Genomic DNA, 71,841 nt, shown 5'->3' with positions numbered 1-71,841 from the left:
ATAATGCTCAGGTGCATTCCTAACTCTGGTGGAACGCCTCAGAGGTATAGATTCTTCAGTCGGCTCAACAGGAGTTTCCTCCTCAGGTTGAGGGCTAGGGTTTGAGGTTCCTTCACCACTTGACTCTTGAATTTCCTCAAGGTCAATTTGCCTCCCACTGTCTCCTTGGCTCATTAATTCTCTCTCTCGAAAGAATCCTCTTCTTGCTACAAAGACCACATTATCACTGGGTCTGTAGAAGATGTAACCAAAGGATTTCTGTGGGTAGCCGATGAAAATACACCTTTCGCTTCGGGGTTCGAGCTTATCGTGAGTTTCGCGTCTCACGAAAGTCTCGCAACCCCAAATCTTGATGTGGTCTAGATTGGGAACTTTTCCAGTCCACACCTCGTGAGGTGTTTTGGAAACCTTCTTTGTAGGGTCTAGATTAAGGATATGGGCGGCAGTCTCTAAGGCATAACCCCAAAATGAGATTGGTAGCGAAGCTCGACTCATCATGGAACGAACCATGTCCAACAAGGTCCGATTACGCCTCTCAGCTACACCATTCAACTGTGGTGTCCTAGGAGGTGTCAATTGTGAGACAATCCCACATTCCTTAAGATAGTCAAGGAACTCAGTACTAAGATACTCACCACCACGATCGGATCGAAGCATCTTAATGTTCCTGCCCAACTGATTCTCCACTTCTTGCTTAAACACTTTGAATTTCTCAAAGGTTTCTGACTTATGCTTGATTAGGTAGACATATCCATATCTACTAAAATCATCAGTAAAAGTCACATAGAACCGATTAGCATCTCTTGTGGCGGTTCTGAAGGGTCCACACACATCCGTGTGTATGAGGTCCAACAAACCTTCACCCCTAGCACAAGTGCCAGTAAAAGGTGACTTTGTCATTTTACCAAGCAAACAAGATTCACAACTATCATCTGACTTTAGGTCAAATGACTCCAAGACTCCATCCTTTTGGAGTTGCCTATGCGTTTCTTGCTTACATGTCCAAGACGACAATGCCATAAGGATGCTTTATCTAAGCTAGTGGAAGAGTTAATACACAATACATTATTTCCTAGATTATCTACAACAGATACAGTTTCATACACGCCATCACAAGGTAATGCTTTGAAATAAAGAACATTATTAAAGTAAGCATCAATACTACCATTATTATTATCAAAATAAAAGGTAAAACCTTGTTTATACAATGCATGAAAGGAAATAACATTTCTTGCCATTTCTGGCGAATAATAACATTTTTTCAAATCTAATGTAAACCCACTATTTAGCACTAAGGAATAAACTCCTATCTTGGTGACAGGTGAAGCTTTCCTGTTTCCCATGATCAAGTTTATCTTTCCTTGCTCCACATTCTCACTTCTTTTTAGTCCCTACAAATCACAACATATGTGAATACCACAACCTGTATCAAGGACCCAAGACTTAGAATGAGGTGAGTTATTAGACAATATAGTGTATATACCTGCATGGTTGGGTTTTACTTTCCCATCCTTCAAATCTTACTGGTACTTTGGGCAGTTTCGCTTCTAGTGCGACTTTTCATGGCAATAGAAGCATTCAGCCTCATTAGGGTTAGCAGAAGGAGTGACAAAACCTTTCTTGGTTTTGCTTGAAGAGGAGCCTTCAAGGGTCTTACCCTTGGTACCCTTAGAAGGGTTCTTTCTCTTCTTCCCTTTGCCATGCCCGATTGCCAAGACATTGGCCGCATTTGGAGTAGGAGTAGGAGTAGTAACAACCGACTTACCCTTTAGACCACTTTCGGCGGTCTTCAAGAGTCCTTGAAGTTTGCTGAGGGTGACTTCTTCCTTGTTCATGTGATATGTCATGCGGAATTGATCATAACACGATGGCAATGAGTGCAAAATGATGTCTATTGCTAACTCCTCAGGGAAGTTCACATTCAGCTTCAGTAAACGGTCCACATACCTTTGTATTTTCTGCATGTGGCCCGTGATGGGTTCACCATCCTTCATTCGGGTTGTTATCATGGAGGAGATTATTTCATATCGCTTTTGACGAGCACTTTGATGGTAGCGGTCCATCAAGTCCTGGTGCATCTCAAAAGGATAATAGTCCTCATAGGCCTTTTGGAGCTCGGCTGTCATGGTGGCCATCATGATGCATGCCACTTTTGTAGCATCTCTTTCATGTACCTCATATTCAGCAAGCTCTTCAGGGGTAGCAGTTGGCTCGGGTACCTTCAGCTCCTTGTCGAGAACATATTCTTTGTTCTCATAGCGAGTGACCATCCTGATGTTTTTGATCCAATCTGTAAAGTTGGACCCATCAAAGATGACTCTCCCACAAAGATTCATGAAAGAGAAGGAGCTAGTAGGGTTTGAGCCAGAAGCATTGTTATTGGAAGACATCTGAAAAGAAGAGGGAATAGATTAGATTAGATATAGAGATAGTCCTTAACAAAACACCCAAATGTAATATTAAGGCTAGGACCCAACACAATATTTTATAACTTAGAAGAGGGATGCCGTAATCTAAGCTATAAGATATTTGAAGGTAGGTGAATGACGATTCACCAATTTCCACCATGAAAAACGAAATATTTAATTAGGTTTTAATTGGTTTAGAAACTCCTAGATTCTTTGAGATTCATTGAACTTTCTTCAATGGCATGTTTCAATCTCGAGTGTGCCCTTCAAGTTTTGTGACTGGGATGCCGAGGATCACAAAACAAGGTGTGAAGTAACCATGCAAATTACTTGGTACCCTTAATGTATTACCCCTCAATCGATGTGCCGGTTAACCACACACGCTCCATCGATACTATGATAAACATTAAGTCACCCTTTACCTACCTTGTTAAGTTCAAGTTAGTGTGCCGGTTAACCACACACGCTCCACTAACGACTTAAGCAAAGTGTAAAGTGTAATTTCATGGATTAGCACCTTATTCACATTTTCCTAAAATAACTAAGATTGGGAATTCAATAAAGTTTAGTTACTTTAGTATTATCATTATACTTTTAATGAGAATTTATAAGTCCTTGTCCTACCCGTTCGGCTAACGACCCTCCACCGATCAAGGAAGCGGTGGGTGAGAGTGGACACCCATTAAGTTGCCATTTATAGGCAACAACCTTATACCCCCCTTATAGACCGGCTTCGTGAATGAGGCGTACTAGCGGTAAGACGACTTGATCTTATACATATATAAATATTATTAAACTTATAATATTATAAAGTATAAGGGTTGAATTTTAACTTTTAAAATTCTAGGGGTTGGAACTAAAGTTTTTAATATGACTTTACATGTTCCAAAACTTGAGGGCAAGTTTTGTAAACTTTCAAAACTTTTCATTTCTCATAACTTATGAGTTAATGGTTATTAAAAATGAAGACTCTTCATTTTTGTAACCTATGTGTTCTTTTAATGGTTATTTATAAATGTGACTTTTGGTTATCCATAACTTAAGAACTAGTTATGGACTCCATTAAAACACATAAAGATCAAGAATTAATCTAATCAATTATTAGCACATAATTTCGATGATCTTCTAAACTCATATGTTTATGAATGTTCATATCAAAAATTTCAAGAATCGTAAGTACATATATAAAACTTGAAATTTTGATACGAGCTTTTGAACAAAACTTCGATTTTCAAGTTTTTTTTTTTTTTTTTTTTTTGCATTAAGTATCAAATAAACAAACCAGGCTCTGATACCACTGATGGGTTTTCAGCATTCTAACACTCCTATGGTGTACATGCAACCCTAGAAACCTTAGATCTATGTTTGACTAAGATACATGCAAATAATTATTTTTCCAAGGTTCTTATCCTAACTAGCATGGCATGGGGTACTTGAATCAAATAAAACTAGTAGAATTACTTACCTTGTAGTAGTAGTTGATTGCTTGGAGTTTGAGAGCCTAGCACCAATAATGTGGATGCCTCAAATGGAAGTCACAAATCACCACAAACTTGGAAACTTGAGAGAATAGTCACAAACTTCTTGAAATCGGCCCTCTTAGTTTACACACATCAACTAATGCAATTTCAAGAACCAAAGCCTCCTTTATATAGTGTGGTGGATTAGGGTTACATCAATGTAAACCCTAATACCCATGTCTTTTCATTTCCATGAGATCCATGGGTTAAAGCTCCATGGAGTATCCATGGACTTTCCATGCAAGCCTAGCCCATTCCAAATAAGCATTAGCCCACACTATATAAATACAAGAGCCCATATTTAATTAGTCATACTTTTGATCTCTAAATTAATTCTAGATTAATTATAGATCAATACTAATTAAATAATATGATTTTATATTAATATATTAGGACTTATAATATATTAATAAATCATAACTTATACTATTCTCAAACGATTATCCATAAATGTTCGGGTGAAGTGCAACCCAAATGGACCATGCCGGGTCGGGTCAAGTACATACCAAATATAGTTATGGACTTAGACACTATATCCAACAATATGAACTCGACGAGTAGGTGCCTTATGATGTCGAACTCGTCGAGTTTATAAGTGCACTCGACGAGTTGGACTGTCTGTGGGCAGAATCTTCGAGTTTTTGGCTTGTTTTGGATTAGGAACATTACCACTAACTGTTTTAGTTTATAAAATTCGATTTTAATGATATGGTAATGTTAATCCCCATCCAATAACATGATATTTGTCAAATTCTAAGATAACTACTTGATTTTTGTGAAATACTAGTTATTTGTAAAGTTTGAAGTTATCATGTAACATGAATCAAATTAGGTCAAGTTGGTAATAATCATCCTATCATAATTGGATTAGTTAATTTGATTTATATGTGTTCTTGAAAAAAGTTCCATAACTTGTCCTCAAGTTATGGAACATGAAAAGTCTTTATTTATGAAACCATTAACTACTGTAAGTTATAGAATTCAAAGAGTATTGAAAGGTTTCATAACTTGTCCTCAAGTTTGAAATTTGAAATGTCTCATTCATGCAACATAAAAGTTCATAAGTTATGAATGTCAAAAGTTTTGACAAGTTACAAAACTTGTCCTCAAGTTTTGGAACTTGAAAAGTTACATTAATGAAACTTTAATTCCAAACCCTAGAGTTTTAAAAATTTTAAAATTCAACCCTTATACTATTATAATATTAAAGTTATATATATATATATATATATATATATATATATATATATATATAAGACAAGTCAGTCTTACCGTTAGTAGGCCTCATTCACGAAGCTGGTTTATAAGGGGGTATAAGGTTACTGCCTATAAAATGGTGGTTTAATGGGCGTCCACTCCCACCCACCGCTTCCTTCACTGGTGGAGGGTCGTTAGCCGAACGGGTAGGATATGACACTAATTCTCATTAATAAGTATAATGAAAGTATTAAAGTAACTAACCTTTTATAAATTCTCAATCTTAGTTACTTTAGGAAAAATGTGAAAATGGTGTTATTCCATGAAATTGCACTTTTCACCTTGTTAAGTCGTTAGTGGAGCGTGTGTGGTTAACCGGCACACTAATGTGGGACTGACAATGTGTGGCAAAGGGTAGCTTGATGTTAATCATGGATCAATGGAGCGTGTGTGGTTAACCGGCACATTGATTAGGTGGTTTGTAACATCGAGAGTACCAAGCTAATTTGCATGGTTATTCACACCTTGTTTGTGATCCTCGGTATCCCAATCACAAACTTGAAGGGCATAATCGAGATTTAAACATGCCATTGAAAAGTTCAATGAATCTCAAAAGAATCTAGGAATTTCAATTCATTTAAAACCTAATATTCAATTTCGTTTTTCATGGTGGAAATTGGTAAATCGTCATTTACCTACCTTCAAATATTTTACAATTGGATTACGACATCCCTCTTCGGAATTGTAGAATATTGTGTTGGATCCTAGCCTTAATATTCCATTTTGGGTGTTATATTAAGGATCATTATCTAATCTAAACTTTGTCTTTCTTTTCAGATGTCTACTTCAAACAATGCTTCCAACCTAATCCCTTCCGGCTCTTTCTCCCTCATGAACTTATGTAGGAGGGTCATCTTCGATGGATTGAATTTCAATGATTGGATTCGAAACATCCGAATGGCTATTCGTTATGAGGACAAAGAATATGTCCTTGATAAAGAGCTTAAGGAGATTGATGAATCTACTGCTACTCCCGAACAGATTGTTGAGTACAAAACTCATGAGAGGGAAGCGACCAAAGTGTCGTGTATAATGATCGCTACCATGACTGATGAGCTTCAAAAGTCATATGAGGACTTTTGGCCTTATGAAATGCACCAGGACTTGATGGAAAGGTACCATCAAAGTGCTCGACAGGAGAGGTATGAGATCATTGCCTCCATGATCACGACCAAAATAAAGGATGCAGAGTCCATCATGGCCCACTTGCAAAAGATGCAAAGGTTTGTGGACCACTTGCTGAAGTTGAATGTTAACTTCGATGAATAGTTGGTCATAGATATTATTCTACACTCTTTACCTCCTTGTTATGATTAGTTTCGTATGACTTATCGTATGAACAAGGAGGAGGTCACTCTAAGCAAGCTTCAAGGTCTCTTGAGAACTGCTGAAAGCAGTTTGAAAGGCAAATCTGTTGTACCTACTCCTACTGCAACTGCCCCTGTCTTGGCAATTGGACATGGGAAGGGAAAGAAGAGGAAGACTCCTTCCAAGAGTCATAAGGGAAAGTCCCATGTTGGATCCTCTTCCAGTGGAACCAAAGTTGGTTCTGTCCTACCCTCTTCCAACCCAAAGGAAGCCGAGTGCTTCCATTGCCATGAAAAAGGGCACTAGAGGCGAAGCTTCCTGAAATACTTGAAGGGCATAAAGGATGGGAAGTTCAAACCCTCCTTTGCAGGTATTTATACTATTATATCTAATAACTCATCACATGCTAATTCTTGGGTCCTTGATACAGGATGTGGTTTTCACATTTGTTCTGATTTGCAGGGTCTAAAAAGAAGTAGGGATGTAGAGCACGGGAAGATGAACGCAATCATGGGGAATAGGAAAAAGTCGTCTGTCACCAAGATTGGAGCTTATTCTCTATTGCTTAGTAGTGGGTTAAAATTAGATTTGAATAATTGTTGCTATTCGTCAGATATGGCGAGAAATATTATTTCCTTTCACAGTTTGTATGAACAAGGTTTTACCTTTTCTTTTAATAATGAAATTGGTTCAATAAATGCTTATTTTAATGGTGTATTTTATTTTGAAGCATTACCTTGCAATGACATATATGAAATTGTGATGGTTGTAGATAACTTAGGAAATAATGTGTTGCATATCGATTCATCCAATGATTTGGATAAAGCATGCTTATGGCATTGTCGTCTTTGACATGTTAACAAGAAGCGCATAGCCCAACTCCAAAAGGATCGAGTGTTGGAGTCATTTGATTTAAAGTCGGATGACACTTGTGAATCTTGTTTACTTGGAAATATGACAAAGTCACCCTTCACTGGCACTTGTGTAAGGGGTGAGGGTCTTTTGGATCTCATACACACAGATGTGTGTGGACCCTTTAGAACCACCACAAGGGATGATAACCGCTTCTATGTGACTTTTACTAATGATTACAGCATATATTGCTATATCTACTAAATCAAGCATAAGTCAGGAACCTTTGAACGTTAAAAGAGTTTAAGCAAGAAGTGGAGAATCAATTGGGCAGGAAAATAAAGATGGTGCGATTCGATCGAGGAGGAGAGTATCTTAGTATCGAGTTCCATGACTATCTTAAGGAATGCGAAATTGTTTCACAATTGACACCGCCTAGGACACCACAGCTTAATGGTATAGCTGAGAGGCGCAATCGAACCTTGTTGGACATGGTTCGTTCTATGATGAGTCGAGCTTCGTTACCTATCTCATTCTGGGGGTATGCCTTAGAGACTGCCGCCCATATACTTAATCTAGTCCCAACTAAAAAGGTTTCCAAAACACCTCACGAGATGTGGACAAGGAAGGTTCCCTCGTTAGACCACATCAAGGTTTGGGGTTGCGAGGCTTTCGTAAGACGAGAGACTCACGACAAGCTCGAACCTCGTAGTGAGGGATGTATTTTCATCGGCTACCCACAGAAATCCTTTGGATATCTCTTCTATAGACCGAGTGACAATATTGTCTTCGTTGCGAGGAGAGGAGTATTTCACGAGAGAGAAATCATATGCCAAGAGGATAGTGGGAGGCAAATTGACCTTGAAGAGCTTCAAGAGTTAAGTGATGAAGGAAGCTCAAACACTAGCACTCAACCTGATGAGGAAACTCCAGTTGAACCAATTGACGAGTCCTTACCTCTAAGGCGTTCCAGTAGAGTTACAAATACACCTGAGTTTTATGGTTTCCATATTACTACTGAAAGTGATACATTTATCAGTGATAGCACACTGGTAAATTTGGATGAACCTAACAACTACAAGGAAGCCATGGCAGGCCCTGAGTCTGCAAAATGGAAAAAGGCAATGGACAGCGAGATTCAGTCCATGTATGACAATCAAGTTTGGAACTTGGTTGACAATGTACCAGGCCGTAAGACAGTCGAGTGCAAATGGATCTTCAAGAAGAAGACCGACATGGATGGGAAAGTACACACTTATAAGGCGCGATTGGTTGCGAAGGACTTCACTCAAACTCCTGGAGTTGACTATAATGAGACCTTCTCACCAGTGGCTAAGATTAAATCTATAAGGGTTATGCTAGCCATAGCTGCATTTCATGATTATGAAATATGGCAAATAGATGTCAAAACCGCGTTCCTTAATGGGAAGTTGGCTGAAGATGTTAAAAGAATCAGGCATAGGGTTTTGTCAATGCAAAGTATCCTAATAGAGTGTGTAAGCTTGAGAAATCCATTTATGGATTGAAACAAGCATCTCACAGATGGACTCTTTGTTTCGATGAGAAAGTCAAAGAGTTTGGTTTTTCGAGAAGCGTGGATGAGTCATGCGTGTATGTAAAAGCTAGTGGGAGTATAGTTAGCTTTCTAATGTTGTATATGGATGACATACTGCTCATAGGAAATGACATCCAAACCTTGCAGGAGGTTAAGTCCTGGCTTGGGAACTGTTTCGCAATGAAGGACCTCGGAGAAGCGGCTTATATTCTAGGGGTAAGGATATTGAGAAACAAGAGTAAAAGACTAATAGGACTTAGTCAAACTACCTACTTGGACAAGGTGTTGAAACATTTCAGCATGGAGGAATCCAAGAAAGGAGAATTACCTATCCAGAGCAATACCAAACTGAGTAAGACTCAGAGTCCAAGTACAGATGCTGAGATAGCAGAAATGAGTCGAATACCATATGCTTCTGTTGTTGGCTCGATCATGTATGCTATGACATGTACTCGCCTTGATGTAGCCTTCGCCTTGAGCATGGTTAGAAGATATCAAGGGAACCCTTGTAAAGCTCATTGGACTACGGTAAAGAACATTCTAAAGTACCTGCGGAGGACTAAGGACTGGGTCCTTACCCTCGGTGGGAGTGATGACTTAAGAGTGACAGAGTATAGTGACTCCAACTTTCAGACCGACAGAGATAATTTCCGCTCTCAATCGGGCTGGATATTTACCCTAAATAGAGGAGCAATAACTTGGAAAAGTTCCAAACATGAGACTGTAGCTGATTCAACGTGCGAATCAGAGTATATAGCAGCAAGTGAAGCATCGAAGGAGGTGATATGGCTAAAGAACTTCATCGGAGACCTTGGAGTTGTACCAGCTGTAAAGGAGTCTATGGAGATTTTCTAGTGACAACGAAGGTGCGGTAGCCTTAGCCAAGGAACCAATGGATCATGGCAGATCCATGCACATCGACAGAAAATATCACTTCATAAGACATCGAGTAAAAGAAGGACTCCTCGTAATGAAGGGGGTATCGTCAGAGGAGAACCCAACAGATCCCCTTATGAAGGGACTGAGTAGGGTCAAGCACTTGCAGCATGCTAGAAGTATCGGGTTGAAGGATGATATTAGTTTTAATGATTAGATAGAATTTTAGAAACTTGTAATAGTTAAAATGTAACTGACATTTGATGATTGAATAAAATATGTTTTTTATTTATAAGTAGTGTTACTGTCTTGTGTTGATTATTTACTATTGTTTCATTTTGCATGTTTTGACTTCCAGAATAATAAGATTATTCAAACTATCCACAGTCAATCATACTTTGGAAGTAGGTTATGAAAGAAGACTGTCATGAATGGGTTTTTGTATGATTGTCTAAGGTGTTAGACATAGCAAAAGATTGCTACAAACATTCATGAGTGCTCTTGAAATAAGATTTGAGTATTGGACTAAACCCACGTTCACATATCACTTCACGGAATTTATCACGGGTGATTGTGAGATGATAATATCGTATAATCTTCAAACCAAGATATATGAGTTGGCAATTATTCGTTGGTTGTACGTTGATAGTACGAAAACGCATCGGTAACTCGATGTTATAAAACATGTTGTTGTGTATGATTCAACGAATAGTTAGTACAAGCATATAAGTCAAAGTTTATCTATTCCTTTTATCCTAAGAGGATTAAAAGTGATATCTTGGGCCCCTCAATGATTTTGTTTTGACTTATGTGTCAGGCTCGGTCAGAACTAAATTGATGTGCTCAATTATGTTCTATTGCAGACAAATCAGAAATCGGGAAACAAACTGTAGGACAATAAGTATGACTATGTTCCATGTATTTGTCTGCATGATATCTTGTAGAACAGAGGATTATATGATCACTTATCTAATGGACGCATCAGAGTATGACAACGGTTTTTTGAGAGCTACGATTGCTAATCGGATTTTAAGTTGCATTGACAATTATAGTTATTAGACTTATCCAAGTGGGAGACTGTTGGATTAGGTGTCTAAGCCCATAACTATAATTGGTATGTACTTGACCCGATAGTAGCATGGTCCATTTCGGGTTGCCTTCACCAGAAGAATTTGATAGATGGATATTTGAGTAAGAGGTTATTTATGATTTATTAATATATTATAAGTATAATATATTAATTGAGGAATCATATTATTTAATTAGTATTGACCAAAAATTAGTTAAGAATTAATTTAGTGATCAAAAGAGACTAATTAAATTGATACATATGAGTTAGGCTAATGATCCATGGTTTGATTTGTGATGGGCTTATGGGTTAATCCATGAAGTATTTATGCAAATCAAATGGATGGATCATGGGATAATGTGTATGGATTAGGGTTACACATGACCTTTGATATTCTACACACATACACACACACACACACACACACATATATATATATATATATATATATATATATATATATATATATATATATATATATATATATATATATATATATATATATATGTTGTGCTAAGCCCTAAAATCGACCACTACTTGCATTCCAAGAAGAGAAATCGGTTTTTTAGTCTCCTTAGCCTCTCTCATATCCATCTAGTTGTTTATTTGGTGTTTGTGACTTGTTTGAGGCACAACACTTGGGGTGCTAAGTTCTCTCAAGGCTAGCTACATCAAGAGGTAACTTTCTAACTTATTTTATGATTCATATGTTAAATTTTGTATGCTAGTTTAGGCTTTATGCTTTGGAAACCAATGTTGCATGTATAATTAGAGAAAACTTAGATCCAAAGCATTATGGTTGTATGTGCACCATAGGAATGTTAGAGTACATAAAACCCAACGGTGACGGAGATCACCTGCATGTTCACTGAGAGGGCGATGTTCTGCTCGGAGTTTGCGTCCGAGCAGGCTCAGATGACTCGTTATCTAAGCATGCTCAAGACTAACATCAGGCAGTTCGTTGCTACTCAGCGTTGTGATACTTTACTGGAGTTACAGGAGGCCGCTAGGCGGCGTGAGCTTGAGATTGAGTTGCAGTTGAGAGAGCAGAGGCAGGCCCCGACGCAGTCATATCCTGCGCCGAAACGATTTAGGGCCACTGACTCCACGCAAGGGAGTCAGAAGGGCAAACTAGACCCCTTTTATCCCTATCTTTGAATCGGACTCCACCCCTTAGGATTCTTCTCTAATCAATCAGACTCAATAAAGATGAAGATGAGGGCAAACTAGACCCCTTTTATCCCTATCTTTGAATCGCAAACACCCACCCCTAAATCAATACAAGAAACGGATAGCAGGCGGGTGCAATTCAAGGTGCGCCCAAGTTTTGTCTATGTGGCATTGAAACCTACTAAAATAGGTCACTGTGACTAAAAAGACAGGTTATTTCAGAGTTCGTTCCCTCATAAAGCCATGAAAATAGTTTAGGGACTAAAAATACCAACCCTAAAAAGTTTGTAGGACATTTGTGTCATTTCCCCTTAAAACATTGATCATAAGTTCATAACCAACATAATAATGACTATGACTCGTATTCTTATAAAACTATGAACATCAAAGAGCCTTACATCACGTTTAACTTGGTTTGATATTTGAGTTTAAGAGGAAGGAGATTGAGGCTTTATTTATTGATGTTTTTTTTAATTTTTTTCTGATGAAGATGAAGATGAATAAGGAAATAAAGATGGGGTCAAAATAGTTATTTTACTTTGTAGTTAACTGAGATTTTTTTTAACAGAGACGAGATTTGCACCAAAATAAATTTTGCAACAGAATTAAGCTTTAGTACTAGCGGTGCAACATAAAAAACATCCAGCAATATCCATAAGTAACCTTTGACAAAGCACAGTCATAAGGACGAAACTTGTAATTTTGATTTTAGTCTAAAAAATATTCTGACCGGCCTTGCCCAAGCCCAAGCCCAAGCCCAAATTCAACTTGAGATTCTCATCAACAGTTGCAATTGCAGCCTTGCAAGCATAACAAAAACATTGATTTTTTCAAAAGTAAAAAAATCGAATCTTATCAATGTGTTGTGTGTTCTTAATCAAAGATGATAACAAATTTACTTAATCAACCCCTCCCTCAGGTCTCATTCATAGGTCATAACCACATAACTAAGTAAGTCGTCTCAGCTATCAACTCAAGTAGCGTTGGTTCAGTAACTACTTGCATCATTCAGGTTAACTATGCATGCATGCATTCAAATGTGATAATGATATGAAGAAATATCGTTTTTGCTTGTCGTCGTTACAATGAGTTGTGCCTTAACACCCCCATTAACTAGAAAGGGGGGGGGGGTGGTGTTCATCTTGTTATGACCGGCTTATGAGGTGCCACTTCAGCAATAACATCACTTCTCGTTGTCGTTATCGTGTGGAAAAAGAAATATGGCAAAAACACTGAATGCATAACACATCTATTTCTTAAATTAACCCACTATGATATATTTTTGTGAAAAAAATAGTAATAATCAATGACATAGGCAAGCCATCCAGTTGGTTAAAGCTACTATCACATAGGTTTCTTATATAGGTTATTGCAAATTCTTTATGCAGGGACAGTTGTTTATAAGTTCTTTAGCTGAGGTTAGATCGATTTAAGTAGGTAACACAACTTTTTTGTCCGGCTATTGTTTTCTGATTTTTTTTTTACTTCCATACATTTCAAATCAGTTCTTTGTAATTGCTGGAAATATGGATTGTAATGTATTATTGGTGCTTTTTTGTTTTCAAATCGTCTTAACCTATTCACTTTGTGATTTAAGTAATGTATGTGTTTTATGTGTATGACACAACAAATAATTGCATACTCTTTATGTGGATTGATCATGCATTAGAAACTGATAATGATAGAAATGTTGTTTATTATTAAAGGTGTTGAAGGAGAACAAATTGAAAGAGATTAATGAGGAGTTGAACGAATTGAAGGATAAGGAGATAAAGAAATTGGTGAAAAAGAAGTTATGTTCTTAGGTTTATTTTAACAATGGTGGTCACGTTTGTAATGTTCGTTGTGTTTTGTCTTGATTGAAAGTTGTAACTAGTAATTGTTTTTAACGAGTAAAGTAGATCGTCTTATGTATAAATTGTAATGTGCATTGTTTGTAATGTACAAGAATGGTGTTTTGCTTTTAACATGATGTACTAAATAGCAATGTACTTTAGTTTTTTGTTTTTCGGACCTCAAAAGTAAATAGCATAATAGCATTGTACTTCATCCTTTTAGTTTATTTTTTCTTTTTGAGATCTGCACTAAATGGCATTGTACTTTATTATTGTTATTATTTTTTTATTCATTTTTGTTGCAGATCTGAAGTCATTTTTAGCTCACAAAAATGAGTGGGCGAGTGAGTGAATATGCTAAACATGACAATTGACAAGAATACATACATACATATTACATACTCATTCAAATGAAAATCACATTCTTATTAAAGCTCAACAACTTACAATCTGAATAACAAAACAACCATCATAAAGTTACTTATTCTAAAAAACAAAATTTAAGAATTTTCATTTATCATAAACTTGTTTATTTCTCTATAGAACTAAATAATGTGAGTAAAAAGTAGCAGCCAACCTATCAAGATTTAAAAAAAAACACAACCTATCATAATCAATCCTTATCAGCTCATCTAATAGCCTAGAAACAAGTGATATTGCATCTTCCTACCCTTGACTTATAAGAAAACTAACTTATCCTGATTCCTGACCTTGCATCATGAGTTCATCTTCGCCCTTCAAATTTCTATTCCCTTGTCTTCTGTTTTTCAAAATACATTTCGATTCCTTCACCAAATCAATGTACTTTGCTCTTACTTGGGCAAGAGGATGGACCTTTATGGCTGTTTCATCATAATACGCTTCCTTTAATATTGCAGTGCATGTTTTGTTCCTTAAAGATAGATAAAACACATGGGGATGTCTCTCAAACGCCTTATGAACCTTTTGTGGCAATCCCAAATACTTTCTCAAGCACAAAAGCTTCTTCCTTTCTGCAGAATGTTCAACAAACAGACTAAGCAACTCGTGGAGCACACCCACAACACGTTTCTCAGCCACATCACTATCTGGGTATAAATCCGGGGGGCATTTCTCATATGGTGAAACATACGGAAGTTTCTGAAAATGGTCCAACCAATCCAAAATCTTTGTCTTCAACCTCAAACCTTTAGATGGAAACAATGGAATTGAAATACCCTTTCCATTCCTCAATGCATTACTTTCAAATACAGATAATATCTTTTCGTCTTTTTCGGTTTTCACAACAGATAACCCTTTCAACCCATCGCCCATTTCAACTACCTTAAAACACTCATCAAGATTATTTTCTTCCAGGTTACTCAGGTAATTATCTGGTAACCCCAAGTACCATATCATACCTTGAATTATCTTCAATGGCAATCTATTTTCAACACTCATACATATAAATTTCTTCAACCTTTCTTGTAAATCGGCCTTATAATCCCTATAAACGGTTTGTTCTTCATCATTAAGCATAGCAGCCTCTGGGGTTAACCTAAACCATGGCAAATTGTATTTGGGTCCGATGAACTCTTCGAAAATAGAAGGGTATAGTCTAAGAAACCTGGCAACCTTAATGGGTACATCTAATTGTAAGCCTTTCTTTGAAACATCGGAGATGGGTATGCATCCTTCTAGAGAGGTAGTGATGCAGTTCTTAAGAGCAAGTATTGGTTTGAGTTCGATGGATTTGTGGATTGTATCAATTGACTCCAAGTATGAATCTTTTTTCCATTTCATGTATACATTGGTGTAGTTGTGTTTTTGGATGTGTAGACAATTTGGTGTGTATTGGTTTATGAGTGAAAAGAAGGAAACCGTTGAAGAGAAACGTATGAGCTTTTGGAGATTTCTACCACAAATTTGATCGAAAGCCATTTCCAGTAATCATAACAGCTCTAGCTTGAACTAAACGCCGGAAACAATTACACACCAGCAAAGAATAAAAAAAAGTGCGTAGAAGATATTAAAATATAACCTCGTTATTGAAGGAAGTTTTGACTGAGCTAACTGTGTCAGAAGTTCTGACTGAGTTAACTTCTGTTCTGAATGAAACTTGTTTGATTTTGCATCTGACTGACTGTGAAAAATGACTATTTTGCCCATGTAACATGACTATTTTGCCCCTGTAACATCTGAAACACAACACATATTGGAATTAACATCAAACTCAATAACCAATATTAATAGCAATGTATTTTCATTTAATTGAGAATTCTAACAATAAATACAAAATTAAACATAAAAATGGAATCAAAACATCAAAACATCAAAATTCACCTTATTATATATACCAAACTAGAGATCAGGGTGGGCATAATGATTAAATGATATGTTTTTGAAATAAACAAGTCATGCACTTTCTAAGCTGGTGTTTGCTACATGGAACCGGAAGAAACGAAACATAATCATCGAACTGGATAAGAACAAAATGGGACGAGCTTCTTTTTTACTAAAATAACCATGTAACCTCATCTCAAATCAATGCTTTCATCTTTTCTACTTCTTCTTTATTATAACAAGAGTGGATGATAAACATGAAAAAGATAAAACAAAAGAGCTCCACATATTAAACACCCCATCAATTTATGTATGAATATGAACAAGTTCACAATGTTGACGATGGATGAAGATACATAATATCAAACAAAAGAGTGCAATTGAGACCCACAGCCTGCTCATAACTCAAAACAAAAATCATAAATACAAATTTCAGCAAAGTGAAGGCAAGAAATTCAACAAAGTGTAACAGGGATTCGATAACAAACGAGAAATCCCCTTAGACCCCACCTGACCATCCGGGCAACAATGAAACCCCCGAAAGGGACATGGCCAAGTACCGCTCGAAGAAGTAGAAGAAGAAGCCATGAAAATAAAAGATAAGCAATTTAAGCCTCGAGCTGAAGCCCTAAAGAAAATGTCGAAACCCTATGATGGAAACACCGCAAACAAAAGTAGGCGTGCACCAAATGAAGAAATCACCGGGAAGAAACACTACATTTCCTTGAAAGCAAGGGCGATGGGCTCACAATCAATCTTGATTACAAATCCAAGGGATAAATAGCCTTACTAGAACTTTGTACAATAAAAGTCATGGTTTTGGGTGAGACATAAAAAAAACAGCTTGAATAGAGTTAAAAATATGGATGTAGTATTTGAAAATTTCACTTTGGCATTTTATCGAACACTTGGTGGGCAGTGAAGTTGGCATCTGATTTCAACTTGTAGGAGGCTTGCTTGAAACCCATCATTTACCAACTTAACATCAACATTTCTATTAGTTTGCATTGTTTTTCCTTGTAAGATTTAGTGAAGTTATCTGATTTCTTCATGAGTCGTAAACAGTGGTCGTCAATTCTTGAGAGAAAGACGAGGAGGATGTGTGATCGTTGAAGTGAAAACGAGCCAAAAAAAGTATGATCGTTGAAGTAAAATGCATTTTTGTATCAAATATTAAAAATTCTTCACTGTCGAAATCAATCTTTCAAGTTCCCAAAAATTCAATCATATTGAACGAACACAGTGTCTGATTGCGATTGTATCAATTTGAACATTCATGCTTCAACATACATGAGTTCGATCATAATCTCCAAGCAAGAAATCAACAATCCATATCAGATTCATCAAAATCAATCTTCACCAAACCAAGATGATCGTTTAACCTATCGATTTCGTCAATTTCTTCAATAGATAATAAATCGAAAATCCTTTTTGCTCAACAATCGTTCATCATCAAAGATACAATATGATATAATCATGACTAGGGTTGCCAATTTCTAATAACAAATCAAAATCAAGAACAAAAATGATGAATTCGGCTATAAAACTTAAAAATTAGGGATCCAATTCTGGAGCAAGTGGAATCTAACAGACCTGTATTGGTTAAAATCGGAGGTGATAGCGGAGACGGCAGCGTCCTTGATATGGGGAGGTGCCGGGAAATCAGGGAAGCCTTCGGCGAGGTTAATGGCGTTGCTACGTACAGCTAGATAAGATAGTTAGTTGGATTGGGGAAGGTTTTAGGGTCTTAGCTACCGACGACAGCTTTGCTTCCATGGCATTATCTCATCGCTAAACAGTAAACCCACCAGTAGAAAAGTAAACGATGGTTTTGAAAATTTGTACTTAATTACCCACTCATCTGGTGGAGTTGAGCTTGTAGTCGAGAAAAGTCGTGGGCTTTTGGAATCTGATATTTATAAAATCTGTACCTTGATCTGGAACGATGGCGGGGTTTTTAAACCCATTTCTTAGGCAGTTGGGTGTGGGCAACGCCCACGGGGCGTTATTGTATGTTATAACGGCGCAAACACCGCCCCACCTCTCCGTTATTATGCGTTATTAGCTTGCATGTTACTTTTTGTTACCACCACCACATCCTCTAATGCCGTTTTCTTCTTTTTCCTTCAAAACACGTGAGTGGGCGTTGCCCACTCCGACCAGTCTTATGAATTGAATCTTGAGCTATAAGTGAATGGTGCATTTTTAAAATTCAATCTTGAGATTAGGTATTGGATATTGAACCTTGAGCTTAAAACATTGTTTTGAGTTGGGTACCTTTTTTTTACTTGAGTTAAAGAACAATTGAGATTTTTTTTGATCGACTATTTGCTAAAATTGAATCTTAGAGTGTACACTTGCTAGAATTGAATCTAGAGTGTACGCTTGCTAGAATTGATTCTTGAGCTAACAAAGATTGTGGGGTTTTAGAATTGACTGTTTTTCAGAATTGGATATGGAGCTAAGATTAATTGTGGCCTCTTTCAATTCTGTGTTTTTTTTAATATATGATAGAATTTACTCTCTTAAACCCTAGAAAAATTTGTGTAATTATATTACAGGTCTTTAAAGGCAACTGTTAGTCTCAACATTGTGACTTGAGGGATTGTGCATTTTGATTGTGAGCTACCACATTACAAAACCAAAGATGGTGTATATAGAGACCCATCAATTAACGGTAGAATTGTTTCCCCTACCTTAATGTGGGTTGAAGCATTGGACCTAAGTCTTAAAAGACTCAAAGATTCAAAGAAATTTGATTTCAAGAACCTTGTTAGTTGTTTCGGGCAGCGGGCATCAACATGGTAACTTTATCATCTCTGGATCCTAAGAAGCCCTTGGTTGATCAATTTGGGGAAGCATTTTCTACAAAAGAATCCCCAATTTGGATGGATAGCAGCACAACGCAAGAATGTAAGGCTATTGAGAAAGCTTTAGGCGGTGCATTGGAGTTATCTAAGCTGACTAGATCTAGAGCCCATGAAAGGTACACGGGCCCACAAATTAAAAGGATATTTGAGATGCAACCTCAAGTTTATAACAACACTGAAAGGATCTCACTCGTGAGCTCCTTCATGGCATCACCTCTGATTGGAGGGTATACTTACATTGATCATACAAATGGTGTTGGGATGAACTTGATGGACATTAAAGAGAGAACTTGGTCAAAAAAGGTTTTGGAGGTTTGTATCCGATTACTTTGAGCCTAAGGGTAGTATGGTCATTTAGAAAGAAAACTCATACGTTTTAGTTTTGTATTTGATATTATTTTAATACAGGCCACGGCTCCTGGTTTAGAGGAAAAACTTAGGAAGTTGGCTCCTGCTCATGTTGTTGCTGGTTTAATTGCCCCGTACTTTGTTGCAGTGGCGGACGCAGACTGTTTTAGTAGGGGTGTCCCTCGTACTTCAAGCCGGTGCACTTAATAGAAAAAACAAACGAAAAAAAAACTACACTATGTGTCGGAAATTAAGCAGTGGCCCGGGACCCCCAATGCTCCACTAAGGTCCGCCACTGCTTTGTTGAGAGGTTAGTGTACATATATTAATATAGACCAATATACCCTTTTCATATAGAGTTGATGATATTCATATGTTTGAGCCTGAGGGTAGTATGGTCATTTAGCAAGCTTTTGAGATGCGTGATGATGATCTTGTTCATTTAGGTTCCAATTCAACAAGGAGTGTTTGGTTGTTCAATGGTCTGGAGATAATCTAAATTGCTTGGCAGGTGAAACTTATCTTCCCTTTTTTACATTCAACAGTGTATGATGTGATAGTTTTATACAATAAATTTATCTTTGGGGTAACTGATGCTAGGTTTTACTTGCGTTTGACCTTTAAAAGTCAAACCTGAGTGTCTTTATGCGATTTTATATTGTTTATTGGTACTTCATTTTACTTTTATAACTTAAGCCAAGCCTAGTAATCTTATCTCTCTGTCTTAAAAATTAAAATCAAATGTAACATTTTTTTCTTTCATGCAGGTTGTCCCGAATTAAATGGTTTCACTTATGTGTAAGGATCAATAAAATGTCGTTTTTTGCCCATAATTAGGCATTACAAGATATTGTTAGCATTGAATTTGATATCCAAAATTCCTCTGTTTTGTCCTAATTGATGGGCATTTTAGATTTTTAACAAATGATAGTAAATATGTTAACTCCAAGCTTGCATTTATTTTGAAAGAAATGTAATATTTTGTTTGACAATAGAGTAGTACTTCATCTGTGATAGAGAATGTGCTATGGATCTTATATAAATATATGGGTAAACATGGGGGACTTAATTGTAATGTCTATTATTCTCTATTTTGCACCCTATCTAGAATTATCTCAAGAATATCATAAATAGAGTAGTGATAGGAGTAGTGAGGTATTCAGTATTTTGTAACTTTGAGTATTGGCTTTAGCTTAGGCAGGAGGTTTCTCTTGAGATAACTTTTTTGATTAGGGCAGGAGGACAATCATTTGGATTTCCTTTTAGTTTGTTCTTATTTCCATTTAGTAATCAAATAGCTACCTAGATCTATATATCTCATATTTTAGTTTCATTTATCTATTATTGGATTCACATTCCTATCAATCTGACTTTTGAAAGTCAAACTTGGTATGTATATAATATACTAAAGAAATACAAAATTTGACAGGATTGACCCTAAACACACCAAGGGATATGGCAATCAGCATTGGCACCGGTGTATCTGATACTGTAAGGACTAAATAATGTGATCCTTGATTCATTCAACCTATCTTGGACTTTGCTAATGAAATGTCCAAAATGCCTTTCACTTAAGTATGGACCATAGATCATAACCCAAGCCTAGAAGGACATGTTTTGCCAAACCCTGTTGATACAAAAGGTTATATGGTGATGTTATGCTACAAAAAAGGTCCCTAACTCGTGAAGGTACACTTGAAAGACGTAATCCAATCTAATTTTATTATGAACAGAAGAATAACTTAAGTTATATGGTTGTGATCTTGATTGATTGATAGATATACGTGATGTGTGTGCGGATAAATCTTGGGATGTTTTTAATCGGTCCCTGAAGCAAGCACCCCCACTTAAATGGTCTGTCTTAGCTTTTTATACATTCCATTTCAAGATTTGTGTAAGAAAGATTGGTTCTTACTACAAGGATCAAGAGATTCTTCGTTGCTGTTTGTTTTTCTGCGGACCGCCTCTACAAACCTTTGCAGTAGAAGAGGTGGACCAAACGACTGCAGACTGTAATACGAACGTGTTTGTTTTTGTTAACATCTGCAGACTGCTGCAGACATTAAAAAATTAAAATAAACTAATTTAATAAACCCGAAAATGGTTTTTAAACACAGAAAATTTAGTAATTGTAGTCTTAAAACATTGAAATAAATTTCATAAAACCAAATTAGTCATACAATAACATTTTGCAATAAAGTTCATACAACCAAACTTTAATAATTCTCATTCGATATTTTGCATCAATTGCTCGGCAATTTCATCCCGTAAGTGCGTCATATATTCACGGTCCACTGCAGTACTATGTGTTGGAATCTCATCTTCATCATCATCATCGACTGCATTGTTATTCCGAACCGAGACATTTGGTTCATCATATCGTGCAAAATACTCATCACGTAGTCCCTCTCTTCTTATAAAATTATGAAGCGCGAAACATGCAAGGGTAATGTTTCGTTGTGTAACTAACGAGAATGGTGTCATCCTCTTCAATATATGGAATCGTGCTTTCAAGACACCAAAAGCACGCTCAATGACGTTCCGAAGTTTTGCGTGTGCATGGTTAAATTTTTCTTTATTCGTCAATGCACGTCTTCGACGGAAATCTCCAAGCCAATACCTCACATTACGGTACGGTACCATAAAACCTCGAATGTTTGCATATGCGACATCACAAAGATAATATTTATCTGTAAAAAGGAAAAAATAAATAAATAAATAAATAAAAATAATTTCTTTTTTCAAACTAAGATAAAACTATTTAAATAACCATAAACTTACCTGATGGTGGTAACGGGAATGATGCATGTGGATTTGCTAATGCTTCTGATAATATTCTAGAATCGTGTGTTATCCCTTCCCAACCGGCCTCAACAAACGTAAACATCATGTTGAAGTCACATATTGCCAATACGTTTTGGTAACAATCGCCTTTTCCCCTACTTCTATATAAATCTCGTTTGTTTGCAGGGACAACAACATGTATCAAAGTGTCATCAAGTGCACCAACTGCTCCCTTGAACACCCGTCGTAGCCTCCTATTATGTCCCGGAATGTTTGGATCCGGATTAAAAGAAGTTGGTACTATAATGTCATGTGCGAAAAGCAACATTTTGTCCAACACTTCATGAAAAAACTTATGAATTGTTTACTTTGAGTGTTGAAATCTCCGTTTGATAATCACATAACGTTGGTTATGACCGATCATCATCAAAAAGATAGTCATCTTCTCCTCAACCGATACATGTTTGCTATCCTTTAACACGCAGTTTACTCTAAAATGAGCACATAGTCGGACAAATGATTCACAGGACATGCATAGCACTTCAACACATTGTAGAGGATTACGGTGAAGTAACTCTAACGTAAATTCATGTCCCGTCATTTCCGAATCGTTGTCCCGCACTCGTTTGATCCATTAGGAACCTATCAATCAACAAAAGTACCAAATAACATAAAATAAAACTCAAGAACCAACTAACATAACATAAGATTCAAGTACCAACTAACATAACATAAATCTCAAGTACCAAATAACATAACATAAATCTCAAGTACCAAATAACATAAGATTCAAGTACCAAAAAACATAACATAAAAGTCAAATACCAAATAACATAAGATCCAAGTACCAAATACTACAAATAACATTCAAGTAGCAAATAACCGAAAAACATAACCATATAGTTCCAAAACATGCAATTAAAACCTAAGCAACTCAAACATATAAACTTAACGAATAATCTTTCCATATTTTAAAACTCCTAAACTTGTAACTGTCCTCTCGATCCATCCTCTTAATATTTGTGGATCATTGGGCAAATTTACCCACATCTCTCTTATATTCATGGTCCCTCCAAAAATATGATACGCAGCAAATCGTAGAGGGTCTACTGGGTCTAACTCGAGCAACTCAAGCTTCTCTAAACATTGGGGAATTGTTGGCCCTTGAGTCAAATGGCGTAGAGCTTTTTGCATCTCCAGTGCTAAATCATCAGCAGTAATAGAAACTTTCGGCGAGGCACAAGAAGGTGGATCAGGTGAGGCACTAGGAGTTCGAGGTCTAGGAGTTGAGGGTTTAGCCCTTTTGTTGGGGTTACCAGAAGGTGAAGCAGCAGTAGGTGAAGCAGCAGAAGGTGAAGCAGCAGAAGGTGGTGGCTGAGTAAAATGCTTACTAGTATGATTGGAAAAGTAATCATCTTCATCTATGTTAATGGAAGGGGCGTCTAAGCTTTAGTGGTGCGACATGGGAAGAAGATGATCCATGTCCCTATGGTGTTTGGGATGTGGCATAGCTAAGATTACCAGATGCATTGTTTCCATCAAAGAGTTATGCACAAAGCTCTGGAAACAATAATGGGACGGTTTTCAAAATAGCGGCTTTCGGATGTCTCTAAACCTAATCAATGTAACAAAAGTAATATAAGAATAAATGGCAACTATATAAACAAAATACATATAAATATGTGTGTGTGTGTGTATATATATATATATATATATATATATATATATATATATATATATACCTTTTTAAAGTCCTCCCACTCCTCATTTGTTAAGTTAAAAGTATTTGTCTGTGGATTGTAAAGGTTGCCAGTTTTGTTTTTTTAAGTATAACCATCCTGTGTATTTGGCTTTAAGGTTATCATAGACGTTTTTTAATTGTCGTTGATTCAAATCCACGCCATACTTTTCCTTAATGGTTGTTCCTAACTTGTGTCATGATTGTTTGTGCAAACTCAAACCTTTTCTACCCACGGTTTGTACATCTTCAATACAAATGAGCAATAAACATTTTATTTTCTCATTGGTCCATGTATGTTTATCTCTCATTGCTAATAACAAAAAAAATATATATATAGAAGACATACTTTAGCAACAAAGTTTAATCATATTTCAACATAATCAACAAATAAGTTTAGCATATTCAACAACAATGCATCATGAATGAACAAAAAAAAACAATATAAGCAAAGATTATACAACACAATCAACAAACAAGTTTAGCATATTCAACGATTTAAGCATAAACTTGATCTCCATTCAAGAAATACAAGTGATAACAATTCAGCAAATAAGTTAAAAAAAACCCATTTCAGCAAAGACTTTAACATATCCAGCAAAGATTTATGATTTCAACATATAAGATTTATGAATTCAGCATATAAACTTACATATAAGTTTATGATTTCAGCATATAAGTATATGATTTCAGCAAAGATTTATGATTTTACCAAACATTCATAACAATTCAACACAAAAATTCATAAACCAAAACATAAATTTGAGCAGAAAATTTGTTTTAAGAACAATTATATCATAAATCAACATTCAACAAAGATTTTAGCAAGGATTCTTCACATCTCAACAACAAAATCGGTACTCAAATAAGAAATTTGGTACTAACAGCATAATCGGTACTCAAATAAGAAATCAGAAAAAAAAACTAACCTGTTGAAGACGATGGCAGCGCCGGTTGACTGGGCGGCAGCAACAGCGAGCGGCACCGACGAGTGGCGACCGACGATTGGCTAGCGGAGTTCTTCCGTTCTTCAACAAGATCAACGACGAGAAGGGTTGATGGCCGATGGAGAACGAATTCGGTGAGAAGGAATGCGGCTACAATTTTGTCCGCTTTTTTTTTAGATTAGGTTAGAAGCGGTGAGAAGAGCCAAGCCCAATGCTGTGTGGGGCAGAGAACGGAAAGAGGTTTTTGATCCCGAAGTCTTTTAAAAAACAAACTGTTGTGAACTTAAAAGTGTTGCGTGTGTGCTGCGCTGCGTAACACTAAGAGTTTAGAAGATGTTTTTTTTTTAAAACAAACACCACCTTCCTCCCCTCCCAAGTAAGTTATACATACCCTCTTCTCTCTTTTCAACACATAGAATCCACTTTTGATCTTTAGAAAGTCAAATATTTGACCTTTTTAAAATAAAGTTTACACTAATTTTTTGAGCTTTTTGTAAGAATCCTTGTATGGATTAATGCAGTTATATATATATATATATATATATATATATATATATATATATATATATATATATATGCTTAATGAAAACGATTTGTATCGTTTTGAAATCAACGCTATATATACTTCACTAGTTTGAGCTTTTTATAAGAATGTTGACAAGTAAGTAATTTTTTTTTCTTATTTTATTAATCGGTTATCATCGATATACCCTTGAGATTTCAAAGGCGACACTTTGGATGACATAAGTGAACGGGAAGTGAAGGAGTTTGATCCTCCTTCTGAGGTTAGTATAGTCAAGTGAAGCATATACCAAAAATTTGTTGCTAAAATTACTAAACTTAGCAAGCAGTGGGGTGTTATGAGAAGAAACAGTTTGAAACTGAAAATCTTTCACCTTTGTTTCATACATACTTTTTTTTCAAGTTTATATAATATATTTTTGCATGCATGTGCAGATTCGAGCATTAATCGAAGGACAATTCTTTTCAATGAGAGGGCATGCAGAACGATTTGGTATGCCATCCCTTCCAAAGCGCATAATTGCAACAGGCGGGGCTCTGCAAATCGTACCATTTTCAGCTGCATACCTTCCATTTTTGGCTGCAATGTCTACACAATACAAAGACCAGGTAAATAAATTGAAAAGACAGATATACCCTTTGGTTTTGGTTTCTTGAAATTAAGATTTTGTTTTTGTTGAAACTTTGAGCATATTCAACATCATTAGGGGCTGCATTAAGGGCGGCCCATGGTTGGGTATGCATGAACAAGGGAAGTTTTGTGCCGATTTCTTTCATGTATAAAGATAAGTTAGAGAAAACGACCTTTGGATGTAAAGCTGTTGCAACAATAACAGCTCAAGACAATGAACTTGTGGCAAAATATGCACTTTTCATGAAGAAACGAATGGAGATTAAGAATCGGCTTGTTCAGAGATTGGGACGTTGATAAGATTGGTTGCTATCCCTTTTTATCAAAATTGGACATGTGTTTTAGTTAAAACTAAAACACATGAAAGGTCATTCGATTTCAAATGAATGTGTTTTGAGAACACAAATTATTTTGAACCACATTATTTTGGATCACGTCTTTTATAGTATAGAATAAATGTGTGTATGTAGTAAAGGAAGAGAAAAACGGTATGCGAAAACAAGGTAATGTAGTGTAATATTCATAGGAGTGAAATGTATTTAACTTAAAAAACAATTTTTTTAATGTTATAATTGTTGCAAACAAATAGTCAAATAGAAAATGCTTCAAGCTTCACTATTGGCCATTGTGTAATGTGGTGGTGACCACAATACCACACGAGGCATCAAAATAGTGTACACGCTCATAATGGTTTGTCACCATGGTCACAAGATTTCTTGTTGTAGGTATTCCACAGGTCTAAGGTAGCGTTTGGCAAACCTAGCTGGTAGCAGGTAGTTGGTAATTGGTAGCTGATAGTATTTTATTAAACGTTATGTGAGATTGTTTTTAGATTTGAAACGTTTTGTTTAAACTAAACATCAAAAACATGCAGTGTCAAATGAGAGTTTCTATTCAAACACGACCTAATGCTAGAGAAGTGGTGCCACTTTTTACCACACCCTTTATGTTGTCACATAAGCGCCATATATGATTTGTCACACATCTTCAAAACTGTCATTTAGAGTGCGTGGTTTGCCATTTTTGCCATAGTTTTCTTTATTATGTTTTTTTTTTCTAAAACTAATCTATATTAAAAACAATCAATTTAAACAAATTAATTTTATAAAAACTAAGGTGTTGTTTGTTTTTTTTATAAAACCTCTTCAAACCACTTATTGCTGCGCGGCGCAGCACACGCGCAACACTTTCCCTCTCGCAGCAGTTTGTTTTTTGGAAGGCTTCAGACTACAAAACATCTGTGCGTGTGTTGCGTGACGCAACACTTGACTTGCCTCTTCTAACCTCTTCAGCTTTCATTTTTTCCAAGTGTTTTTTTAAGAATTTTTGTATAACTTATTTTTTTTTAAACTTTGATTTTCTTAAATTTTTATTTACGGATGTGATACAATTTATGTTTATAGTTTCCACGATTTTTTTAGCTTGATTTTTTTTATTTTTTTTTACCGTTGCTATTAATAATATTTTCAATTTCAGTTGCATCTTTTTTAACATGTGTAATTTTTTACGAACTTTGTAGACATCGTTTGCAATACTTTCTTAATTTTTTTATTATTTTCTTTTTTAATGTTTTTTAAAATTAGTTTTTTTTCTAGAATAAAACTATTAGCTTCTTTTACATTTTTTTAAGTTTTTTTTTTTTAAAAAAAAGTTTTATATTTTTATTTTTTTACATGTTCCTTTTATTATTATTTCAATGTTTTAATACTAGAATTATTAAATTTCGGTGTTGAGATTTTTAGTTTATAAAATTAGTTTATTTAAATTTCAGTTTACTGCAGCAGTCTGCAGATGTTAAAAAACAAACATACTTCTTATTATAGGCTGCAGCCGTTTGTTTCACCTCTTCTGCTACAAAGGATTGCAGAGGTGGTCCGCAGACTTCATGAATTTTCGCTTCGAAAAAACAAACAGCACCTAAAACTTTATTAACTTGAAAGGAAAATTACAAGACACATAAAATTACGAAACATGAAAATTATAACTACAAAACATATAAATTAAAAATACAAATCATAGAAACTAAAGCTACGACACATAGATACACCTACATATTATATTTTTTTGTGATCTCGTCTTTGGCCTCTAACACTAATTCTCTTTCATGTCCCGTAAGATGACTAGTATTTTTCGTTAATGTCGCCATGTCATGAGATTTTTCCTTCTCTTTTGCGACACTCAAGAATTGTTCCAAATTAGCCTAAGTTGTCAATCTCGCTTGTCATTTGCTCCATGTCACTTGAACTACTTACGACCCATTTACTCTGTCGCTTAGCTTCGTCTCTTCCCATGAGACGATTAGCTCTTGGAACCTCAATCCCGACATGCGCATCTGACGATTGACTATGAATGGTTTCAGGTGTTTTTATTCTTTTAGAAGAACTACACGTGAACGATTTTGAAGTTTGGATATCTTGCCACTTTTTCGATGCCTTCACAACATTCCAAACATGAAGAAATTTGAAAGGTGTCCCCTTATCACTCCGCTAAAGTGCTAGAACTTTTTGAAAGTTTGTTTCATTGTTTGCACCACTTTGTCATTGCCGCGTTAAACTCTATGACAACTTTGTTAGTGTTCCTCCACTTCGACCATTAGATCTTCTGAGACATCTACCCACGCACGGGCCAACGTCGCTTCTTCCTCCGGTGTCTAATTCTTGGAAGGTGGATTTCCCTTTTTTCTTGGGTTCCGGTTGACGTCAAATCTCTTTCGTCTTGAAATCTGTTTCAGGTACGACTTCGGGTTGAGAGTGAGTTTCGAATTGGGTTTAGGTTTGGAATTGAAACTGGAATTACGAGTCAGGAAGGTTGTCAAATCCTCCGGTTGGGATTGTACTTGAGATTGGAATTGAAATTGGGGTTGAGATTGAGTTTACGATTAAAATTGTGGTTAGATATGGATATTATATGGGTAGTATGCACCGGGATAATGGTAACTAGGAGGTGAATAAATATGACGATCATTTTAATTTTGGATAAAAGTATGTGATGAATGTGAGATTATGTTTGTGTTTTGAGTATTTTTCTTGCTAGTTCTGGAGATTTTGGGTTGGAAGAGGAAGTTATTTTTTCACAAATATGAAGAATGTTTGAGTGAAAATGGAATATTGTAGTATGATATAAAATAAGGTAGTGAATGATTTATATATGTTGAAAAGTGGGTAAATTTTTATTATTTAAGAAAAACGGTAATATTTAAAAAGACACATGTGGAAAATTTTGAATTTGCAAATTAGCTCTTTTTCACTCATCGGTAGAAGTTCATTGAGTTTGGTCATCGAACTCGACATACCGAGTTCGTGACGTGGTGTATACCGAGGCCAGCTCAGATGTGACGAGTGCCATCGGACTCCACTATGTATAAGTTAATAAGAAAGGACTATTTAATATTTAAGAGTAACGTTTAAAAAAAAGTGTTGGTTATAGTCATTTTTCTTTGTCAATTATCCTTAAATTAAACTTGTAGGTGCCACCAAGTCAACCAATTAGGTTGCACGTGTTGATTGGGTTTTGAGGAATTGTGACATGAAATGAAATGTAACTAACGGTGTTTATCAGTTTATGATAGCGTAAACGAAGGGCATACCACCATACAGATTACAGACTCCAAACTAAAAGTTTATTTTATTATTAATATCTATCTACACCAACTCTCTCTCTCTCTCTCTCTCTCTCTCTAACCTACAGACAATCTGAGGTTTCAAGAACCGACGGATTGATCTCTAGGGCACAACACAAATAACATCAAATTTGTGGTCTACCCAACTCCAGGATATGATGCAATCATCCCACACACACTCAAGATTCCACCCCTCTTCTTAATTCTATATAATAGCGCAATAATCTTTTTCCTTTTCGTTCTTCGTGGGCGTAAATCCCAAATATCGGTGCTTTTTCGGCTCCTGAACCATCTGCCTTTTTTTTGGTCCAAGGTACATCTCTTTCGATTTTAGGGTTCTTCGACATTTCATTTCTGTATATATATGTTTAGTGATGATCCGTGTATTCTTTTGAAATCACGGGAGAATATTGACGACTGGATTTTTCGGAATCATACGGTGAAATTGCGATCCCCATTTTCCTGCTCATCCCTTGGGTTTTGGTTAGGGAAGTTTGTATGGTTTATATATTAGTTGAATTGGTTGGTTTCCTTGATTATTTATCAAACACTGCAATATCTTCACCTCTTGTATGAATCAATAATAATCGCGAGAAAACATTCTTCATAAAAAAATTATCAGCTTTTTCTTTTTGGTGGTAATAGATCAGAAACTTGAGCAGGTTTAAGGTCTTATGTAGAATAGAATAACTGAAAACTCTTTTCTTAAAACAAGAGATAGATTTTGGGTTTTACATTGATTAAGAAAGAATATTTTGAATGATTTTGGTTGTAATCTGCAGACATGGATGGCAGTGGCAGATCAGCCGTTCAACCTTTTGAGCCACCAGGGATATGCGGTCTATGCCATAGAATACTTCCATTAGAGAATGACGCCATTGACCTTGAATCCATCAGTATATGTGGGGACTGTAAATTTCTATTTCTAGAAGATGGTGACACCCCACCTCAACACATTCAACGAAGAACTCCTAGAGTAAGAAGAACAAGATACAACAACAGTTCAGAATCAATCGAAAACATCTTCTCTCACCAGTTTTCAAACATGATCAATCAAGCAAATACAAGACACTCACACAACCCCCCTCTTGTTCCTGTTTCTGACCTAGATAATCAATCCATAGACAGTGTTCATACAAGCTCCCGTGGATCAAGAAGATGGAGGAGAGTTGTTTCAGATACAGAAAGTGATGGTTTTGATTCTGTTTATGGAGAAAGTGATGCAATCTCATATGGTGTTTATGGAGGTGATTCAGATGCTTCTGTAGATGTTCATAGCTTTCTTGGTGATAGTGATACTGATATTGACCCTATGCATGCTGGTTTGAATCAATGGAGCTCAGATGATGAATGGGAAGAGATTGAAGATGACAACAACAACAACAACAATAACAATAACAATAACAATACACTCGGATCTTTAATAGCTAGAGTTCATCTCCAAAGATCATTGGAATCGGATAATGAGAATGCAGTTCATGTAAGAATAAGTGAAAGGAGACAAAGACAAGTTAACATTGTGGAACAAGAAGGGCATTTTGGGGATTACCTTGATGCTAGAAGTTTTGAGGAGCTGGTGGAGAGGCTAGCGGAGGCGGATAATTCAAGAAGAGGGGCGCCTCCTGCTGCGGTTTCTTTTGTGGAGAATCTTGAAAAGGTGGTGGTGGTGGAGAAAGGGGAGTATGATGGGGTGGTGTGTGCGGTTTGTAAGGAGAGTTTTTGTGTGGGTGGTGTGGTGAATCGGCTTCCTTGTTTTCATGTTTACCATGGTGGCTGTATTAAACCATGGTTAAGTTCACGGAATTCTTGTCCTTTGTGTCGGTTTGAGCTTCCAACTGATGACATGGAGTATGAGAACAGGAAAGAAAGGGTTGTGGAAATGCAACGGGAGGAGGAGGAGGAAGAAGAAGAAGAGGAAGAGGAGGGGGGAAGGGCGGAATCGTCTTTTGAAGGTTTGGAATTGGTGAATGATGAGAGTGGAAGTGAAAGAGGAAGAGGGAGATGGTTTTTTGTTGCGAGTTTGGTGGGAATTGGTCTTGCATTGTGGTTAGGGAATCCGGGAGCTATTCGGGATTCTGGTTCTGGTCAAAGGGGGAATAGGAATAGGAGATGGTGGTCTTTGTTTTAGGTTATATGAGATTTGTGAGCGACTAATAATGACTTTGGTGGAGTTGGAATTGGAATTGGAAAAATTTGGTTTTGGGGTGTTTGTTGTTGTTATTTGATGTAATAGTTAATGAATGATCGAGGATTGAGGCTAGTAGCATTTGTACAGAATTTTTGCTTACGATTTGGAATTGGATTGTGAAGGTTTAATCATATAATGTTTGATTATATTCATTTTATGTGGTGATCCAAATGACCTTTGATGTATGCTTACCAATATTTTTTGAAAGAAAAAAAAAGTTTATCCTTTTGGTAACTTGAAAAAACTAAGAATACATGGAACACGTGATTCTAATTGAATATAAATATGATAAATACTTCCATCACACAATCGTTGAAACTGAATTGTCTAAAAAATATATATAATCATTCTAACATCAAGATTAGCAACATCCATAGCCAGCTTTTGAACAAAGAATGAAATCCTTCATCTCTCTTTCTCCCTCTCTCTCTGGATTTGTCTTGATAGATACAAACACACGAATCATCCCACTTCATATAATAATAATTGGCACTCACATTCGCATGCTTGTGATCCTTGAAATCATTCATAGTTTCATACCAAACATCCAGCTGTTTTCTTCTTCTTCAAGTTTCAGAAAATAGAGTGTTCTAGAAAAGGATGTTGAGATACAAAACAATCCAACCTGCCATTGAGATTATGGCAAATATATGAACCCAAAACAAAATAGCTGCAGCTTCCCTCCCACACCCTCTTAAACTCGCAACAGCACCTGTATACACACATACATAAGAACAAAGTTTGACTTTTTTTTTAATTGGGTCAAAAGAATCAAGAAATGAAGATTTTGTTGCCTGATAAAACAGATGTGGGCATGGAATGCTGTAAAAGAAGGATGAATCTGAACATTTTGTCATCAGGTGGAAGCAATCCAAGTTTATCAGCCAATGTCACAATCCCCAATCCAGCTGGTGGAACTAAAACTAATCTCCCAAATATAATTGCAGCTGTTGTTTTTAACCCTAATTTTGAACTCCCGGGTCCTGAATTTCAATTTCATTTTCCAATTTAATTATTTACAAATCTCAGGAAAGTAGTAATTAATATCATATATGCCCTTTAAAAAAGTACTAGTAGTAAACTTACCATCTGTCAGATTGCCACCTAATGCTAACAAAATGCAAGGAATCATAGCATCCCTGATTACAAAAAGAATAGTGTTTTTACTTTTTTATCATGTAGTCATCATATAAAGATTGTAAAATAATTATAATAAAAAAGAAACATACCCAAGAATCAAGCAGCTGTCAGTGAAGAAGTAAAGTGGTGCATCAGGTGTGAAGATCAACCCTTTTAAAAATGGTATACACCCAATGAATATAGCCAGTATCTACAACAAAACAAAGAATTATATATAAATATATAAAAAAAAATGGTTTAAATAACAGAAAGTCATGTTATAAAATGATATTATTATCACATACAGATGCAATGATAGGAGGTTGGAGTATTTGCTTCAGCTTCAACTTGTCATACAGAAACTTCATGAATTGTTTTATCTGTTATAAAAAACACCCATTTATGTCGCTAATTAAAATCATCATGTGAATTAAAGAAAAAGTAATAATAATAATTGGTGATATTCATTTCTGACCTTTCCATCTTTGGGAGTATCTTGATCTATGGATTCAGGCTCATGAGTGAGAAGAGGAACTTCTTCAGGGGGATTGAGATTGGTGTTGGTGTTATTTTTTGGAGGATTTTTAATAGGAAGATTTTTAGTATCTTCAATCTCAAAAGAACCTCCAGGAGGTGGTGCAAGCATTTGAAATACATATGTGTAAAGAACAATAGCACCCACCTATATACATCAATTATTTTATAATAAATACTTGTAGTAAAATACATGTGATTTTATATAATTATATAACATACCCATTGTCCAAAGGAAATGTAGGCATTTCCATCACGCGTGCATTTAGCAGAATCTCCAAAAGGGTTTGATTTATCACGACATAAAGCTGCAATTAGAACAAGTGGCACATTCCCAATATTTCCTGTGTTGTGTTCCAATAATAATATTATGAATTTATGATTATTGTTGTAATTAGAAATTAATAAAGTTTTAACTTTTACTTACCTATGCCAATGTGAATAATGGTAAATTTGAAGTATGGGTATGGTGGACGAACAATGCATGCTACAAGTAATCCTATAAGTGAACCCGATACTGTAGCCAAAATCACATTAAAAGGGATAAACCACCTGTAAAACAATAAACACATGCTTGTTATACTGATACATAACTTTATTTCTCATATAAATTAAACAAATTATAAATGAGAATTTTACCATTCGATCATTTTTTCAAAGGTGATGGCTTGTCCGAGTTGAGAGAATATCAAACATGGTAGCAGAAGTGAGAACACCAACTGCATCAAACACAAATTATCAGTTTAATCTTTACATACAAACACACACACACACACACACACAACACTTTTATTTGGGTTTGGATTTGATGAGATAAAGATTTAACAGTAACCAAAACAATAGATTGACTTGGGAAAATATCTTGTAAAGATTAGATCGAAAGCTACTTCTGAATTCTGATTGAAGAATGAAGATCGATCAAATTGCAAGAGAAAGAAAAGGAGTTCATAGTTTTTACCCCATTCAAGAGCTTCCTTCCGCTTGCAGGCAAAATGTTAACATACTTGGAAGCCATAAGAAACCCCAAGAAGCACATCGTGAAAACTTTGGCTATAGGTAGAACCGCGATCTTGATGGATCCTAACAGCGATTCTCCTCCCCCTTGGGTATCCATTAAAATCTCTGACAATAATCGATGCATTCTGTTCCGATACCTAAGTATCCAATTGAGCAGGAATCGGAGAAGATTGGTGGCGATTTCTATCCAACTTGCTCAAGTAGAAAAGCTTGTTGGAAGCCAACCTTAAGAATTCTCCCAAATCTTTCACTCTGCGCTAAAATTCAACAGAACGTACATGTCAAATTCAGCAAAAACCCAAATCTATCATGGTTGTGAGTCTATGAGATGAGATGAGAGACTTGATTCAGTCGACGAAACACTAAAAAGTCAATACCCATAAACGACATAAAAGTTACTCCACTAAGATATACAACGTAAAAAGGAGGTAAATCGAGTAATTAAAACGCAATACACTGAAAAGAGATTCAAAACCGACAATCAAGGAAACAGAATAAAACCCAGATAGAATTCGATGGCGTACATCATGATCAACATTAAGTAACATTCACTCATGTAATTCAAACAATTCGCACCTAAGCGATTTATAATGGGTTTAATTCCGCATCGAATCGAATATCAATAAAAGAGATGAAAGAGGTGGAGGAGATCTATACCAAGAGATCAATGTAATGCTTTTGATAGTGGTTGGAATTATCGTGAACAGTGTCACGACCTGCGAATATAAAACTTCAAAACTAGAGGGCTTGAATTGAATCGATGCTCTTATCTAATATCTTATATATGCCCGACAAAAGAGAGTTATAGTTGCTGTAAAACACTATAAAACTCCTAATTTGGTACGATAACCGCTTCTAGGTTTTCGTAAGTCGACCGAACTTTCTGCTTTAGAATCAGACCATGATAAGGACTGATTGCAAGCTCTCAATCGCCTTGCTTTTCTTCTCTGCAAAACTGTTTCGTGTACACGAGGAGATTTACTAGCCTAACTAATTTTCCTTTATCACCCTTTAACTTTTGGATATCTACAAAATATCCCCTTGTGACTCAAAGGTTATTTTGGATTAATTAATGGTTTATTACTTTATTTGGTGTCCAAATTCAATGAATATATACGAAAATATGTTTATAAACTAAATCCTTAATATTATGGTTTTGATAACTATAATCATGACTTATATTTATCCATGGTAAAATGTTTAATATTTATCCTAATTTCAAATTTGAAGTAAATCTAATTTTTTTAACCATACGTTAACGTTTTATCATATTTTAAAAGTAGTTTGTTGAATCAATCGTAAGCAAATAAGCAATCGAATATGCATTGAAGTAGAGAGGTGATTAAAATAAACAAACATATTATAATTATAATGTTTGTTAATAATGTATCAATAATTGCATTTTATTATTTTTGAATTATTGTTATAAACTACGTTTATAAATTTTAATAATAAAAATATATAAAAGTCAGATTCGTAGTAAGAGAATATTCTTTATGGTGTTTATTTTAATTGTTGTCGTGATTAATGGAGGGGAAGGTAAATATTTGGCATTTAGTATATAGTATAGGGAGCAGAAGTGAAAATTTAACAAAATACAAGAGGTGGCATAAGGCTTTTCCTTCTAGTCCTAATCGTACGGACTCTGCAGGCTGGGGAATGGGGACGCCGTCTTCTTCAAGCACGTGTCCTTCTACTTTACGTTAAAAAAATATATTTACAAAAAAATATAGGGGAAAATACAAAACTAGTTTTTTTTTCCTAATTAGTAATTACTTATCAAAAAATAACCAAAAAAACTCACTTAGCCAAAAATAGCCCACAAAAGAGTAGTCAACATTCGGTTGACTACGGTCAACAGGGGATGACTACGGTCAACGCCCGTTGACTACTCTTTTCCCCTAATAGGCTACTGTTTCAAGGGGCCGTTTACTTTTTCGTGCCCCATTAGCCCAAAGTATATAATGAATTTTTTTTTCAGATTAGGTCATTTTCCTATTGTTTTCTTTTGTTAGACTACGTTTTTCTCTCAATGGAGCACCCGAAGAACAATCAGGTTTGTCTACTTTTCTTAAAATTTTTACCGTGTTTGTGATTAGGAGTAGGTTTTGTTTATGGGGATAAATTTTTTTTTGAAAAAAATTGAAAAAAAAAATATAAAACCGTAGGTTTCATATGAAACCTACGGTGTACAAGTGCCCAATGCACTGTTTGTGCAGTTTCGACTTGTACACCGTAGGTTTCATATGAAACCGTACGGACGTTATTTTTTTTTTTTCGTTTTTTTTTAAAATGGTATCAATAGAATAGGAATTTGATGTATTTTGTTGTGGTATAATTTTTTTAATAATAAAAAAAGGAAACCGTAGGTTTTTTAGAAACCTACGGTGTACAAGTATTTACTGCACAGTTTGTGCAGTAAACACTTGTACACCGTAGGTTTCACAAAAAAACCGTTTTTTTTTATTATTAAAAAAAATTTAATAGCCAATAAACATTTGTATCCCCTTTTATGTATCTTATGATTTTTTTTGGAAAAAAAAAATTGTAGGTTTCCTAAAATGTATGGTTTTATATATATATTTTTATTTTCAAATTTCTTAAAAAAAAATTTGTTTAAACGTATTTGTAACGATTGTATCCCCTTGTATGTATCTTATGATTCAATGTTTTGCATGTTGTTAAAAATGATGTTATTTTATATGTCTCAATTATAGCATACAATAGCAATGTAGTATCTATTTGAAGAAGTTTTTATGTGTATAATGTGTAGATACTTTGTATTATACTGTATTGATAAAATAACATTGTGTTTTGGTAATTTCAGGTTTGTTATAAAATATGTTATTGTCACACCATTTTTAAAGTACAATACTATTTTTTGTATACAAGTAGTATAGAAAAGACAAAATTTTGTGTAAAATAATTTACTTTGGTATTTTATAGAAAGTAAATAGATTATATGAAATGTTTAACTGTTTTATTGTGTGATACTCCAACACTGTTTTTTTTATAAAACCTTATTTAACTTTATTTTTTATTTATTTTGTAGCTTCTTAACAAAAAGATGACATGCAATATATCTGTGAAAGCTTCATGTCACAAGTTGCATGAAGTTTTGAGTCAGTTGAATGGGCCGGTTCGAGAGATATTTTCAAGGACTAGCTTTGGTTACCTCTTGGATCTACCGGCTCAGTTCGGAGACGGACTACTTATTCATGGCCTACTACTTCACATGCTGCATCCTACCCCTGAAAGTGATGCAGCTGAGCGTCTACATTTCATGTTTTCTAGACGTTCTTTATCATTTGGGCCGGAAGAGTTTTGTATTGTCTCGGGACTTTACATGGGCCGTTTTCCTACTTCAAGGATCGAATTTAACCATGTATAATCACGGATACGGTGATAATACATTTCGGTCCAGAGTCTTCCCGTATCGCACGGACACTACGTTACTTGTAGAAGATTTAGAGCTACTTATCTTGAACCGACGGTTCAATGAGATATCGGCTGACGATGCTGTCCGTGCGATTTTGCTATATATCCTCAATCAAGGGTTTTTGGGAAAAGAACCCAAAGACAAAGTCACGAAGGAATTTCTGTGGGTGGTGGAGAACCTGGATGAATGGAACAGGTATTTATCAATTTAATATTATAAAAAAATACTATTTTTTATATGTTTAACTAATAGTTTTGCATATAATATAGGTTCTCGTGGGGGAGTTACCTATGGAGTAAAACATACCCTAGATTGTCGGGTATGTTTAAGAAATTTGAGGATCATATGTCCAAACATCCCACAAAACCTTGTGTGTATACACTATCCGGTTTTGTTATTCCGTTGAAGGTAAAAATATAATTTTAAATTTTTTGGTTTTTATTTTTTCATAATCCCTGTTAGTTATTGCTAACTCTTATATATTAATGTATATTTATTACAAGATATGGATATGGGAGATGTTCCCACTAGCTCGGGGGAATGCTGCGTTACGACGAAACAATTTATATCCTCGTATGTTGCGGTGGTTTCACCTTAGGAGGTTAACATGGGAGAAAGTTTGCGATCTTTTCGATGTTGACCAGGACGAGGCACATCAACCGAAAAGAAAGATGATTGCTTCAGATGTCGAGTCATCTACTCCACATTACTTGACATATATTTCTAGTCTGAATCCTGAATCGCCAGAAGTCCCTTCTTCTGTACGCTACAACTTTAGAAAAGATGTAAGTAAAATACTAAAAGTAATATCTAGTATATTAAAAAAATTTCAACTATTATTGATATATAAAAAATTTATGTAGGGAGCATCTTCATCTGATCCATCCTGTGGAAACAGCCGATCTACCCAGTCCACCGGAGAAACTCATACGGTGGGAATTAATAGGAGAACAGCCCGAGAAATAATTGCAAGACTTCAAAGCTTGGAGGAAGAAATCCGAGGAATAAAATGTAAAGAGGGATTTGAAAAACGGGATGACAATAATGAATTTTTTGACGCAGCGTTTGGGGTAAAATATTTCATTTTATAAATTTACTATTAATTCTTAACGAAGGTTTCGAGGTAAAATAATTATTTGTTAAATTATTTTTCGTTTAAATGTAGGGGAATGAAGATGTGGGAGGTAGTTATCGGATGACAAGCCCGGTGAACGAACAATTCGGTAGTCCACCGAATTCAAATCGAGTAAACGAGGATGATGATGTTGGTCGTAGAAAACAAAAAAAAACCCGTGAAGGAGGTTATAATTTTATTTTTTTGTATATTAATTTTTATATTTTCTCAGAGTATATTAAATAAATTAATATGTATTTTGTAGAAGAAGAAAAAGAAGATTGTTGCCAGCAACATCGTGGATGCGGAAAATCATATACCGGTGCCTCCTGTTGCAAAACCAGGTCGTCCGGTTAGGGTATTGAAACCTTCTCAATATCTTAGCTCTCCATATGTTTCTGTAAGTTTCTTTAAAATTATATTTACTATAAATTTTTTTTTAACTATATGGATACTTATTGAATACGTGTATACTGTAGGTTCAAAATGCTCCCCGATATCGTCCGGGTGGGGTAATACGCAATGAACCACCACCCCCCGTTTCTTTTAACGATCCCCCAACACTTTTATTGGAGCCGTATGTCATTCCTGGATGTGCCCCCCTTCATTATACATGGGAAACAAACCGGCTGTTTATTTGAAACATCGATTGTACAATGAAAGAATCGAAGCAAGGTTTTGGGATCTCCTTTTTTATTCAATTGACTTGGGATATTTAGATGAAGCGGTATGAAGACATTTTTTTATATTTAAAATTTAAATAATTGATAAGGTCCGTATGTTTAAATTAGATTTAAATGCAGCATGTTGACTTATGGGGAAGGCTTTTGAATGAGCGGAGACCGAACGATGCTCGATGGACAATCATGCCATCTTCATTTTTGCTGCATTTGAGACGTTCGAGTGGGTAGGAAGTGCATTGGGACATCCGTTTGACCCGTTAGATGGATGTAAATCTTGGTTAGAAGTTGACCGTGTAATTAAACAAATATTATTGATTAATCACTTAAATTTTGATATTACACTAATTAAACGTTGTAACTAATCCCAACGGTTGTGTGGTAAAACAGGTTTATTTTCCAATTTGTATAAACCCACATCATTGGGTACTTGGGGAGTTATGGATGGACACGCTGTCGTTGAATTTGTACGACAGCTTGCGATCTTTTCGCGTCGTCACCATGATTGATTTTGTGCGGTTTGAAGATCTTGTAGACCGCATTCTTGTTGACATTGATTATTGGAATCACATGAGTTTGCCTGTTCAGAAAGCATCCATTATTGTTACGGATGTTACGGACGTGCCCCAACAGGAAGGGATGTTTGGAGAGTGCGGTGTCTTTATGCTGATGTTCATGGAGCAGCTTGTTTCTGGACGGGCGATTGGTATATCGACGACACCTGTTTTTGCGGCTACTAACTTTCGCAATAGGATGGGCATGGTATACTATGGATCAGTTGCAAAGGCGATTTTGTAGTTAGTTTGATTAGTAATTTTTTAGTAACAAATTATGTGTAATGTTTCATGTCGAAAGATAAAGTTGTATTTTGGTTTATGTTATCAAAATGTCCTGTTATTATGAAACATAAAGAAAGTATCATATCGAGAGAAAATTACATATTATATAGATTAATCATAATAAACAAGCAAATATAATACAATACATATTACATACATAAACTCATAAATAATGCATAAACTTACTAGTTGATTAATCAAGAATTATCAAATTCAAACATTTTGAAAATCATTTGGAAAATTTTCTTTTTCTTGAATCACCCAGTCGTATTTTTTTTTGTATGTTTTTGAGAATCTTTTCCATCTTAACCTCTTCTTTGTTGGCGTAGTTTGTTGCATCTTGTACCCAAACTCGTGCAGTTTTAATGTCGCGTTCTTTGTCTTGGATCGACCTCATTTTAGACCAGATATCAGCTTGTAACTTATCCAATCGTTTCCTATCTTCTTCAATGCCTTTAATCTCGTTCTTGATCTCTTCTTCTTTTATTAATAGTTGTGATCGCTTCTCTTGTGGCATCAACCACCATTTTTCTTGAGAGGTGGACATCAGTTTATGTGATTGAGGTTTATAGAATACATATAAGTCTCTATATATAATTGACAATTTAACCACTTTTTTATAGGTGTTGACTACTGTAAAATAGCTTATGACTACTATATTATGTGTTGTCACATCCTACCAAAACATTATTGTACTTTGACTACTGTCTTATAGGATTTGACTACTGTCTACTAGCCATTGACTACTATCTTATGTTTAGTCTTATCGAACAGTGAATATTTGACACATGATTGTTATTTGACTACTTTTTTATAGGTTTTGACTATTGTCTAATAGCATTTGACTATTAGTTGATTTGATTGACTACTTTTTATAGGTTATGACTACTATCTTCTAGCCGTTGACTGTTATCTTGTGTTATATTTATTGTGGATTTGTTATCAATTCAGAAATGAAAGAAACAATAACAAAAAAATTGAAGTGTGAAAATGACAGAAAGATCAGAGGAGATGAAAAGGATCTTGGCAAAATTTAATTGGTCATCAACGTCCAACAATAAGCCTCCTTTGGGGACAAGTTCCCATAACGTGTCAACCAATCCCCCTCCCAACGTTGATCCTCCTATAGTAGGAGAGAAGATGGATGAGGAAGTGAAAAAATTGTTGTTACAAAGAGAAGCTGAAGTGGATAAGGCTTTTAAAGATTATCGTCTCCAAAGAGACCTTCTAGACATCTATTGTGATGACATTGATCGTAAAAAGAATTGGATTATAAGTACCAGGCAAGAAATCCAATCTACCGAGAGTTCGATCCGTTCCAGTGAAGAAAATTTGCGAAAGCTTAAGAGTGAATTAGCACTTCGTGAGTACTATTTGGAGAAAAAAAAGGAAGTCATTGCTATGAAAAAAGAGTATCCGTATGAGTTTCCGATGTGGGAAGAAGATGAGTAGTATTTTAATAATGTTCTTGCTTGTTGTAGTAATATAAAGGTAGTATATGTCCAAGTATGTCTTTCATTTTTAATTTTAAGGTAGTATATCTGCAACTATGTTTTTTTATTAGTGGTTGGTTAGGAGCTGCAAAATCTGTAATAGCTCCTGGTTTACTTATGTTTAGTAATCTAATTATGTTAATGTCAACTTTGTTTTATCAAATACTCAACGAAATGGTTATGTCTTCTATTTTTGACTTTTTTATTTGTAAATAACATGTGTTGTATAGTCGAATGAATTAAGAATAAATATATATTACAACATGTATAGTACACAAGCAATATAGAAAGTTAAGACAACAAATTCTCATACATGGAAACACAAACCATTACAAATAAAAATATACATTAGTTTACTTATGTTTAGTAATCTAATTATGTTAATGTCAACTTTGTTTTATTAATTACTCAACGAAATGGTTATATCTGCTATTTTTGACTTTTTTATTTGTAAACAACATGTGTTGTATAGTCGAATGAATTAAGAATAAATATATATTACAACATGTATAGTACACAAGCAATATGGAAAATTAAGACAACAAATTCTCATACATGGAAACACAAACCATTACAATTAAAAACATACATTACTACATCTTACTTACTTCTACTACTTAGTGGTACATACAGCCTGCATAATCGAGATTTAGACTACAACTTATACACAACAACACCAAAAAAGAAAATCCAACTACAAAGTAACGCTATCTTCAAGTGTAGTACTTTGCTTTGAAGCTTCTTCTTTGATCGAGCTAAGTTAGCGACTATCAACGAATTATTGTCTTTCGCTTCATCCAGCCAACAAATAAACCCAGACTGTGGTGGCTGATAAATAAATATCAAAAACATTATGTGTATTCTCTAAATATTCAATCATAAATAACAATATATATATATATATATATATATATATATATATAATTAAGTGATAACGCAAATACCTCTTTAGGACAAGCGTAAAATAGCCGTCGAGGGTTGTTTGAAGTCCTTGATGTCCTTATAATACCTTGAGCCCCACAACTGCAATTTGCCATTTTCATTGGTTACTGAGATGGAATTTTTATTAGTGTGGCCAGGTAAATATCTTCATTTATATAGTGCCATTAAGCTATATATTCGGACACATGATTGTAGCTTGACTACTGTCTTATAGGTTTGGACTATTACCTTTTAGCATTTGACTATTATTTTACGTGTTGTCTTATCGAACAGTGAATTTCGGACACAGGATTGTAGGTTGACTACTGTGTTGTACGTATTGACTACTGTCCACTTGCAGTTGACTACTGGTTTATGTGTTGTCTAATCTAACTGTTAATTTCTGACACATGATTGTAGCTTGACTACTGTGTTATAGGTATTGACTACAGTCTACCACCATTTGACTAGTACTTTAGTTTTCGAATACTGCTTCGATTCTATAAAAAGGTTTTGAAATAATTTAAATCATCGTTATTGATATATTTTACAAAGGTTCCTGTTCACCGCCCTAACGTTAAACATGAGTTTCTCATACAATGACTATGAAGACAGCTTTACCAACTTGTCTGTTTACCTCCACAACATTCATCGTGCAAATCCCCACAGTTACACATACATCAAAACCGATGTTATGGATCGGTTCGAACTATGTTTTGTTGCTATTCGATGTGTGGTAATGTAGTATCGATTTTTTTATTATTTTGCTAAACCATTTTAGATTAGTCTAAAAACTAATAATTATGTTATATAAAATTTGAAATAGATCAACGCATTTATAGGATGCATGCTTCCGGTCATCTTCATAAGCAGTGTCCGTATCAGAGGAGAGTATCTTAATACAATGTTCGTAGCAGTTGCTATTGATGGAAACAACAATACTACGCCAATAGCATTTGGTGTCGGGGTGGCAAATAGTGTTAACTCCTGCACTTGGTTCCTTATGAGGTTGAAGGATGCTATCGGAGTGGGTACGGAAGTTGCGCTCATAACCAACATGGGCGATACCATTGCTTCTTGCATTGGTCAAGTATTCCCTGATGCTTACCATGGTTATTCGTCTAATAGTGTTTTGAATTATTGCCGATTAAGAATTGGTCAAAGCAGAAATTTAGACTACTTGTTCTTCCGTGTATGCAAAGCATATACCACGCAAGACTTTAAACAAACATTTTCTAAGTTAAGTCATGGTGCACAGGAAGTTCTTCACAACATCGGACATATGAAATGGGCACGGGCCTATTTCCCTAATATACGTTGGAATGTACTAAACATTAATATTCCAGAATTCCTAATGGTGTTATCGGTTAGTCAACGCAATGTACCAATAATAACGCTAATTGATGCGATTGTGCAGTACATCCAACAGACATTTGCAGAACGCTGTGTCATGGGAGGTAATATAGGAACTTTTTATAAATCAGTTAAATGTCGGTAATTTATTATCCTTTGATTTTTCAGGAATGTTGAGCACCGTATCCACACCTTACGCAGAGATGGTCCTTCAAAGGAGGATGCAAAAGTCTCGGCAATGGAAAGCAACAAAAATCCCATCTGAGATCCCGTCTATGTTACCTTCGGATATTTTCCAAGTTTTTGATTTCAAACGTACATGTGTTGTGGATCTGAATCGACACACATGTTCTTGTGGGAAATGGCGCACTCTTGGTATAGCATGTGGTCATGCTCTTGCTGCAGCACGTTATACAAACAACACGGAATTAGCCGATATGGTTCAAATATATTATCGGGGTGATGTGTTTCGAACTACATACCAGACTAGGAATGTGAATGTTGTTCCCCCTCCATCTGAATGGGAAATACCATAGCCATTGCCGGTCGTTTTAATCCCTATGTAATAGGTTGTCAGATGTTCGTTTAATAAATATAATTTCCATTGTAGATAACGCTACCTTCTAATCCCTATGTAATACCAGAGGCATTGATGGTCGCTTTAATCCCTATATAAAATCAACTCCTTCACATTATTAGACTACGGTTTCATAGTCTTTGACTACTGTTTGGCACACTGCATAATGTATAGTCTTTTCCAACAGTAGATTTTTCGCTTCAAACATTATTTCCGTGCAACGTTTCTGACCGAATTCTATTTGAAATGAAATCTCTTTATATAGGCTCGACCAAATTCATTGAAACATACCAATTCTCATAATGAGTGGATTTAATGAGATATACAAACAAAGCTTTTCCAACCTACCGATACTCTTTCATAATCTTCAAAGAACAAATCGTAACTCTTTCACAATCATTAAGAAAGACATGAGAGACAGGTTTCAATTTTGTTTTGTCGCATTAGGATGCGTGGTAACTCCTCCTCTATATTATGTTATTATTTATTTCAAGTTCACATTTGTGTAATGTTGCCATCGTTTCTTACAGATTACTACTTTTCTCACATCCATGATACCAACACTATTTGTTGCTCATGTACCCCTTATTGGGACCAACATAACAACAATGTATCTTGCTCATGCTTTGGACGGTAATCATGAACCCCTGATCATAACATTCGCTTTGGGAAGTGTTGAATGTGAAGAGGCTTGGACTTGGTTCATGAGAAGGTTGAAAGAATACTTAGGTGACACTACTGAAGTTGGTTTCATAAGCCATATGTCTGACTCGATAGACTACGCCATTATGCAAGTATACCCAGATTCCTATCATGGGTATTGTTGTAAAAATATAGCCGATAAAGTTCGGGCTTCCACAGGAAGTATCGTTGTCGAACAGTTGTTCTGGAAGACATGCAAAACTTATAGCTTGTCTGAATTTTACGTTTGTTTAAACAATTTAAAAAATGAGGTTAATGGGTATGATCTTGACTGGCTTGACAATATCCCAATGGCAAAATGGGCTCAAACCTTTTTTCCTAAAGTCCGTTTCAATGTTAAATACATTAGCATTCCGATTAGATTGAGTTGGCTTAGATCAAACACGCACGAGTTACCAATAACGATAATCATTGAACTGGTCCATCAGTCAATACAAATGGTGTACGCGCAACGAGCTGAATTTGGAGGTAATAAATAATTGTTTTCTTTCTTTTCCGTTACTCTATCCTCTTTTTAATTTTAAGTAAATTAATTACACAGGTGGAATGCATGGTCAACTTACCCCTTATGCACAACACGTGTTTGAACGGAGAATGAACCAATCTAATGGTTATGAGGTTACACATATTGGTAGTGACAAATTTGAAGTGCGTTGTAATTTAACCATACAAACGGTACAAGTTGAACGTGGTATTTGTAGTTGTGGCAAATGGCAAAAATGCGGCACACCCTGTGAACATGGTATAGCATCATTAAGCAGGCTTACAGTTGAAGAGAAACAACAATTGGTTAATTATAGGTTGACTTCTGCGGTGTATCGACATGCATTCCAAGCGGAGACGATTAATCATATTCCAATTCTTCTGCATTGGGAAATACCAACTGAGAAGATGGTCGTCGTACCACCATTTGCACGTTACTAATTACTTAGACTAATTTTATTAGTAGTTATGTTTACTAGTAATATTATGTTTATTTGTAATTCTAATTTCCTTTCAGAATTATGTTATGTTTATTAGTAATTCTAAGTTCAAATGATTTTTATGTTAAGTGTATTTGACTACTACTTTACATTTTTATCAGTAATGTTATGTTTTTTTCTGACACACGATTGTAGTTTGACTACTGTGTTATAGCTTTTGACTACTGTCTAGTCGCATTTGACTAATACTTTACCTGTTGTCTTATCCAATAGTGATTTTTGCTCTTAAACTATTAACATGCAACTAACATGGAACTTATACGTGATACACTAGAACATTCTAAAATTGAAAATGAATTCATCTGACTTCGGTGTTTGGCATTGCGAAGACGAAGACTGCTATGTTTGTTCCGATACAAACCCAATTCCTGAAGGCCCAGATTTCCCACTCCCAGATAACATGTCTGCCGACATTTTCCATGCTATGAAGGCTGCTGAAGAAGCCAACGAAAGGGACTCTGAAATTAGTCGCAAACTCAACCAACGTGCAAACGACATAGCAGATCAAGTAATTGAAAAAGAAAAATGGATTGCTGAAACTACAAAAAATATCAAGGAAGCTAAGAAGTGGATTCGAAATGCAAATACGGAGTTTCAAAAGCTTCAAGCAGAACGAGATCGTCTATTAGATGTTGTTAGAATTAGAGGGGATTTTATCGACCGTGAGCAAAACTTGTATCCCAAATAGTTTCCTAATCTGTGGAAACCAATTTAACTATGTAATAGGTGGTGAGACGTTCCTTTAACAATGTTATGTTTAATTCTAATTGTAATTTCCTTTACTTTTATGTTATGTTCAATTTTGTTGATTACAAACATAATGTATTTCAAACTTATTACAAACACATTGTCAACTATATTACAAACATAATATATTGAAAAATATATTACAAACTCAACAGCAAATATATTACATAGACAAAGACAAATATATTACAAACTCAACAGCAAATATATTACATAGACAAGGACAAATATATTACAAGCATCATTATTTAAAGGGAATAAAAATTACATCGGCAATAAAACAACCATCAAAGGGTCTGGGATTTCCCATTCAGCTGGTGGGGGAACTGGGTGAACGGTTTTGTGTCTGGTAGATGAGCTGATATACATCGGCATGGTAATATACTTGAACCAAATTAACAATGTCATGCATGTCTGAATCACGTGCTGCTGTGATGGCATGACCACATGCTATACCGAGACCGCTCCATTTTCCACATGAACAAGTATAAGCTTTAAGGTCAACAACACAAGTTGTTTTAAAATCAAACACTTCATACACATATGTCGGCATGGGAGAGGATATCTGTTGGGGGATATGTGTTGCTTGCCAACGAACAGACTTTTGCATCCTTCTTTGAACCAGCATTTCAGCATACGGTGTTAATACACCAGTCAAACTCCCTGAAAATTAAATATGGTTACAAAAGGTTGTTGTACAACCTATTTAATTCTTTTATATTTCATCCAAAAATATACCTGCAATTATACTTCGTTCAACAAAAGTATTTTGCATGTACTCACGAATTCCCTCGATAAGCGTTATTATCGGTACATTACAATGATTGCGCGATACTACTGAAAAGTATTGAGGAACTTCCATGTTGAGTACATTCGAACGGATGTTAGGGAAATAGGCTCTTGCCCATTTCGGATGACCGATATTCGTAAGCACTTCACGAGCATCAATGCTTAATCTAGAAAAATTTTATGCAAAAGTTGACAACGTGTAGGATTTTAATGTTATCCAAAACAAAGTTTCCAATGATCTCCCGGAGCCTACTCTTGTGCGTAAATAGTTTTGCACGCTGTTACAAGTGTAACCACGATAAGAATCACTGAAAACATTATCTACGCAAGAGCTAACACCATCGTACATATTGGATATGAACGATATTTCCCTACCCTCTCCGAGACATTCTTTTAAACTCATCAGGAACCAGGTAGAATTTACCACATTATTTTCAACCGCCATACCAAACGCTATAGGGAAAGTCAGATTGTTCCCATCTTTAGCAACAGCTACAAACATTGTTTTTAGGTAGTCCCCTCTAAGAGGGACGGTACCTATGTAGAGGACAGGCAAGAAACAATGCACGAATGCATGGACCTGTAATTTTTAATAGTGCACACCAATTACTTTAATGTACAAACATTATCAAATGTAAAGACACAAAACGGATTTGGAAAAGAATTATACCACCCATCCAATAGCCACAAAACAAGATTGGAAACGATCCATCAAATCCGCTTTGATGTGAGTGTGAGTATGCGGGTTGGTTCGCCTTAGGTTATGAAGGTAAACAGGCAAGTTGTTGAAGCTTTCTTCATGGTCAGTGTCGGAGAAACTCATTTCGAAACAATTGTAAGAGACAATTAGCAATTACTTAGTGTGCGTAAGGTTGTGCGGGTTAGGGGCTTTGCACATGCGGACACATAAATAAGTAGGAGCTGCAAAGGCAAGGTCAATAATGTATTGTCTTTTCGAACAATATATTTGTCGTTTCAAACAGTATCTCCATGTAAGGTATCTGACAATCGGACTACTCTTTGACATTATATGACTACGGTTTCATAGACTTTGACTACTACTTTGTAGCCTGCATAATGTATTGTCTTTTCGAACAGTATATTTGTCGTTTCAAACAGTATCTACGTGTAAGGTATCTAACAATCGGACTACTCTTTGACATTATATGACTACAGTTTCATAGAGTTTGACTACTACTTTGTAGCCTGCATAATGTATTGTCTTTTCGAACAGTATATTTGTCATTTCAAACAGTATCTCCGTGTAAGGTATCTGACAATCGGACTACTCATTGACATTATATGATTACGGTTTCATAGACTTTGACTACTACTTTGTAGCCTGCATAATGTATTGTCTTTTCGAACAGTATATTTGTCATTTCAAACAGTATCTATGTGTAAGGTATCTGACAATCGGACTACTCTTTCACATTATATGACTACGGTTTCATAGATTTTGACTACTACTTTGTAGCCTGCATAATGTATTGTCTTTTCGAACAATATATTTGTCGTTTCAAACAGTATCTCCGTGTAAGGTATCTGACAATCGGACTACTCTTTGACATTATTTGACTACGGTTTCATAATGTAGTTTCAAACAGTACTTATGGGAATCCACCTAATTGTATGTTATTCTTTTTTCTTATTTAAGTACTCCTATAACATTATAACAAACTAACAAAAAACATAAAAAAATGGCCTCCAATCAACCAACTTCTTCCAACGCAGTTGCTCCGTCCAATACTCCACATCCATGGACGATAAGAGAGGTAATGGTGGTAACACGTTGTTGGATGAACATTTACGATGATGTAACCATGGTTAACCCTGATTGCTTAGAAGGTGATGAATGGACCCGCATAACAGCCATGTTTAACCTCTCGTTGGGAGAAGGTAAACACCGAACACAAGAAGATATTTTTGGTAAGTGGATGGATTTAAAGGAAAAAATCACATGGTTTAATCGATGGTATCATCATCTTAAAAACAGGTATCGTTATCCAAACAACGACAAAGATCTTTTAGAAATGGTTAAAGATCATTACATTTTGGAGCACGAGGGAAGTGACTTCGAGTATGAGGATGCATGGATCCTACTTAAAAATAACAAATGTTTCATGTAGAAGGCTCTTTTATGTGAAATGTCTTATGTAATGTTTCGTAAGGGTGTATCTCGATTTCTATAATGTTTTATGTTTGTGTTTTATTTTTCATGGAATAAAGGAGTTAATAAGTGGAGTACTAGATTTAATTAATAATCTCAGAAGTGCTTTTTAATACAAGCAATACAAATTACAAATACAGGAATTCATTGCTTTCCTACATTAATCTAAGGACAATTCAAATCAAATGTACTATTGAAATCAAAAGTAGGGTACACGCTTTCGTTCTGTGACCCGCTCCCGGATGCAAACTCATCAGTCATTATGCCCTTTTGTGTAGATTCTTTCCTCCCCCCAGATCCGCTCCCCGATCCCCTACCCGTACAATCGTTCCTAGTGTGTCCAAATTGACCGCATGTAGAACATTCTTGTCGTATGGGACGCTCACCTTGCGACGGAATACGTCCAGTGTTTCTTGGCCTACCCGGCTGACGTCTCTCCATTATGGGTGGCTTCACCGTCATCACATCATCGGGGATCTCCCACTTAGATGGACTTGGTAAGGGGTTCACAGACTCCTCGTAAGTTTTCCTCAATGTTTCTGTAAAGTAAGCTTTTAAAGTGAATTCCGAACAATCTTCGTAACGGTTCATTGTCAGCACTTTTATAACATGGCCACAAGGTAAGCCATCTATTTGCCACCGCCTACATGTACAGGTTCTTTGTTGGAAATCAACAATGACACTTTTGTGGTTAGAGCTTTTCACTTCAAATATGCTATTTGAGATAGGGTACACCATCCAATTATTACAAGCATTCTTATTTGCTTGTATAATCGTTTCAGCCCATTGGGTGAGTGTTGTTTTAGTTTCAGCTAAAAAAATAGACATATTTTTTCATAAAATAATTACTACACGAGTTAAGAAAATACTCAATATTACGTTTCTGAAAACTCCATTGTTGCATTGTTGCACGAAAATACTCAATCAACATCAATATTGGCATATTTCTTACAAATCGTGACATTGAATTTATCGACTCCGCACTATTTGATGTCATAAGAAAATACCGATTCCCAGGAAAATGTGCCCTGGCCCATCTTTCTGGATTGATGTTTTGTAGGTATTCCCATACACGAATATTTACATTTTTTATTTTTTTCATCCCATTATCGAATTTTTTAATGGTATAGGCTTTGCATGTCTCCCAAAATAATGCGTGCATTGTATCGCTGCTTCCAAATTTTGCTGAAATGTTGAAATACAAATGGATACTACATATTCCATGATATGCGCGAGGAAATATATTTGCAATTGACGTCGCTATGGATGGAGCCCTATCAGATATGATTGTAAGGTCTTCCAAGTTGCCTATACATTCACGTAGCTTTCGAAGGAACCAGGACCACGTCTCAGTACTTTCACTTTTGCAAATGGCATAAGCAACAGGCATGATTTGGTTTTGACCGTCCATTGTCACTGCGAGCAACATCGTGCCTTTGAATTCACCCTTTAGGTGACCACCATCAATTATTAGGGCCGGCCTACAATATTTTATGAACGCTCGTACCTACAATTATTTTTCATTGCATTAACAAATACCAATTAGGATTCATATGTTATATTTGTTATAAAAATTAACACTGCTTACCGAGCAACCCAACGCGATAAACACGAACTCAAACCGATCATCATCGTCTACTCTTATCTGAGTAACAGTTCCTGGATTGTGCTTGACCAAGTTGTGCAGATACACTGGTAGTTTGGTGAATGAATCCTCTTTGGTACCTCTTAACATCAACAACGCATACTGTTTTGCACGCCATGCCTGTTGGTATGAGATATTGATTGGAAATTTCGAATTGATGTCCCTAACAATTTCATTGCCCCGATAAACTCTATTATAGTCTCCGGCCAATACTTCAGCGATAAAGTGGCCGAGTACCTTTTTCTTTGATTGTCGATGATTAGACTCCAAATTTGTCGCACAACATGTTTGTTGGTCAACAACTTTTGTGACTTGGAAAGCAGTAGTCGATTGGATTCCCCTTGCCCTAACCATCCATGAACAATTTTTAACCAAACAAACAACCTCGAACCTTCCTTTGCTCGATCTGGTAGTATTATACTGCTTACCTTGTTCCATGCATTGTCTTCCGATTGCAAGCTTGAGCAACTCTTTGTCATAAAAAATGTCTAAAACCTTAATCTCTTCACTTATATCCACCCTCTGACATGGAATGTTCACATCAGTGTTTACAGGACACGAAGGCAAAGGGGCATACCATGAAACATGGTATCTGAATAAATAAGCTTAGATTCGTCATCTAATTCTTCTCCGTTAGAATCACTATCTAGGCCGGATATATCCAACTTGTCACAATCCGCAAACTCGCCATATCCTTTTAGTTCACCATCATGGAAAAACGAAACTTCCTGTTTTCCAGATTCATTACCAACCTTATTCACCACGACTACTGCTTTTTTTTGTCAAATGAATCATTTACACCAACATCATTAACATATGCACCAACATCATTATCACCAATATGCTTATAATTCTCCGGTGTAACATACATATCGGTTATGGCACTACATTTACATTTTCAGCAACACTATGATATTGACTTTTACTTGGACTTTTAAAATTACCTATTGGGTTGTTGCTCCCTTTTCCACTTGATAAATTTGCTGCAGATGCCTTTCCTCTATCATCCATTTCGTTCGGCCAAACGCCTTCTTCAACCACCACATACACATACACATATTTATCTCCAACGCCATTTATTACCTTCATCAGCTTTCTAATATCACGATCATCAACAATACCACAATAATAGAGTTGTTCTGGATGTTGATAGGCCAAACTAACTTTTGATTCTTCGGGAAGACCCATCTTGCACTTGACCAACTGAACAAATTCGGTGAACGTTGTGTTTTCGTAAAATTCAACACCTAAATAAAACATTCTCGGATTGTATCCCAGTGGCCAAACATATGATAATTGGGAATTAACAAACTCCCATCTTCCATCCGTAATGAGCAATACAAAATACTCGTTACAACTCATTATCTTAATTTTGAGGATAAAGAAGCTAGAGAGAATAAACTTTCCAAAAATATAAAATACTTAATATATATAAGATAGCTTGAAAACAGTAGTCAACTCTGACGAAAAAGTAGTCAAGTTTAACAAAAAAGTAGTCAAATTTAGCAACAAAGTAGTCAACTTTACCCAAAAAGTAGTCTACTCTTTTCGTCAGAGTTGACTACTGTTAAAATTAAAACAAAATAATTCAAACCAAATAATTGTTAAAATTTAAACAAAATAATTGTTAAAGTTATTGTAGATATTATAAACACTCTTTTTTATACTCTATATTACAAAAATAATAATAATAAAAAAAATTTAAAAATAAAAAATAAAAAATAAAAAATTAAAACCGTAGTTTTTTGGCCAAAATAGTAGATAAAACCCCTCCAAAAAAAAACGGTAGCTTTTTTTGCGAAAACCGTAGCCTACGGTTTGGGAAACCGTAGGTTTTAAAAAACCTACGGTTTTGAATGACAAAAATAATAAAAAAAAAATGTATACAAAACGCGAAACAGTAGACGAAATGGCGAAACAGTAGGCGAATCTCGAAACCTACGGTTTCGTGGGCTATTTTTGGCCATTTGCTAAATTTTGGCTAAAAATTGTTAATTACCCCCTTAATTTGGCTAGATTAGTAATTACCCCAAAAATATAAGATAACTAATTTATAACCGGTGGGTAGGGGTGGTCAAAAATATCCGCATCCGAACATCCGATCCGAAAAATCCAAAAATCCGATCCGAAAATACCCGAAAAACCGGATATCCGAAAATTCGGATACCCGAAATTCGGATATCCGGTTTTTCGGATTCGGATACGGATATTAAAATGTGAAAATTTCGGATATTTCGGATATCCGAAATCCGAAATATATAATATAAAAAATTATTAAAAATAGTTTTAATGCATTGGGTTTTTTCATTTGAAATTCAAAAAGACAAATTATTAACATTTTTACTTGGTACGCAAAGTGAGGATGGTATAAATGTTACCTTTTTTAGGTTGATTTTAGTAATTTGAGTTTGATTTCTCAAGATCTTCAGGTATCATGAGGTAACTTGCATTTAACCGGACCAAATGAAGTCTTATTATACCTAACAAATGCATGAAAACGTTCTTGTTCTTGGAGGGTTTATTTTCTTTATTTAAAACTAATGAAATTCGGATATCCGGTTTAATATCCGAATCCGTATCCGAAATTTCGGATATCCGAATTTCGGATATCCAAAATTTCGGATACGGATTCGGATATCAAAAATCAACTATTCGAATTTTCGGATATCCGAAATTCGGATATCCGAATTTTCGGATATCCGGTTTTGAACACTCCTACCGGTGGGAATCACATTTATAAAATTAATTAAACTATTATAATAAAAATTTATAATTATTAATAAATTATTTTAAATAAAGAGAAAATTATAAATATAACCAAAATAGTTAATTACTTTGTAAAAATAACCAAAAAAATCCAAATTACAAAAATAGCCATCAAAATCGCAGATGGATTAAGCCCATCTGCGATTTCATCAAGCCATCTGCGAACGTACAAGTCGCTAAAGCACATCCGTGCTTTAGCGACTTATACGTTCGCAGATGATTTTTTTAATTTTATTTTTTATTTTTTTATGGTATAAATAGGGGGTACAAGTGACTAAAATCGCAGATGAACTAAGTTCATCTGCGATTTCCTCTCAGTTCATCTGCGATTTCGTTTTTTTTTTATTTTTATTTAATTTTTAACTACGAAATTGATAGAATTAGACTATGAAACAACCATATTATATATAAATTTTTGCAAAAAAGTATCACTTTTGTTGTAATTTCTTTGAAAATTTTGTTTAAAATCTTTTTAATAAAATGAATTAATATTTGTTTTGTCAAATCGTCCATAGTGCTTCCAGAGAGAGAGAGAGTTCTTCAACGAAAAGTGTGAAAAATGAAACAAACAAAAAAATTTACGTTTTTATACCTGCGAAAAAGGTGAAATCGCAGATGGAATGTGAAATAGCAGATGGACTAGTCCATCTGCGAACGTACAAGTCACTAAAGCATGGATGTGCTTTAGCGACTTGTACGTTCGCATATGGCTTTGTCAAATCGCAGATGGACTTAGTCCATCTGCGATTTTGCAGGCTATTTTTGTAATTGATTTTTTTTTTGGCTATTTTCTACAAAGTAATTATCGGTTTTGGTTATATCTGTAATTTTCTCTTAAATAAATCATTTTAAATAAATTATTAATTAAGAGATATATTAAAATTTTAAAGTTATTATAACTTCAAATTTAACATATAATTAGAACATGTAAATTTGAATTTTGAAATGAGTTGATTAATATATCTACTCGATACATCCATAATATTAATGAGAAGTTGTATTAGAGTGACACTTGGCAAAAGGAAATTAAAACTGTTCATTTATTAGAATAAGGATTATAGAATTAAAATAAAAACATGAGTAAATTACAGTTTTTGTCCATGTGGTTTACATAAATATGTACTTTTAGTCTAATTTTTGAATTTTTTGAATTTTTATATGACCTGTCCCTATGGTTTCCAAAAGTTGTATCGGTGGTCCTAAGACCATTCGTCTAAGATGCTCCGTTATTAAATTACCCTTTTATTTGTCATTTTTATATTTTTCTTATTTCGATCTTAATAATTAATTGAAAGAAGCACCAATCACCACTATAGACCACTATAGACCGTAACCATCACTAATACTAACATCATCACATCACCCCCACCACCACTACCTACAGTTTCCAGAAACCAACCAACTCTATCACCAATACCAACAACACCATATCACATCACTAACACCAATTACCACCAACGACACCACTATTACAATCATTATCACCGATCACGATCACCATTATCGATCACCACCAACCCAACCACTAACCACCACCATCAGTATCTTTATCTTCGACGAGTGCAACTACAACTTATCTCTAACCACTGTAACTCCAACAATGAATTTTAAAGACTACACCCTTCCCTAATTTCCCGTTGTTATAGAAAACAAACAACAACATCATCAATGCCATTAATTTCATCTGCTTTAATTTTTATGACATCTTGATGTATATCAACTTTGGAAACTCGTATGCAATAAAGGTGGTGGTTGGGGGGGGGGAGGCAATGTGACACAAAGGAGGTAAAATGACATTAAGAGATAATGGTGACCTTGTTGTGTAGTCATGTATCTAACAAGACCGTCGGTATTCATGGAGACGTCGGCAATGAAGGTGCCAAGACCCGAAAAATAGAGTTGGAAAGGGGGGAAGATGCAACAGAGAGAATAGTGGCCTCATTTGTAGTCGGATGTCCGACGAGATCGTTGATCTTGGTAGTGATGTCGGCAATGGAGATTTAAAGAGTGTGAGAGCATAGAAGTATGGTCCATGATGGGCCCAACTCCTTTTAGGGCTTTTTTAGTTTTTGTGACAAAAATGGTCCCTTAAGTTATAAGAAATTAACAAATTTAGCCCACTTAGTTTATAGTTTTAATATGGACTGAGGAAAATCTGGTCATTTATGCCCAGTTAACGGACACCCATTCATGGTGACAACCTCACAAGCCAACGATACAAGATTTGGAAACCATAAAGACGATCCATCTTAAAAGTTCAAAAGTTGGACTAATAGGTGTGTAAACCATAAGGATAACAATGTACAACATTAAACCACTGGTCTTTATGGTTTTAAAATTTTGTATGTTTGGTCCTTTTGACTATTTTTATTAAACTCATATGTTAAGTCTGACTAAAATGATCAAAATACCCTTTTGTTTTATCTTAATGTTATTTATCATTTACTAAACTATAAAGACCCAATATGTAAACGGAAAAAATAAATAAATAAAGGCCTTAAGTCCTTATACTTGATCTTCTCTCCGTATTATTCACTCATCCTTTCTCATACTCTCCACATTCATCATCATTGTCAACCATCAACCTCTGTCACCCATATTTCTTCTACCCCACCTTCTCCCACCGGCTGAAATCATTACCGACCTTTGACAAGTTAATAATGATTGACCGAACAATGGAACACAATCCCATAAATATAGAGGTCCAAACAATTGTATGATTTTATTACTTCTTACTGGAGGCATGGAAATAAATAAAAAAGAAATTAAGAGATGGAAATTTAGGGGGGTAATCAGAAATCACGAGAACAGGAAACAAAAAGTCATTTTTTAAATGGAAATTGTAGTTACTCAATGATACATGCTTCTATTTATGGTTTTTTTGTTCGGTTTCAGTGACTCCACTTGTTTTGGTCAAAAATCGCATAAGTAGTTTAGTAACCAAATTAGTAAGTGTGGTGTGATGTTTTAGGTAGAGAATTTAATAAGAAGTTTTATCAGATGATTAAGATTTTGGAAGATGTCGAAGATCTTGGACGTACCCAAGATCTTGGGAATAGGACAATAATGCTAATATTTTTTGTAAAGAAATACGAAATAAAAACATTAGTTTAGCCCAAGATATAAGTGCGTGTATACTTGGAAATTGGGACAAAAATAGTGTTAAAGTCTTAAACTTGTTAAATGGAGTAATAAGTCTTAACATATTCAAAAATGACCAAGATACCACATAGTATCTTGAGGTTATAATTGAATGAATAAAGTATAAAAGTTGAATAAATGTTTGTAATAAGTTTTGGAAGTATAGAAATGGATCAAACCATAAATAATAAGTAAAAATAAACGCAAGAACACAATGATATACGAGGAAATCCATTAATCCTTTTTGATCTTCGGCGTAAAATATCGGGGTGTGATAATATCACATGCCTTATAAATTGTATCGATAAAAATAAGATTTACAAGTGCAATCTGATCAAGTGTGAAGTAATTTCGTGTTTGTGAGCTACTAGAGAGTGATTAGAAGTGAGGGTGACCAAATATATACGTGTAATTAGTGGTTATTGTGTGTGAAATGATCTTATCTCCTCTATTTATACATTTGATATCTAACTAACTTCCCTTAAAATTCAGGATCTTCCCCTATGCTAGCTAAACCATGTATTTTGGGGAGACTCCGCGTTTTTTCTTGTTGACTACATGCCCTTTGACCTGGTCAATCTCTTTTTGATCAAGTCTTCAAGTCCTATACATGATACAACAAAAAAACATAATTGCAATCCCAAGATATTCACTTGTTCAAGATCTTGGGCAGTTCAAGATCTTGGGCAGTTCAAGATCTTAGGCGTTTCAGGATCTTGGGCGATTCAAGATGTTAGTACAAGTTCAAGATTCTAGATAAAATAAGGTTGTGAAAATATCACCCATAACAATTGTCCCCATAAATTTCATTATAATATTATGGAAGATGAAGATTTCTAAACTCGAAATCATACCGTTAGGTGATGATAGCTCTTTTTTCAGGACCAAATTGTACCTGTTCAACTTACCTGATGTGACATCCCCATTTTTATGGCCCTTGTAACATCTTACTTACTTTCATTTCTTATTTCAGGATAGTGGGCTGGAAGTCGATTGTGTAAAGGCTTTGGGCCTTAAGAAGGTAAAGTTTAGTCCTTGTGGAAGGACGTAACGATGGTCAAGAGTTTAACCATTGAATTGTGTTTTGGGTCGAAGGGTAGAAAGGGAAAAGTCAAAGGCCGGGTTCTTGCATGAAATATGGATTTTTGTTTAAGAAGTTTTTATTCCAAGACAAGATATCTAGATAATATCATGGGTGTCTTCAACACCTTTCCGTGCATATAAAGAACGCCAAAATTGGAGTTGAATCAAAGAAGTTGTGGTAGTTTGAAAGTGAGTTGAAGTTGGGAAGGAAGATGGTACGTTGGGCATACCAGCATGGTGAAGTCGCACCCTTAGGAGTGTACATTGGGCGTACCATTTGGTACGATGGGTGTACGCGACCAGAACCCAAACCCTAATTATGGGGTTTTGAGCCCTATTTAAGCTCCTTAACCTCTCCAAACCCTTTCCATTCCCAACCTCCATCTCTTCAACGTCCTCCCTTGAAACCCTAGCCATAATTTGAGCCTTGTGATCCAAAGAGTGTGCTTTTTGGTACCTTTGAAGGAAGAAGAAGGTGGTGATTGAGCTTGGAAACTTGAAGAAACTTTGGATCTGGAAGTTCTCGTCCCTCATTCATCTCTAGAAGGTATAAAGTTAGAAGCTTTATGAATGTTTCCTTAGATCTAGTTTAAGGTGTTAAAGTTATGTCCATTTTGTCCCACAAATTGGACCATTTGGGTGTGAGTTGTTCCAGATCTTGTGAGGTGCATCTTCAAGTGTCTTTGAGAGTGTTAAGTCATAAAAATGCAATCTTGGTCTTGTTCTTTCATTCATACTTAAGTTATGAAGCTTAGAATCTTATGATAATTTATGGTTTTGGATTTGGACCCTTTATAGTAGGGCTGACAAAATTGTACCATGGAAAACCAACTAACATGTTACCAACCGAACCAAGAAAGTTGGTAGACAATATATTTGGTAGCCAACATTCTTGGTCGGTAGTACCGTAACAATTAAGCAATCTTGGTACGGTAATGATACAAAATTTTGAATACTATGGTATATATATATATATATATATATATATATATATATATATATATATATATATATATATATATATAGGCATAGGTTATTCTGTTTTTACTAACTATTGTGTGCCATAATGCACAGATCTGGACCACCGGATGAATAGAATCAACAATCATGATCTGATGGTCTATGATATTACAATAGGGTAGCATGTATCATATAATCACACAAATTTCAGCAAAAAAGTATTTTGGTCAATTAACCTATTTTAAAAAAGGAAATTTTCAGATTTTAAGGGATCATTAATTCCCTTATTTTAAAAAAATCTGAATTTTTTAAATTAATTCTAATTAAATTTTAATATTACTTTTAATAATAACCGATTTTATTCTGTCAGAATGACAAAAAGTCAACAATAAAGTAGTAAATATATTTGCGGTTTTATTCTTGCAGAATATTGTTTCATTTAAGATACTTTTTTATATTAAACATGCTTAAAGAATTATACAAAATATTATCAACAAATAACATTTTCTAAAGAATACGGATTTTATTATTTAAGAATCACTATTTACATTCATCAGTAAAGAAAAAGACTATAAACAATTATTACAATCATTCTAAAAAAATTATGACTAATAATGGTTTAAGGATTACATTTATTCTTAAAGATTAAAACTAAAAATGGTTAAAAAAGAAAAACACATCAAAATCTAACAAAAACACTACTCTATTCCGAAAGAATATTATTGTTAAGAAACAATTTATAAATTCTGACATAATACATTCTGTTAGAATACAATATCGTTCTCCATGTTTTCTTCATTTTCCACATTAATGGCAACCTCTTCAAAACCTAAATTGACAAGGAAAACATAATCAACTTTCAAATATTAAAATTTTTAGTGCATTAAATATAATAAAACAATAAATTCTAATAGAATGTGATATACATTCAAATAGAATATAACTATAATTTCTACAAACCAAGATTAATAATCATCCCTAAACTTGCAAAGCATATTATTCTGAAAGAATGTAATGTTTCATTATTTAGGATGTCATTCTATAAGAACCAAGACCAATAACAAGAATAGAAACCAATTTTATTCTTACAGAATTGGTTACGGTAATTCACTGCTTAAGGTGACAAGGAATTGAAGATTCTATTCTGACAAAATTAGAATTCGATATTCCATTCTAGCAGAATGATCGACATTAAGATGCATTAAAAAAAACCTAACAATCTAAATAGAAAAAAGACTATGAAATTGAAATAGCAGGATACATAGAATGCATAAACATATATACTTATCTGTTGGTTAAAAAACTGATGATTGTGTTCCAAAATCAAAATCAAAAAGCAATTGGATTAAAATCTATTTTCAGGATTGAGGTAAATAATTTCTACAGTTAAGCACAAGTTACTACATCACATAAACAATCTTTTGTTTTCCAGTTACAAATACCTAGATTTCAACTATGCATTTTATCGAACACGTGGTGTGCTTCTTCAGTTTCTTCAAAAAAAAATTAGTGAGAGTCTTACCAATTCAGTTTCTTGGTGGTCACGAATTCGGAGATACGGAATACGACTTCGGGTCTTCAACAACAGAAAACGTTTGAGCCTCTAGAATTGATGGCGCCTCTTCAATCATCATGTCGCCATTGATGGTGACATCCATGGAGTTGATAACTCCTTCTGTACATAATTGCTTGGTTCTGAACATCGCTTCTCTTCTTTTTTTCGCCACTGAAACAACATTTTGTCTTCTCCTTTGTACAACCGCATTCCCAACTGCAGCTTCGAATAAATATAATTGAAATCACATATTTGGTACCTGCATAGTTTCTTCAAGCCCTTTGATTCCTTGAAGAATGAAGAATTTGGTGGTGGTGTGTAACTGTGTATGTGTGAGACGTGATCGGCGATGGAGATGATGGTGAAACTGTGAAGCCGATTTCTTTTGTAACATCCGGATTCCCAGGTATTCTATGTTATTCATTTATTTTGAGTTATGAGGAGGGACTCGACGAGTTGACGCCTAGACTCGTCGAGTAGGATCGCGTTTTGCTGACTGGATTAATGAAGGGACTCGACGAGTCGATGGATGGACTCGACGAGTCCGTGCTGTGGACAGAAACCCTAAATCTTTGGGCATGTGCCCTATTTAAGGGTCCTTATAGCCCTCATTTGCGGCTACCAGTCCAGAGAGAGAAACCCTAGAGAGCTTGGGCGAGTTGTGTGTGAGAGCAAGCCATTTTAATCCTTTTTGGTGTTGATTTGCAAAGAAGAAGGTGTTTCCAGCTAGAGGAGGTCAAGAGGATTGCTAATCCGTGGTTTTCAAGCTTGGATCTGCAGTATTGAGGTAGCAAATCGAACTCTCCTTCTGTTTTGGTTAAGATCTATGAATCTAGGGTTTTCTATAACCTTTTTATGGCTTGAATTGATGAGTTTATGGTCCCTTCATGTGTTAGACTTCAGATCTGGACCCATAGAGGTCCATAGAGCATTATCCATCTTGCTTTATGAAGTGTTATGGAAGGAATGAACTTAGGTTGCCATTTTTGAGGCTATTTCTTCATAAGGAACCATATATGTGTTGCATGAGTGTAAAGGTTTCACCTTTACGTGATTAGTGGGTTTGGAAAGGTCAGATCTATAGGTTAGAGAAGCGGATATGACCTCAGAAGGTCATTTGAGTGTTGCCATGGACGCTACTCGCCAAGTTCATAAGTGGACTCGACGATTCGAGTCGGGGTTGCCCCGCGATTCGTGACAGGTGTAACCTGTCGAGTGAAGGGATGATTCGACGTGCCAAGTGAGGCTAGAAGGATTCAGAGGACCCGCATGGACTCGCCGAGTCGCCCATGTGCACTCGACGAGTCGGGTCAAAGTTTGACCGTTGACTTCAGTTGACCTTAGGGTTTTGGTCAAGCTGATTCAGGAGAGTTCAGGGAGGGGTAGAATGGCCTTCTACCCAATCTTTAGAGATGAGACTATGATAGGGTATTGATCAGGAATGTTATTCGGATGATAGTAGGAGGCTAGGTCGGGACGTCAAGCACGAGAGTTTATCCGACTTCGTATGAGGTGAGTCTTCTCACTATACTGTACCTAAAGTGGTACCTATGTGTGACCGGAAGGTCTTATATAGTATGAGAAGTATGTGTTGTATGCTGTTATATGATATGAATGTGTTATGTATGTTATGAATGCTAAGGACAGGAAGGTCATTATGATATGGACCAGAAGGTCAAGATGATATGGACCGGAAGGTCATTACGGGTAGGACTGTAAGGTCTACCAGGGTTGTGGGACGGAAGTCCTCTAAGACACAGTGACCGGAAGGTATTATAGCCTTGAGTGGCATATGTGCGTATGTGGTATTTTGGGGAACTCACTAAGCATTTATGCTTACAGTTGTTGTGTTATGTGTTTCAGGTACTAGTGAGGATCGCGGGAAGGCACCGACATGATCCATACACACTTATGGAGTTTATGCCTTGAGATTCTGGGATATGTTTTGTTATGATAACATTGGATACATTATGTTTGATATTACCTTATGAATAAAAGTATGTTTTAAAAATGAAAAATTGTTTTTGAAATTTACGTTGTTACAAGTTGGTATCAGAGCCTTGGTTTGAGGGATTCGGATGCACCTTCGGGCGTATCTGAACTCAAACTGAGGATTTCAGAAAGTTTTTCATAAAAAGGAATAATTTTTCTATAAGAGTAAAAGACTTTGAGAAAAGCAGAAAGGAGCAGTGTGTACGATCAGCCAGCACCCGAACGGTGATTTCCCAAAATACCCTTACATTATGTGCTATGAGATATATTATGATATGTTATGCATGCTAGAGTAGGCTAGGTATTCATATTAGGACTAGAGTGGCCTGATTTGTGATGCCTTAGCATAGGAAGATTTATGCTGCTATGTGATGCTTGAGAGTGAGTAGGTAGCAGTGAGGAGCTTATGAGAGGTCTACCGAAGGGTAGCCTATGCCAGCGAGATGTAGAGTACTTGTGATATAGGATCCTAGGAGGAGGACTTAGGGTGAATACTGATGCAGTGTGGACGGTAGTATAGGGCCAGTACTACTGAAGACACCAGATCAGTGCGCAGTCCAAGTAAGAATCCTTAGGGTACTAGGGAACAAGTAGGGTTGAGTGATCGAGTGCGAGTATACTCGAGCGAGTCTCTGATATTTTATGATTGTATTTCAGAGACATCATGGTTGGGACACGCCACAGACCTGAGACGAGCGGCGTGAGTGACGAGGAGCTTCATCAGATGATCCACGATGAGGTGGCTGCGGCGATCCGAGCCGAGATTCCGGAGATGTTTGGGTCTATCAAGACCACATTGATTGAGACCTTTGATGAGCGGTTACTGAGGTTGCTGCTGCTGCAGCTACTGCAGCTGTTGCTGCTGCTAGACCTCAGGGGGTGACTCGTTGTTGTTCCGGGAGTTCAGCAACACGAAGCCACCAGAGTTTGATGGGACGCAGGATCCGATTACTGTGATGAGATGGATTTCTGATATCAAGGGATGCTTCTACACCTTCTCGTGTCCGGAGCATCTGAGGCTTCGGTTTGCACTGAACCAGCTTCGCATGGGGGCGAAGGACTGGTGGAAGTTTGTGACGACAGACTTCACTACGACGGAGCTTACTGCGGTGACCTGGGAGAGGTTCACCACGATGTTTCGAGATGAGTATGTTCCCCCTGTGGAGAGGAACGTTTATCCCAGGAGTTCTTGTCCCTCAAGCAGGGAACTGAGTCTGTGACGGTGATTACGAGGATGTTTCATGAGAGGGCGTTGTTTTGCCCTGAGCACGTGTCGTCTGAGCAGGCACGTATGAGCCGGTACTTGAGCATTTTGAGGAGGGATATCAGGGAGTTCGTGGCGAACTCGTCATACCGGACATTTGCTGAGCTCCAGGCAAATGCCCGGAAGAGAGAGATCGAGCTGGAGACTCAGGCCTGGGAGGAGGCCGAGTCTCAGGGGAGGGACCGGCGACCGACACAGTCTCAGCCGGCAGCCAAGCGGGCAAAGCCCGCCGATTCGAGATCTGGAGGCCAGAAGGGCCGCACTTGTGGGAAGTGCGGCAAGGGACATGATGGGGTTTGTCGATCAGGTGCTTGATACAAATGTGGCAAGGAGGGGCACATAGCCAAGGATTGCCCCAAGGGGTTCATGGTTTGCTTTCATTGCAACCAAACCAGACACCGGAAGGCCGAATATCCGCAGCTGCGGGGGACAGCACAGGGAGCACCGCAGGGATCTGCCCCTGCTGCCGTGCGAGCTACTGAGGTTCGGCCGATGAAGGCCGAGGCACCGAAGGCTCGCGGGAGAGCCTTCCAGTTGACAGCGGAGGAGGTCCGCGCAGCGCCCGATGTTGTGGCTGGTATGTATTCTTTCATTTATTTATGCTGAGTTTGAGATATTGTGCTTATATTATGATATGCGTAGGTACTTTTCTTGTGAGTTCTGTACCTGGTTTGGTGTTATTTGACTCGGGTGCGAGTCGGTCATTTGTGTCTTTAGCGTTTAGTCAGCACATCAGTATCCAGCGGGAGGCGTTGAGTCGACCTCTACGAGTTTCCATAGCTGAAGAGCGAGCGGTGTATGCTACGGATGTGATTCGAGGATGTGTACTCGAGATCTTCGGTGTTGAGTTCCCGATAGATCTAGTCCCGATTGCGATGGGGGACGTGTGTGTCATAGTGGGCATGGATTGGTTGAGTCGATTTGGGGCTGTTATAGATTGCGAGCGACAGTTGGTGACGATACGAGACCCTAGTGGGGGAGTACTTACGGTGTACGGCGAGGGTACCCGTTCTGGGTCAGCATTTTGTTCGGCTGCTAGAGCGAGGCAAAGCCTACAGCAGGGCTGTAGCGGGTTTGTGGCTTATGTGATGGATTCACGGGTGGCCGCAGAGGGACTGGGTTCGGTTAGTGATGTGCCGATAGTGCGTGAGTTCCCGGATGTTTTCCCCGAGGAGTTGCCGGGTGTGCCTCCCGAGAGGCAAGTGGAGTTTCGCATCGATTTGGTTCCGGGAGCGGCGCCTATCGCCAAGGCGCCCTATCGCCTTGCGCCACCAGAGATGCAGGAGTTATCCTCACAGCTTCAGGAGCTGTTGGGGAAAGGATTTATCAGACCGAGTAGCTCACCTTGGGGAGCGCCGATCCTTTTTGTCAAGAAAAAGGATGGTTCACAGCGGATGTGCATTGATTACCGGGAGTTGAACAAGTTGACGGTCAAGAACCGTTACCCACTACCGAGGATTGATGATCTATTCGATCAGTTGCAGGGAGCATATTGGTTCTCCAAGATAGACTTGAGGTCTGGATATCACCAGATGAGGGTGCGAGATGAGGATATCCAGAAGACGGCGTTTAGGACTCGTTATGGGCACTACGAGTTTGTGGTGATGCCTTTTGGGCTCACCAATGCACCAGCAACGTTCATGGATCTCATGAACAGGGTATGCAGACCGATGTTGGACAGGTCGGTAATTGTATTCATCGACGATATTCTGGTGTATTCGAGATCTAGAGACCAGCACGAGGAGCATCTGAGAGAGATTCTCGGAGTTTTGAGATCAGAGAGGCTCTATGCCAAATTCTCCAAGTGCAAGTTCTGGTTACGGGAGGTCCAGTTCTTGGGGCATCTCGTCAACCAGAATGGGATATTGGTCGATCCGGTCAAGATTGAGGCTGTGATGAGTTGGGAGGTGCCGAGATCACCCACCGAGATCAGGAGTTTTCTGGGGTTGGCCGACTACTATCGGAGATTTATCAAGGATTTCTCCAAGATCGTCGTGCCTCTCACCAAGTTGACCCGGAAGGGCGTTGCTTTTTCGTGGGGTCCGGAGCAGCAGACCTCGTTTGAGACTCTTCGCCAGAGATTGTGCGAAGCCCCGGTGTTATCCCTTCCAGAGGGAATGGAGGATTTTGTGGTGTACTGTGACGCATCGATATCGGGGTTGGGTGCGGTGCTTATGCAGAGAGGGCATGTGATAGCGTATGCATCGAGGCAGCTGAAGCCTCATGAGACGAGGTATCCCACCCACGATTTGGAGTTGGGGGCGGTGGTGTTCGCCCTCAAGATCTGGCGTCACTATCTGTATGGGGTTCGGTGTACCATATACACGGACCACAAGAGTTTGAAGTATTTGATGGATCAGCCCAACCTGAATATGCGGCAGAGGAGATGGTTGGATGTGGTGAAGGATTACGATTGTGAGATCCTGTACCACCCGGGCAAAGCTAATGTTGTAGCTGATGCTCTGAGCCGTAGGGCAGAGAGTGCCCCGATTCGAGACACTTGTATGCGATTGACGGTGATGACTCCGGTGTTGGACACCATTCGGGAGGCCCAGGCAGAGGCCGTAATACCAGAGAACCGCAAGAGGGAGCGGGTGATCGGGCAGGTGTCTGAGTTCGTTACCGATAGCCGAGGGCTGATGACCTTTCAAGGTCAGATTTGGGTGCCGTATGCAGGCGGGGCACGTACCATTCTGATGGAGGAGGCGCATAGATCGAGGTTCTCGATCCATCCCAGAGCCACTAAGATGTATTTGGATTTGAAGAAAGACTATTGGTGGCCCTTTATGAAGAGGGATGTTGCGTGGTTCGTTGAGAGGTGCTTGACCTATCGTCGGGTTAAGGCCGAGCACCAGCGTCCGCATGGAAAGTTGCAGCCACTTGAGGTTCCCCAGTGGAAGTGGGAACAGATTTCCATGGATTTTATCACCAAATTGCCAAGGACCGCGAGGGGTGTCGATGCAATTTGGGTGATTGTTGACCGACAGACGAAGAGCGCTCACTTCCTTGCTATCAGTGAGATCTCTTCCGCAGAGAGGCTGGCCGAGTTGTATGTGAGAGAGGTGGTATCGCGTCATGGAGTACCAATCTCGATTGTGTCAGATCGAGATGTACGTTTCACTTCCAGGTTCTGGAAGAAGTTCCATGAGGAGTTGGGTACGAGGTTGCATTTCAGTACCGCCTACCACCCACAGACAGACGGACAGAGTGGGCAGACGATCCAGACGCTCGAGGACATGCTTCGAGCATGTGTGTTGGACTTCGGAGGAAGTTAGGACACGTACTTGCCATTGGCTGAGTTTTCCTATAAGAACAGCCACCATTCGAGTATTGGTATGCCTCCCTTCGAGTTGTTGTACGGGAGGAGATGTCGGACTCCCATTTGCTGGGGAGAGGTAGGGCAGCGCGTGATGGGTAGCACTGAGATAGTGCTTCAGACGACTGAGCAGATACAGTAGGTCAGGCAGAGGTTGTTGACAGCTCAGAGCCGCCAGAAGAGTTATGCGGATAGGCAACGATCCGAGCTTGAGTTTCAGGTGGGAAACTTCGTACTCCTGAAGGTGTCTCCTTGGAAAGGAGTGATCCGATTCAGGAAGAGGGGCAAGCTGGGGCCCCGGTACATTGGTCCGTTCAGGGTGACCGCGAGTGTGGGCAGGGTAGCATATCGTTTGGAGCTACCTGCGGATTTGAGCCAGATTCATGATACCTTCCACGTGTCTCAGTTGAGGAAGTGTATAGCCGACGAGTCGGCGGTGGTGCCGCTGGAGGATATTCAGGTGGATGCGAGCCTGAATTATGTTGAGAGACCGATCGCGATCCTGGATCGGAAGATCAAGGTTCTGAGGAACAAGGAGGTGCACCTGGTTCAGGTCCAGTGGCAACATCGGAGAGGGTCCGAGCTGACTTGGGAGCCGGAGTTAGAGATGCGGGAGCAGCATCCAGAGTTGTTTGCCAAGCGAGACTTCGAGGGCGAAGTCTGATTCTAGTGGGGGAGAATTGTAACATCCGGATTCCCAGGTATTCTATGTTATTCATTTATTTGGAGTTATGAGGAGGGACTCGATGAGTTGACGCCTAGACTCGTCGAATAGGATCGCGTTTTGCTGACTGGATTAATGAAGGGACTCAACGAGTCGACGGGTGGACTCGACGAGTCCGCGCTGTGGACAGAAACCCTAAATCTTTGGGCCTATGCCCTATTTAAGGGTCCTTATAGCCCTCATTTGCGGCTACCAGTCCAGAGAGAGAAACCCTAGAGAGCTTGGGCGAGTTGTGTGTGAGAGCAAGCCATTTTAATCCTTTTTGGTGTTGATTTGCAAAGAAGAAGGTGTTTCCAGCTAGAGGAGGTCAAGAGGATTGCTAATCCGTGGTTTTCAAGCTTGGATCTGCAGTATTGAGGTAGCAAATCGAACTCTCCTTCTGTTTTGGTTAAGATCTATGAATCTAGGGTTTTCTATAACCTTTTTTATGGCTTGAATTGATGAGTTTATGGTCCCTTTATGTGTTAGACTTCAGATCTGGACCCATAGAGGTCCAGAGAGCATTATCCATCTTGCTTTATGAAGTGTTATGGAAGGAATGAACTTAGGTTGCCATTTTTGAGGCTATTTCTTCATAAGGAACCATATATGTGTTGCATGAGTGTAAAGGTTTCACCTTTACGTGATTAGTGGGTTTGGAAAGGTCAGATCTATAGGTTAGAGAAGCGGATCTGACTCAGAAGGTCATTTGATTGTTACCATGGACGCTACTCGCCGAGTTCATAAGTGGACTCGACGAGTCGAGTCGGGGTTGCCCCGCGATTCGTGACAGGTGTAACCCGTCGAGTGAAGGGATGACTCGACGTGCCAAGTGAGGCTAGAAGGATTCATAGGACCCACATGGACTCGCCGAGTCGCCCATGTGCAGTCGAAGAGTCGGGTCAAAGTTTGACCGTTAACTTCAGTTGACCTTAGGGTTTTGGTCAAGCTGATTCAGGAGAGTTCAGGGAGGGGTAGAATGGCCTTCTACCCAATCTTTAGAGATGAGACTATGAGAGGGTATTGATCAGGAATGTTATTCGGATGATAGGAGGAGGCTAGTGTTGGATAAGGTGTCTAAGTCCATAACTATTTCTAGTATGTACTTGACCCGACCCGGCATGGTCCATTTGGGTTGCATGGCACCATGCAATTGGATAAACTAAAATGAGAGAAATAACACTTATGGTTTATTAATATATTATAAGTTCTAATATATTAATAATATTATTTAATTAGTTTGATCAAGAATTAATTTAGAATTAATTAAGTGATCAAAAGATAACTAATTAAATATATGGGTAGATTATGTAAATCTTCCATATCTTATATAGTGGGCTAAGAGGCTCCATGGATTATCAAGTTGGGTTCCACCCATAGGATGCTCCATGGGAGTTACAAACCGATGGGTCATGGAAATGAAGAGTCATGACACATTAGGGTTTACATGGTGTAACCCTAGATGTGTCAACACTATATAAGAAACCCATTCTCCACCAAAATAGGCTACACTAAGAAACAAGAGGGCTAGAGCCGATTTTGCAAGTGTAAGATTCTCTCAAAGTTTACTCATTTGCATTTGGTGTTGTGTGAAGCATTTGAGGCATCACACTTGGGGTGCTAGGCTCACAAGGTTTCAAGGATCATAATCAACAACAAGGTAAGTTATTCTATCTTTCATTCAAGTTAAAAATGTTCCCCATGTATGCTAGATAGTAATATAACCTTGGAATTCAACTTTGCATGATTATTAGACAAACATAGATCCAAGGTTATTAGGGTTGCATGTACACTTAGGAAGTGTTAGAATGCTCAAAACCCATCAGTGGTATCAGAGCCTAGGTTTGTTTGTTGTTTTTTTTTGTTGTGTGCAAACAGCTTGAAAAAAATCGTTTTTCTGTTTTCTGCTCGTATGAAAGTTTGCACATTTGTTGCTGGAAATGGACTAGAAACATTACCCTAAACTGTTTTGATGTTTTAAAGCTTGTTTTAGATGGTGTAATGTTTATGCTAATCCATTTACAATGGCAATTATTAAAATTACAAGTTGTTTTTAAGTGTAATTTTTTGATTCTTGAAAGTGTTCATATTCATGTTCTTGAACTTATGAAGATTAGATGATCATAGGAATTGTTTGTAACCTTCATGGTAGTTTAATTCATGATCATAATGTGTTTTAATGGAGTCCATAACTTGTCCTCAAGTTATAGAAAACCAAAAGTCTCACTTTTATTAAAGCCATTAAAAGAACGCAAGAGTTATAAAAATGAAGAGTCTTCATTTTTATTACTCAATTAATTCATAAGTTATAAGAAATGAAAAGTTTTGGAAGTTTACAATACTTGCCCTCAAGTTTTGGAGCATGTAAAGTCTTGATTAAAACTTTAGTTCCAACCCTTAGAATTTTAAAAGTTAAAATTCAACCCTTATACTTTATAATATTATAAGTTACTAATATATATGTGTATATATATATATATATATATATATATATGTATAACGTCAAGTCGTCTTACCGCTAGTACGCCTCATTCACGAAGCCGGTCTATAAGGGGGGTATAAGGTTGTTGCCTATAAAATGGCAACTTAATGGGTGTCCACTCTCACCCACCGCTTCCTTGATCGGTGGAGGGTCGTTAGCCGAACGGGTAAGACAAGGACTTATAAATTCTCATTAAAAGTATGATGAACATTATAAAGTAACTAAATGCTTTTATTAAATTCCCAATCTTAGTTACTTTAGGAAAATGTGAATAAGGTGCTAATCCATGAAATTACACTTTACACTTTGTTTAAGTCGTTAGTGGAGCTCGTGTGGTTAACCGGCACACTAACTTGGACTTAACAAGGTAGGTAAAGGGTGACTTAAAGTTTATTATAGGTCGGTGGAGCTCGTGTGGTTAACCGGCACATCGATTGAGTAATAAACATTGAGGGTACCAAGTGATTTGCATGGTTACTTCACACCTCGTTTTGTGATCCTCGGTATCCCAGTCACAAAACTTGGAGGGCACACTCGAGATTGAAACATGCCTTTGAAAAGTTCATTGAATCTCAAAAGAATCTAGGAATTTCTAAGAACCAATTAAAAACCTAATATCTATATTTCGTTTTTCATGGTGGAAATTGGTGAATCGTCAT

General features: G+C 36.8%; 6 protein-coding genes across 10 annotated transcripts; 2 read left to right on the top strand and 4 right to left on the bottom strand.

Moving 5' to 3' along the window:
* Window positions 1-14,302: 14,302 nt before the first annotated feature.
* On the bottom strand, window positions 14,303-18,063 carry LOC145138802 (protein WHAT'S THIS FACTOR 9, mitochondrial-like). Of its 2 annotated transcripts, XM_079072826.1 has the most exons (3): window positions 17,745-18,063; window positions 15,850-16,006; window positions 14,303-15,779 (listed from the first exon to the last, which is right to left on the bottom strand). In XM_079072826.1, exon 3 carries the CDS (start codon window positions 15,747-15,749, stop codon window positions 14,544-14,546), a length of 1,206 nt encoding a protein of 401 aa, XP_078928952.1. In that variant the 5' UTR covers window positions 15,750-15,779; window positions 15,850-16,006; window positions 17,745-18,063; the 3' UTR covers window positions 14,303-14,543. The 2 variants fall into 2 exon arrangements, with proteins under 2 accessions (XP_078928952.1, XP_078928951.1); XM_079072825.1 differs by having other exon boundaries at window positions 14,303-16,006.
* An 889-nt stretch (window positions 18,064-18,952) lies between these two features.
* On the top strand, window positions 18,953-20,151 carry LOC145139441 (xylulose kinase 2-like). Its single transcript, XM_079073262.1, has 4 exons — window positions 18,953-19,333; window positions 19,430-19,566; window positions 19,816-19,915; window positions 20,137-20,151. The coding sequence occupies exons 1-4, from the start codon at window positions 18,953-18,955 to the stop codon at window positions 20,149-20,151; spliced, it is 633 nt and encodes a 210-aa protein (XP_078929388.1).
* Window positions 20,152-29,607: 9,456 nt separating this feature from the next.
* Window positions 29,608-31,955, top strand: LOC145135674 (RING/U-box superfamily protein). Its single transcript, XM_079069924.1, has 2 exons — window positions 29,608-29,923; window positions 30,393-31,955. The coding sequence occupies exon 2, from the start codon at window positions 30,395-30,397 to the stop codon at window positions 31,736-31,738; it is 1,344 nt and encodes a 447-aa protein (XP_078926050.1). The 5' UTR covers window positions 29,608-29,923; window positions 30,393-30,394; the 3' UTR covers window positions 31,739-31,955.
* Window positions 31,956-32,049: 94 nt separating this feature from the next.
* LOC145135676 (Auxin efflux carrier family protein) lies at window positions 32,050-35,435 on the bottom strand. 4 transcript variants are annotated; one of them, XM_079069925.1, is made up of 11 exons: window positions 35,126-35,435; window positions 34,410-34,725; window positions 34,091-34,170; window positions 33,879-34,003; window positions 33,674-33,795; window positions 33,393-33,599; window positions 33,223-33,297; window positions 33,028-33,128; window positions 32,885-32,937; window positions 32,593-32,781; window positions 32,050-32,510 (listed from the first exon to the last, which is right to left on the bottom strand). In XM_079069925.1, the coding sequence occupies exons 2-11, from the start codon at window positions 34,590-34,592 to the stop codon at window positions 32,389-32,391; spliced, it is 1,257 nt and encodes a 418-aa protein (XP_078926051.1). In that variant the 5' UTR covers window positions 34,593-34,725; window positions 35,126-35,435; the 3' UTR covers window positions 32,050-32,388. The 4 variants fall into 4 exon arrangements, with proteins under 4 accessions (XP_078926051.1, XP_078926052.1, XP_078926053.1 ...); XM_079069926.1 differs by having other exon boundaries at window positions 34,410-34,720; XM_079069927.1 differs by lacking the exon at window positions 35,126-35,435 and adding an exon at window positions 34,993-35,064.
* Window positions 35,436-47,626: 12,191 nt separating this feature from the next.
* LOC145139440 (uncharacterized) lies at window positions 47,627-48,928 on the bottom strand. The gene is made up of 5 exons (XM_079073261.1): window positions 48,776-48,928; window positions 48,530-48,685; window positions 48,359-48,426; window positions 48,055-48,272; window positions 47,627-47,979 (listed from the first exon to the last, which is right to left on the bottom strand). The coding sequence occupies exons 1-5, from the start codon at window positions 48,926-48,928 to the stop codon at window positions 47,627-47,629; spliced, it is 948 nt and encodes a 315-aa protein (XP_078929387.1).
* Window positions 48,929-50,440: 1,512 nt separating this feature from the next.
* On the bottom strand, window positions 50,441-53,108 carry LOC145139439 (uncharacterized). The gene is made up of 6 exons (XM_079073260.1): window positions 52,865-53,108; window positions 52,498-52,692; window positions 52,158-52,390; window positions 51,864-52,040; window positions 51,155-51,782; window positions 50,441-51,087 (listed from the first exon to the last, which is right to left on the bottom strand). The coding sequence occupies exons 1-6, from the start codon at window positions 53,106-53,108 to the stop codon at window positions 50,441-50,443; spliced, it is 2,124 nt and encodes a 707-aa protein (XP_078929386.1).
* Window positions 53,109-71,841: the final 18,733 nt, after the last annotated feature.

Source organism: Lactuca virosa, chromosome 9 (assembly GCF_052849685.1).
Source record: "Lactuca virosa cultivar CGN04683 chromosome 9, Lactuca_virosa_CGN04683_v6, whole genome shotgun sequence".
Lineage (NCBI taxonomy): Eukaryota > Viridiplantae > Streptophyta > Magnoliopsida > Asterales > Asteraceae > Lactuca > Lactuca virosa.
This window is presented reverse-complemented; position numbering and strand designations above follow the sequence as displayed.

What these genes read in the sequence shown, in the direction of transcription:
- LOC145135676 (XM_079069925.1), bottom strand. Translation starts at nt 34,592, where the DNA reads ATGCATCGATTATTGTCAGAGATTTTAATGGATACCCAAGGGGGAGGA. An exon ending in CATTATTCACATTGGCATAG is followed by an intron (nt 33,796 to 33,878) that starts GTAAGTAAAAGT and finishes AACACAACACAG; the next exon opens with GAAATATTGGGAATGTGCCA. An exon ending in AACCTCCTATCATTGCATCT is followed by an intron (nt 33,129 to 33,222) that starts GTATGTGATAAT and finishes GTTTTGTTGTAG; the next exon opens with ATACTGGCTATATTCATTGG.
- LOC145139439 (XM_079073260.1), bottom strand. Translation starts at nt 53,108, where the DNA reads ATGGGTCTTCCCGAAGAATCAAAAGTTAGTTTGGCCTATCAACATCCA. An exon ending in TTCAGATACCATGTTTCATG is followed by an intron (nt 52,391 to 52,497) that starts GTATGCCCCTTT and finishes TTTATGACAAAG; the next exon opens with AGTTGCTCAAGCTTGCAATC. An exon ending in ACAATGGAGTTTTCAGAAAC is followed by an intron (nt 51,088 to 51,154) that starts GTAATATTGAGT and finishes CTATTTTTTTAG; the next exon opens with CTGAAACTAAAACAACACTC.
- LOC145139440 (XM_079073261.1), bottom strand. Translation starts at nt 48,928, where the DNA reads ATGAGTTTCTCCGACACTGACCATGAAGAAAGCTTCAACAACTTGCCT. An exon ending in TTGTGGCTATTGGATGGGTG is followed by an intron (nt 48,686 to 48,775) that starts GTATAATTCTTT and finishes TAAAAATTACAG; the next exon opens with GTCCATGCATTCGTGCATTG. An exon ending in TGAACGAAGTATAATTGCAG is followed by an intron (nt 47,980 to 48,054) that starts GTATATTTTTGG and finishes TTTAATTTTCAG; the next exon opens with GGAGTTTGACTGGTGTATTA.
- LOC145139441 (XM_079073262.1), top strand. Translation starts at nt 18,953, where the DNA reads ATGGTAACTTTATCATCTCTGGATCCTAAGAAGCCCTTGGTTGATCAA. An exon ending in GGTCAAAAAAGGTTTTGGAG is followed by an intron (nt 19,334 to 19,429) that starts GTTTGTATCCGA and finishes ATTTTAATACAG; the next exon opens with GCCACGGCTCCTGGTTTAGA. An exon ending in GTCCCTCGTACTTCAAGCCG is followed by an intron (nt 19,567 to 19,815) that starts GTGCACTTAATA and finishes TTGTTCATTTAG; the next exon opens with GTTCCAATTCAACAAGGAGT.
- LOC145135674 (XM_079069924.1), top strand. Translation starts at nt 30,395, where the DNA reads ATGGATGGCAGTGGCAGATCAGCCGTTCAACCTTTTGAGCCACCAGGG.
- LOC145138802 (XM_079072825.1), bottom strand. Translation starts at nt 15,749, where the DNA reads ATGGCTTTCGATCAAATTTGTGGTAGAAATCTCCAAAAGCTCATACGT.